The 50621-nt window shown below is 53.5% G+C and overlaps 2 protein-coding genes across 6 annotated transcripts; one reads left to right on the top strand and one right to left on the bottom strand.

Moving 5' to 3' along the window:
- Positions 1 to 5702: 5702 nt before the first annotated feature.
- On the top strand, positions 5703 to 18764 carry Cxcr5 (C-X-C motif chemokine receptor 5). The gene is made up of 2 exons (XM_021637924.2): positions 5703 to 5823; positions 16443 to 18764. Exons 1-2 carry the CDS (start codon positions 5767 to 5769, stop codon positions 17502 to 17504), a joined length of 1119 nt encoding a protein of 372 aa, XP_021493599.1. The 5' UTR covers positions 5703 to 5766; the 3' UTR covers positions 17505 to 18764.
- A 956-nt stretch (positions 18765 to 19720) lies between these two features.
- On the bottom strand, positions 19721 to 49814 carry Bcl9l (BCL9 like). Of its 5 annotated transcripts, XM_021637941.2 has the most exons (10): positions 48795 to 49814; positions 42680 to 42735; positions 32844 to 32945; positions 31254 to 31642; positions 30448 to 30567; positions 26279 to 26489; positions 26055 to 26139; positions 23685 to 25971; positions 23061 to 23342; positions 19721 to 22822 (listed from the first exon to the last, which is right to left on the bottom strand). In XM_021637941.2, the coding sequence occupies exons 3-10, from the start codon at positions 32867 to 32869 to the stop codon at positions 21729 to 21731; spliced, it is 4494 nt and encodes a 1497-aa protein (XP_021493616.1). In that variant the 5' UTR covers positions 32870 to 32945; positions 42680 to 42735; positions 48795 to 49814; the 3' UTR covers positions 19721 to 21728. The 5 variants fall into 5 exon arrangements, with proteins under 5 accessions (XP_021493616.1, XP_060228492.1, XP_021493620.1 ...); XM_060372509.1 differs by lacking the exon at positions 42680 to 42735; XM_021637945.2 differs by lacking the exon at positions 32844 to 32945 and having other exon boundaries at positions 48795 to 49809.
- Between the last annotated feature and the right edge of the window lie 807 nt (positions 49815 to 50621).

The following is a 50621-nucleotide window of genomic DNA, read 5'->3' as shown; positions in this document are numbered from 1 at the left end:
AAAATATTAAGTGAAATATAAAGATGAAGAAAATTTGAAAATTGTTAGGACTGTGTAACTTGGTGAATGCTGGGAAAATGCTACTGTAGTTTTCCTTAGGGACTTAGAGGGACCCTACTTTTTCTGAGGCTAATGAGCTGTGAAGCCCTACTGTTCACCATTGAAAGAGACCCAGAGGAAAAACAATGAGGTCTCTACCCAGGAACAAAGAACACTCTAAGTTAATAAAAGGCTGAGGCAGAGGGGGACCCGTTCCCTCCAGCAACACTCCAAGCCTCTGTGGAACAATTTAATTTTTCTGTGGATACAAGTGATTACATCTAGTAGCTGGAACAAATGAAAAGGTAATGTAATCTATTAACAGCAAAGCATAATTACTGAGGAAAATCCACCTGCACTGGGGCTTACGCAGCTACCCACACCTAACCCAGACACAAATCCAGGCTGGCAAAGACACCGCTGGTCATTTTGGTGAGAAGCCTGGGTTATAATCAGTCAGCCTCAGAAAGGCTGTCCACAGGGTAGAAATTGGGAATCACACACAAACTGCAAATTGAAATGCAATTATGGTTCTCTTACCCAGCTGACTGTAACATATGGGTGAAACCTCTACCTTCAAGTCTTTTAAGTCAAGGACCATAATGTAGGCATTGACTTCTCCATCCGAGGGAAGCTAGTCTGGTTCTCTGGGTTTGAAGACCTTGTGGTGATGTATCAGAAAGCTTCCCGTTACCATGACAACTATCTGCAACCATCGGTGCACAAAGGCGTGTTTTGGCTCACAGTTTACGTGGTTTCAGTTCATCACCAATTAACGCCATTGCTTTGGGCCTGTGGCAGAGGAGGCCCATCTCTGTGGGAGATGCATGGAGAGGAGATCACAGTAGCCTAAACTTTCTTCTGCCCCACCTCTGTTTTTGTTTTATACTTGGGTTTGTGAGACAGTGTCTTGCCCTGAACATTCAGGTGGCCCAGAATGGCCCTGAACTCACAGAAATCTGCCGGCCTCAACACTCTAGTCTCTATGTTAAGATGATAGCTGCATGCTCCTTTGCACTCTGCTTTAGGCCACAGCTCTTTACTTATCTACTCATACATCTTATTTATCTTTATTACTGTGTTAGTTTGCTTCTCTGGTGTTATGATAAAATGGAGGAAAGGGTTTGTTTGACTTATACTTCCATGTCACAATCCATCATGCAGGGAAGCCAGAGCAAGAACCTGGAGGCGGGAACTGAAATAAAAATCAGCGAGGAATGCTGCCTACTGACTCCAGGTTCAGGGTCAGTTGCCTTTCTTCTATCTCCCAGGACCACAAGCCCAGCGGAGGCATCACCCACAGTGGGCTGGGCCCTCCAGCATCAATCAACAATCAAAAAATGCCCCTTGGGCTGGGCAGTGGTGCACACTTCTAAATCCCACCAAAGGGAGGCAAAGGCAGACAATCTCTGTGAGTTTAAGGACAGCCGGGTCTACAGAGCGAGTTCTACAACAGCCAGGGATACACAGAGAAACCTTATCTCAAAAAAAAAAAAAAGAAAAAAAAAGAAAAAGAAAAAGAAAAAAGAAAATGCCTTCTGGGGCTGGAGAGTTGGCCCTTGCTCTTGCAAAGAACTGAGGTTTGATTCCCAGCACCCACATGGAGGCTTACCACCTCCTCAGGTATCAGGCCTGTGTGTGGTGCACAGACTTACCTGTAGGCAAAACACTCATACACATAAAATAATAAAGATAAATCTAAAAATAAAAAGAGAACAAAACAGGAAAAAAAATGCCTTGCTGATTTGCTTACAGGTCAATCTGTTGGAGACAAATCTATTGAGGTTCCCTCTTCCAAGTGAAAACCAAGATTAGCCATCACAATTACATTCAGTGTGTGTGTGTGTGTGTGTGTGTGTGTGTGTGTATGTGTGTGTGTGTACACATGCATGCAACAGCACTTATGTGGTGGTCAGAGGACAACTTGTGGGAGCTGGCTTTCTAGTACCATGTGTTTCCTGGGGTAGGAAAGAAAGAAAGAAAGAAAGAAAGAAAGAAAGAAAGAAAGAAAGAAAGAAAGAGAGAAAGAGAGAAAGAGAGGAGAAAGAGAGAAAGAGAGAAAGAGAGGAGAAGAGGAGAAAGAGAGAAAGAGAGAAAGAGAGAAAGAGAGAAAGAGAGAGAAAGAGAGAAAGAGAGAAAGAGAGAGAAAGAGAGAAGAGAGAGAGAGAGAGAGAGAGAGAGAGAGAGAAAGAGAGAGAGAGGAAGGAAGGAAGGAAGGAAGGAAGGAAGAAGGAAGGAAGGAAGGAAGGAGGAAGAGTTGTGAGCCCCTTGACATTCCTCTGAGCCTACAACACAGCATAGGGAAAGGACAGTGCTTGAGGATAAGAGAGCAGACAGCCACAAGGGCAATTCCAGACTCCTCCCCGCTTCTCCCGTCACTACACCCCATTGCTGAGTATCTAACTGGGCCGTTCATGGCACAGTTCTTTCCAGACCTCTTTATGCAGTCCTCCAACCTCATCATCAAACCCTCCCCCAATCACACACCTCCCTAATGTCCATCTTACATCCTTCTTCCATGAAGTCTTCCCTGACCTTTGAGGTATCTACTTATATGAAGCAGGATGCTGGTTTTGGCTTTGTTCTGCCAAGAGTTGTCCTATCAAGACTTGGCTACCCCTAAGGATAGCTTTTTTTATGTTGTCATCGCATCCACAGACAACGAATCTCCCTTCATAAAATCCAATGGTGGATCAGGGCCATCAACATGAAACCCACTAAGCATGCTGTCAGGAGGAGAAGGAGCCCACAGGAATGGTCATACTAACTGCAACTAAATATGCTTAGAGTCATGAACAAGGAAAGTCATTTTTCCATAGTTTGTCCTAAGTCACAGACTTTCTGGACTATTGACAGGAAATCACCCTGAGGTCAAAGATCAGGCTGATACTGTACCCAGAAACCAGTTCTTTGAAAGATAGCTGAAGACATTTGGATGTGGGTTGGGACGCATGAGACTCACAGGCACATGATGTCTGTACCCAGAGGTCACTTGGGAGGCATGTTACATGGTCCTGTCTGAGGCCCAGCTAGGACTGCTGGGGGTGTCATAAGAAGATACATTTTGACTCAGCATGAGGAGTCAGCTTCTAATACTAAACACTAAACCATCCTACACTGAAACATAATCTACCCTCTTCTCTTTCCTTCCTTCCTTCCTTCCTTCCTTCCTTCCTTCCTTCCTTCCTTCCTCCCTCCCTCCCTCCCTTCCTCCCTTCCTTCCTTCTTTCCTTCCTCCCTCCCTCCCTTCCTCCCTTCCTTCCTTCTTTCCTTCCTCCCTCCCTCCCTCTTTCTTCTTTCCTTCTTTCCTTCTTCCTTCTTTCCTTCTTTCCTTCTTTCCTTCTTTCCTTCTTTCCTTCCTTCCTTCCTTCCTTCCTTCCTTCCTTCCTTCTTTCTTTCTTTCTTTCTTTCTTTCTTTCTTTCTTTCTTTCTTTCTTTCTTTCTTTTTCTCTTTCTTCCTTTTTGGCATGGTTCTCACCCAGTAGATCACTTTAGCATCAAACTGACAATCCTTTTGCCTCACCCTCCCGAGTGCTTGGGTGACAGACACGCACCCTCACATCTGAGGAAACATGATCTCACAAAGCAACTTTCTCACCCTTTGAGTGATGATGTGAGTGTCTGATGAAGATGCGGTGACCTCTACGCTTGCACGCCCTGTGGGGGAGGCAGGGTGGGAAGTGACTGGGGTGTCTCTCAGAACCCTTTTCCTTCTCGGAGGTTCTCATGCTTTGTCTTTTCTGAGCAGTGTGCTGAGGGTGGCAAACATTGACTTGCGTAGGTTAATGGGCCAGAGGGGCAAGGCCGTGGGGAGTAGGGCTAGAAGGATGAGCAGTGCCAAGTCAATTCCAGACCCAGGAAACACTGAGGCAGTGAGTCCCTGAAGCGTCAGGACTAGAAGTCCTAGAAAGACGCTCCAACCCCTTGTTCTAGCCTTCTTCCTCCTTAAGAGCAGTCTTGGGGTCCAGTAAGATGGCTCAACAGGTAAAGACACTAGCCACCAAGCCTGACCACCTGAGTTTGGTCCCAGGTCCCACATTCCCACGCTGTAGAAAAAGAGAACCAACTCCCACAAGTTGTCCTCTGATCTCCGCAGGTGTTCTCTCTTTCTCTCAAATAAATAAGAGAGAGAAGAGAAGGGAGAGACTGCGATAGTCCAAACAGAGCCCAGAACTCTTCACTTTAGTCCTGAGAAAGATGTGTGATGAGGAAGAGGTGGGGATTATAACCCCTAAGCCACCATATAGTATATATTCTGAGACTATATAAAATATATTCTCAATTCAGCCTGAGAAAGGTGACTGGGCTATGGAGATGAGGGAGAGCTCTGGTCAGGATAGGATCCTCTTGAGAGGCAGATTGCCTGGGAGGGAAGGGTGATAACAACAGGAGAACAGAGCAAGGAGCATGATGTGTGTGTGTGTGTGTATGTGAGAGAGAGGGGGGGGAGAAAGTGGGCTTGGAAGGGGAGGATGATTAAGTTTACACAGTTGGGCAAAGCAAAGCGACACACCCACACACCAAACAAACAGTACACCAGAGTAGGTGCCTTTGAATGCAGTCTTACACTAGTGTGGACCAAGTCAGAATATGCCCACGGAGGAAAGCCTGCTAGGATGAGACCTGGAGGGAAAATGGGTCATTGTCTATCTACCACGGGTCTTCATGGAAAAGCTGGCACTCACAGCAGGACAGAGCAGGGGGACGAGCAGGTGCTGTGAGCCTGAAGAGCAGACATTTTGGGGAGCAGAGGATGATGAGCGTGGAGTCAGGACCCTTGGGCTCAAGGTAGCCTCGGTTTGTGTGTCCCAAGAAAGTTAGTCTGTGTCTCTGGGCTGCAGGGTCCTCTTGTGTGAAACTGGAGGGGGTGAGCAGCCTAGGTGGCCGACCATGACCTTTCTAGTGAGGCTGTCTACAAGTTTATTGTAGGCGAAACACCTCTTTGTTTTTGTTTTTGTTTTTTTTTCCTGAGTCACAACATGGCTTTGTGGCCGTGTTTATATTGTGCTTTCATTTGGTAATTTCATTTCATTCTCTGTCTTCTAGTATTATTTAGGGTTGTTCCCTTTTAAAATATTCTAACTTATCTCTTTCAAACTTAAGCTAAAAAGGGAGGAGGGGTAGATTACTTCTTACTGGCTGGGCCGAAGGATGACAGTGATATCTTGATCAAGCGCCTGGGTTTGCCTAGGGTAAGGGGTTTCCCAGGGCAGGGGACTTTCTTTCACTTCTGGGCAACCTGGGGTGGTTGGTCACCCTAGTGATGAGGACAGTGGAGATCTAGAGGTGGCTGGAAGTACTCTTTTTTTTTTTTTTTGGTCCCTTTCTAGGAGGAGTTTCTCAAGTCTATATGAATCCCTCATAGAGATCCAGCGAGCAGAAGCGAGGGGCTACCTTCATGCCAAACCTCTGGCTCAGCTCAGAGCGCGATTGCCAGGAAAGATGCTTTGTTAGTGCTGATTCTGTTGGGGGGGGGATTTTCCCTTTTTCTTTAAAGAAAAAAGAAAGGAAAAAAAAAAACCACGCACACACACAACAGAAAAGACCAAGTGGAAAAAAAAAAGCAATGAGTTGAGAGGTGAGTGGTGAGCCCTACCCGGCCCCAGGAGACAGCACACAGCTCATTTGTTTAAATTTGCAGCTGACGCCTGCCACCTCTCCATAGGCAGCCTCACAGAGCTTCTCAGCATCAGATGGTGACCAGTCTGGTGACGCAGAGCTGCAGCGATGAGCTACCCACTAACCCTGGACATGGACTTCATCACCTATAACATGGGGGACCTGGTGAGTAGAGGCGTGCGTCTCCCTGTTGCCCAGATCTGCTTGGCATTTTGAATACTCCGTGTCAAGGGAGAGGGGACAGCTTGGGAGATTCCCCCCTGACCCCCACAAGGATTATAGGGTGTAGGCAAATACATGGGTGCCTGAACCTTTAGCCTCTAATTGTCCACTATATCTGTTGCCCTTAATAGCTACCAGAAGGAGGTCAGGCTCTGCCTGGGTACACAGCTCTGTCTCTTGGTTCTTCAATAGAGGAGCTTGCTTTGTCTCTTTGGCTTAGAACAGCAAAGCACTTTGGAAGGGTTTTTGTTTATTTCATGTTAGTTTGTTTGCGACACAGTTTCTCTGTGTAGCCCTGGAACTCTGTAGACCAGGCTGGCCTCGAACTCACAGAGATCTGTCTGCCTCTGCCTCTGGCTCTCAAGTGCTGGGATCAAAGGTGTGAGCCACTACTGCCTGGGTGGATGTTTTCTTAGTGTCGGTATCCTGGCAGGGCTAGTCAAACAGTCAGTGTGTGCTTGTTGACTGGAGGGCACTCAGTTGGTAGATTGCTTGCCAACGGTGCATGAAACTGGGCTCATCCCCAGCTCGCGTGCAAACGCGCGCGCACACACACACACACACACACACACACACACAGTATGGAGGTTCCTGCCTATAACCCCAGCATGAGAAAGATGGAAGCAAGGGGAGCAGAAGTTCGAGACCATCCTCAGCTAGCCTAGGATGCGTGAGACCTCGTCTCAAAGAATTTACATACAATTGTTCATCCTGCTGTGTGATGCTGCATGATTTCATATGTAAGGCACAATATTCTGTGTTGGATGGAGAAGTTGAGGCCCTGATGTTGGCCCTCAGGTAGCTAGACAGGAGGGAGATAATCCCTGACTGAAAGGCTTTAGACAGTGGATTTTGTATAGATGAAGGAAGTGTGCGACCGGACGGTGGCAAGGATCGCAGTGGTCACAGTCACACAGCAGGAAATGCCGGGCTGTATTCCACCCCAAGGTGCCATGGAGCCTGCTGCAGCCTCCTGGGAAGCCCTGTCATCTCTAGAGAGAAGGTATTCTTGGAAGAATTTCCTATCACCCCTCTCTGCCACCCCCACTGTCTCCAGTGAAGCACGCTTGACTTGGGTGCCACTGATTACCAAAGGATGCTATCAGGAGCAGTTGAAGCAGAACGCCCCGGGCTCTGGGATATGGACAGCAGAGGACCTGGACATTTCATCATGGTCTTAATCTCTATGAGCTGCTTTCTGGACAAGGCCATGAAAGTTCTCAACCCGGGATCCCATCAGCTCTCCTGACCTAAGCACACCTTGAGGTGTCCCCTCAGGCTCTCCAGCCTCTGTGGTCTGTTTCATAGCTCTTCCCGCTATGCTCCCAGGCTTGCTGGGAGAGGCTGCCTTACCCAGGTCCCAAGCTAAGAAGTGTCTGTAGCCTGTGGAGCTAGTGGTCATCGTGGCAGGTCCCAGCTCTGCAGGCCAGACCCAGTTCAAATCAACCCACCTGTTTAATCAGGACCTGCTGCAGTCTGTAGGGCCAGCACAACATCAAAATATAGGGCCCCTTGATGAAAAAGAATTAAAAATCTGAAAGATCTGTAATCCTGGCACCCAAAAGACTCAGGCAAGAGGATTGTGAGTTCGAAGCCAGACTCTTATTCAAACAAACAAACAACCAAAAAAAAAAAAAAAATCAAAACATCAAACCAATCCTGAGGTCCTCCTAAGTGCAGAATCCCTGGGACTGCCCAAGTGGTGCCCAGTGATGCCAGCTGGTCTAGACCAGACCCCTTTAAACCCTAACTGTTCTATAGGCGGTGTGCTCCCGCCCTCGTCCTCATCCCTGCCCCTGGCTGCCCCTGATTTGGTCACTTGTATCTTCTGCCCTCAAGCTGACCACCAGCTCTGACCCAGTTGGATGCCTTAGTAACCACCTGGAGACCTGGCCGTTCCTGGCTTCTGAGAAACCTCAAAAGTTTCCCCTAACTGCTCGCCTCACCTCACTGCATGACCTACTAGAGACAGGTGGTAGTGGCGGGCAGAGGGACAGCAGAGCATGCTTATGACATGAAACAAACCTACGTTCTAAGGATGTATGCCAACTTCTTTCGTGACACATCAAACCAAAAGTCCTCAGCTATGTGCCTGGGCATTAGTTAGGGTCTAGCTAGGAGCCCAGGAGTTCTAAGACAATCCTGGCCCTGGAGCCTTTCAATCAGGCACGTCCTATGTCCACCTACCTCCCATGTACTCTCTTCAAGGGTGGTTGTCACTCTGGAACACAGGGTCTTTGGCCCTGCTCACTTTCCAAAAGGCCATAACTGGCCTTGGCACACTGCCCCCTCCTCTGTCATGGCATAAATGTCCTTGAATGGCAGAACAGGCAGAACAGTTTGCCTTAGTGGCTTCTCAATAAAATTGTGCGTTTCTATTTTGCTCTGTTTGTTACACTGTAATTGAAAAGCGATGCCTCATACATCCCCAGCTCTTCCAAGGAGCATTTCCTGCCTTGTCGTACAGTTGAGGTCTTAGCTTGACATTTTTCTTGGGAGTCTGGCTGAGCTTCTCTCGTTGATTTTATTTTTCTGCTCCCCATTTCTTGTCCTCGTCCTTGTCCTTGCCCCAGCGGATTACTGTCCCACTTTTCCAGATCACTAAGTTCGACTCTCCAACTTCGGGTTCTGAAACAGGAATCTTGATAAATCAAAGAACAACCATCCCTGTGTTCTATTTAAAATTTTTTACATTTGTTTGTTTATAGTGTGTGTGTGTGTGTGTATACACATGTGCCATGACCTCTGTGTGGGGGTCAGAGGACATTTGAGAATCCCTTTTCTCCTTCCACCATGGGTTCCCAGGATCGGACTCAGGTCGTCTGGCTTGTATAATGAGCATCTTTACCCACTGAGCCCCTTTTGTCCACTTGAACTCAAAGATGGCCTTTGACCACTTGACTATCTGCTTGTTTGAGGTGGGCAGGCAATCCTCATGAGCGCACGGTCTAAACAAAAATGCTAGATGGGTAAGATCAAGCAAGGAGGACCTTGGGGTCTAGCGTAAGCATGCCAGGAAGTCACCCCACTGGCAAGGTGGGTCTGAGTGAACCTGAAGGAGACCCTTGCCTAGGAGAGCCATCATGAGTTGTTTCACTTCACACCTCAAACCGGAGCTCCTGGGCATGTTTGAAAACCCAGGCCTCGGTTGGGCACGTACACAGGCTAGTGATGGAGTAAATCTCCAGCCCTCAGGAGGTGAGGCTGCCATAGAACACGGTGAATCTGGTCTAAGTTTAGCTTCTCTGACCCTTACAGACACTCACCATGAGCCAGGAACTCAGTGTGACCGGAGCCTCACGGGTCTGTCCACACAAAACCATCTTGCTTCACCAAGGGAGTAAAAAAAGAGGAACCAAAACTTGCTCAGGCTGTTTCTGGGCTTTACCTGGGAGGAGGGGAGGGTCCCCCCATTTTAACCACGTGAAAAGTCCCACAGAAGCCCCAGTGGAGGAAGCCTCCTCTGGAGGGATCAGAAATGAGGGGAAGCCTGAGGCCAACCTGCCAGGAGTTGCATTAGGAGAGAAACTAGTTTCTGTCACTCAGATCACAGAGACACGCCCCTTTCTAAGAGACACAGTCTGCCTGGTCCTGTTCCTTTGGCAGATACACAAAAAGCAACTACGTATTTGGAATGCAGAGTCAGAACACAGAAACAAGTTTTCTTTTAGGAACGAAAGACAAAGTAATATTTCAAATATACACTATCCAAGAAGGGCCAGCAAGATGGCTCAGGGGGTAAACGGTGGCTCAGGCGGTAACAGTATTTGCTGCCAAGCCTGACGACCTGAGTTCAGTCCAGGGTTTCATATGATGAAACGAGAGAGCCATCTCCCCAAGTTGTCCTTGGACCTCTTTAAATGTACACATACACAGAGACGAATGTAAGTTTTTAAAAAATGTAAACAAGTGTTATCTCAGGAAGCTGTTTTAAGGGGCTACTGGGAGGAGCATGTGACTTTGTGACCCCGTCTTCACAGTGTGGACAGACATTGGCACAGACATTGGCTCACAAGGTGAACTCGCTTTAAACCTAAAGATGTGACAAAGAAGTAGAGGTTGCTCAGTGTGTCTCCCAGAGCCAAGCATGATGGCAATTGTCTAAGTACTCAAAAGACTGAGCAGAAGGGTCATGATATTCAAGGCTAGCCTGGGCTTTATTTGTCTCAAAAAAACTGAAAAACTGGGGCTGGAGAAATGGGTCAGTGGTTAAGAGCACTTGCTAGTCTTCCAAATTCAGTTTCCCATACCCACATCCATCTGATGACCTCTTCTAGCCTCCAAGAACATATATACACACATGGCGGGGACACACACACACACACACGATATATGCACACACAAAAACACAAGTAAAATAAAAAAAAATCTTTTGAACAAAATACTAAAACCCAACAGCAGTGCATACTCCTAATGGGCAAAACCCTCAGACAGAGATGGAAGAGGATCTGCAGACTTGGGGAAAAGGAGGACACAGAGCACATGGCAAGCCGGAGTCCTGAATTATCTCTGGGGAGTGGGGGCCTTCTGAAGGAATAGTGTGTTGAGAGGAGCAGACAGACCAACACATAACCCGGTCTCCTTCCTACAGACCATGCCCCTGTGAGCCACTGGAGGCTGAGATGAACGGTCCCCTGCCCACCCCACTCCCGGATCCCAGCTAGTGGCTGCAAGCACTCACACAGGCTTAGGTCTCACAGAAAAGAAGACATGACCTCAGCAGGGCCTGGAAACACAAGCTCGTAATCCCAGCAACTCTGGAGGCTATGGTTGGAGGATCAGATTTTCAAGATATTGGCTTCAGATATATGGCTTTGAGTTAGTTCAAAGCCATCCTGGGCAACTTAGTGACGTGACACTGTCTTAAAACAAGTAAAAGCTGGGTGGTGATAATGTATACCTCTAATTCCAGTACTCTGGAGGCAGAGGCAGGCAGATCTCTGAGTTCCAGGCCAGACAGGGCTCTACAGAAAAATCCTGTCTTGAAAAAAAAAAAAGTAAGGTGCTATGTAAAGTACTTGCTGTGAAAGTGTGAAGATCTGAGTTCAGGTACAAGAGAACCAACCCCTGGAGGGCTGAAGAGATGGCTCAGCATTTAAGAGCATTGGAGGTTCTTCCAGAGAACCTGGTTGCAGTTCCCAGCACCTACGTGGTACTCACAGTTCCATGGGATCCAACACTCTCTCTGGTATCTAAAGGCTCCATGCAGGTGAGCACAAACATACATGCAGGCAAAACACCCGTACACATAAAGCAAAAATAAATAAATTCTTTAAAAAAAAAAAAAGTGTGTGGGGGGAGGGATTCTGGTCAGCCAGTTGGTGAGCTCAAGGTTCAGTGACCCAGTCTCGTAAGATGGTGAATATTGGAAGATGACACCTGATAGCTACCTCCGGTTTCCATGCACACACACACACACACACACACACACACACACACACAATCACACCCAACAAAAATAGTGAGTGGACGGCTGGCAGGGGACAATGACTGCAGATGTAGCTCAGTGGTAGGCCACTCATCCAGCTTGAGCTATTGCTCACGGACAACACACTGCAGGTCTTGGAACTGTGGTGCAGGGCCCGGGAGAGCATGTCCGGGCCTTCCTGAAGCCGGAACTCTCCCCTTGCACTTGAGCTCACAGATGCCCCAGTGCTGGATGGTTGTGCTGTTAGAACGTTGTCCCTCTATCAGATGGAGCCACTTGATCGTTTCTGCCCATTTCTCCTCATCTACAGCTGAGGCTCACAGCAGAGCCCAGCGCTCACCTCCTAACCCAAGGCCCTAGCCAGTCCTTGAAGACAGTTCTCGTGGACTTCAGGCTTCTTTTTCTCATATTCTCATATGTGTTTCTTTCCAGAGCACAATTTTCTAAACCCTTCAGCAGAACTAACAAATCTTCTGAAGGCTTTGCTCACCTCATCTAGAGGAAAACAATGATGGCTTAACCGCCCAAGTATTTTTTTTTCTCATGATGTGTGTGTATGTGTGTATTCTGTATGTTTGAGTCAGGGTCTAAGGATGCTGAGTAAGCTGGTTTCAAACTCATGGGTTCAGAAGCTTCTTCTGACTCAGATTCCCAACGAACAGAAGCTATAGGCCAAACCGCAGTCTGGGTCTCTAACTTGCCCCCCGCAATAACTCCACCTGGTGAGTCTGAGCCTCCATGTCTGCCTACGGAGGACTCTGCATTGTCAAAAGTGCCCCCCAGTCATGCCCCATCCAAAGCAGGCTTGAGTGCCAGGAGAAAATCCAGGCTAGATCCTTGAGGAGTGTCCCCTTACCTGCTCACAGAGAAATCCAGTCAGCAAACCCTAGCAGAATGGCTTGTTGGACAGCTCAAAGCAACAGAGCAGCTTCATTGCTTGGAAAACAAAAAAACAAAAACCCATGGAGCTTCAAGACTTTACTAGTCCAGAGAGTGACCCGAGTCTTGTACAGAGAGGGAAGAGGAGCCTCTGTGGACCCCATCATGGGAGGCAGACTTTCATCTTTACCGCTCCTCCCCATCCTCCTGCCGGAGCTCACAGTGCTTTGCTAACTAGGTTCCTAGCTCGTGCCTGGCTTCATTCCAGGCATCATATTTCTCGTGGGGATTGCATCCCTATAGCTTGCTTGTAAGCTGTTTGTGCTCTGTTTGGGTGCCTCCTGTGCAGCATGGGGGTGTGGCCACGTCTGGGAATGTGCCCGTGTCTATATAGGGTGTGTGCTGCCCTCACAGTGGGGGTACACATGAGGGTTTCTGCCCTTTTTTTTAATAGCAAAGAATGAGTGAGCCGTTCATCCCATTGCTGAGCTGTGCTCTGCCTGCTGCCTCAGGCTAGCTCCCTTGACAGCATGTGTCTCCTCACCTTTCCACCAGGCCAAAGCCACCCTTACCTTATGACTTCTCTCCATGGTTTGGGGGAGAGGAGTGCCCAAGCCCCTGTATATGGGAAGTGGCTTTAACACTCTTTACCGCTCCAAAACATCTGTTTGACACCTTGGTATGTTGATACATACCAAGCTAGCTTCCCACACATCTTCCTCTCCTCTAAGGCTTTGCCAAAACAATACCTCTAGGCATAGAGGAAGAGACAGACCCTCTTGCCTAACCTGGCCCTGTGGAGCTATCTCATGGATTGAACTTGAAACGGATAAGCTCATCAGCATAGAAAAGCAGTTATGAAGGGCCTCTGGGCCAGACAGGCTGGCTCGGCTTCCCAGGACAGGTTCAGCTGGGAGGTTCACCCCTCATGGTCCCCTCGACCTCCTACTGCAAGAGTCAGAGTCAGTTCTTCTATTGGAAACAACTTCCTCCAGGGACAGAGTACCCAGTTAGGCCCCAGAAGGCAGGGTTTACAGAAAGATGCAAAGACCTGCATCTGTGCTGAGCCCCAGGCAGCCTGGAATTCCAAACAGAAGGGGCTAAGAAGAACATAGGAAGATGGGGTCGACTCTGGCCTTTGAAGGAAGGCAGGAGTTTAGAGAGGCAGACTGGAAGAAATGAAGAGCCTGAGCAGAAGTGACAGGAAGCTGGCAGGGTTGCTGGGTACCAGGCAGCTGATAGAATATACCTGAGGCACAGAGTGTCTGATGCGATGAAGCAGTAGGTAAGCTTTGACACATCAAAGGAGAACACATTCTGGAGACATTTATTTATTTTTATCTTCACAGGGGTGAGGCTCAAGCTTGGGGCCCTGTGTGTGCTAGGCAAGCATCCTACCTAACTGAGCTACACCTCCAGCCCACATTAGGGCAGATGTAAAGGCCTTCTCTCCGGGGCACCGAGACCCCATCCGACAGGTCTCTGGTTTCTCTCATCCACCGACTCTGTTTCTGTCCCTGCTAGGCCAGGGCTCTGTCATAGAAATGTCCGTCCCTCTTTTGTTTGTTTGTTTCAGGGACCCAAGCAGTACAGGCTAGCCCGGAATAAGCCCTAATCCCAGGGCCTCTTGAGATATGCATGCCACCCTGGGGCCTTGGTGCTCTACAGATGCCCTGTTGTTGGTTCTGACATTGAGCCATGCTGTGTGGTAAATGTCTTTCCCTAAGAGGCCAGACGCACCGCAAACAGCATTTCCTTCCAAGGTCGCGTTGCGTTCTGCTGTGTGTGAAACCTGACCCATTTCTCCGCTGATGGACATTATCACAAAAATGGCTTTTACAAATGGTTTTACTATTGAATAAGAAATGAGAAAACAAGACAGAGACAAAAAAGCACCTATTCTTTACAGGTGATGGGAAACCATTAATGGACTCTAAGCAGGACATTACTGCTATAGGACCTGTGCAGGGTTTTTTGTTCGTTTTTGAGACAGAATCTGACAGAATATTGATAACAGAACTCAAATTGTGGGCTTCAGCTGTTCTCCTCAGACTTCTGAGTAGCGCCTGGCTGGGATTTGTGTATGAGAAAACTCACCCATCCACTGGGTAGGAAGTGGACAAGAATACAAAAGCTGGTAAAAAAAAAAAAAAAAAAAAAAAAAAAAAAAAGGACCTGTATGTCTGCAGTGATGGCTCCATGGTTAAGAGCATTTGCTGCTCTTTCAGAGGACTGGGGTTCAGTTCCCAGCACCCACACTTCCTGTAACTCCAGTTCCAGAGGAGTCAATGCCTTCTTCTGACCTCCATGGGCATTAGGCACACACACAACACACGTACATACATGTAGGCAAAACACTTATACACATAAAATTAAAAAAAAAATTAAGTCTAATTTTTTTTTTTTTTTCAAAAAAAAGGGGGGGAGGAAAGAAAAGGACTCAGAGAGAGAGGGGACAGGACTGAGGTGATAGCAGACAGGTGGTAGATCATTGTACCGCGTGTCCCCATACCTTCCTAAAGAGCCACCTGCTCCAGGGACCAAAAGACCAGGATGGGGAATCGGTTTACCCACTAGTGGAAGGGAGTGCCTGGGTGGCAAGAAAGATTTAAGGTAACCAGTGAACCAACCACTGCTGGCAGGAAGCCCTCCCTCTCCTCACAGAGGGTTAGAATAAAGATTGCCCGGAGCCTAGGGGTCAGAATACCCCGCTATCTCTTGCCTCCCTGGGGCCCATCACTTATTCACTGCATTTGAGCCCCTCGTCAGTAGCGTGTAATTGGCATTGCATTGCCCAGAAAGGAGGTTGGCCAGGGGAGGGCAGAAAGAACAGAGCTGGGAGTTGAGGAAGAGCAGGTGCAGGACAGCTGTGAGTGAAAGGTATGAAAACAGGCACACTGTCTTCCTCTGTGGTTAAGCAGGCAAACCTGAGAGCTGGGGTGATGGAGGGTGGTGACAGAGGGGAGGAGGATGTGGAGGTAGGAACTTCCGGAGATATAACAGGCGCACCTCCCTTCTTTTCCACTCAGAAGAGGCTTCCTTCCTTCCCCGAGTCTGGTCTCCCTGTGTGTGACTCATTTGCCTCTGCTACAGGGTTTCTGTGCCTAGGGAGTTTGCTCTCTGGCTGGGAAGTGGCTGGAAGCTCGGTCTCTGCCCCTCTCCCAGAATTCTTTGGAGGGAAGCTCAGGCAACATTGCTCATTGGTAGAGGTATTAGACTCTGGAGACAGGCAAATGTGCCTTTAAGCAAACCCCCTCTTTGAGCAAGACACGTCTGAAAAACAGATTACATACCTCAAGCTTGTGTGGATTAAACCAGATGGGAGGCCATTTCCTCAATCTCAGCAATAATCAAGACAGGAAGAAGGGGACAAATGAAGAGGAAGTAAGCAAGCCACAACCATACCCTCCCCAAGGCAGGATCTTAGGTTTGCTCCCCACCATCCTTTCAGAACTGGAACACTGGCTTCTTGCTCCAGTTGTGTCCCATCCCCAAGTGTCAGTACAGACTGCAAGCCCTAAGCCTTCCACATCTAAGAATACATGGACACAAGACAAGTCATCACCCTGGTTCCTACCACCCGAGTGACTGCTGGTCCCTTTTGCATACAAAAAAAAAACCCTGAAGTTTCAGGCCAGGGATGTGGGTCAGTGGTGCAGCACTAGCTTGGCATTCACAACCTCCAGCACTGCCAAAAATTAAAACTAAAAAATAAATAAATTTAAGAAGCTGGATATGGAAGCCTGGTACGGTGGTGCACGCCTGTGATTCTAGCACTTGGGAGGCAGAGGCAGGCAGATCTCTGTAAGTTCAAGGCCAGCCTGGTCTACAAAGCGAGTCCAGGACAGCCAGGGCTACACAGAGAAACCCTGTCTCAAAAAAAAAAACAAAAAAAACAAACACAAACAAACAAAAACAAAACAAACAAAAAGAAACAACAAAACAGGGCATGGGGACACACACCTTTCATCTCAGAACTCCTCACCCAAATCTGAGGTCAGCCTGGTCTACACAGTAAGTTACCGGTTAGCCAGGGCTATAAAGGGAGATGCTGTCTAAAATAAATAAGCAGAAGGAAGGAAAGAAGGAAAAGATGGCATGATTTGTTCAAGGGCACACCAAGGGGAAATGGAATAGAGCGGACAAAAATTAGTTAGCTTGGAAGGACAGGACAGATCGCAGGCAGTTTCCCCTCAGAGAGAAAAGACGGGGCTGTCGTTCTTATTTTTCTCTCTCTCTATTCTTGCATTACCAGGAATTTGCCTTCTACGGTAACAGCACGGAGATCCCTTTCCAGGACGGTCACTTCTGCTCCTCAGTGGAGGGGCCCCTGCTGGCCTCCTTCAAGGCGGTGTTCATGCCGGTGGCCTACAGCCTCATCTTCCTCCTGGGTATGATGGGAAACATCCTGGTGCTCGTGATCCTGGAGAGACACCGGCACACTCGGAGCTCAACCGAGACCTTCCTGTTCCACCTCGCAGTGGCCGACCTCCTCTTAGTCTTCATCCTGCCATTTGCAGTGGCCGAAGGCTCTGTGGGCTGGGTCTTAGGGACCTTCCTTTGCAAAACCGTGATCGCTCTGCACAAGATCAATTTCTACTGCAGCAGCCTGCTGTTGGCCTGCATCGCCATAGACCGTTACCTCGCCATCGTCCACGCCGTCCATGCCTACCGCCGCCGTCGCCTCCTCTCCATCCACATCACCTGCACAACCATTTGGCTGGCTGGCTTCCTGTTTTCCTTACCGGAACTCCTCTTTGCCAAGGTTAGCCAGCCTCATCACAATGACTCCCTGCCACAGTGCATCTTCTCCCAAGAAAACGAAGCCGAAACCAGAGCCTGGTTCACTTCCCGATTCCTCTACCATTTGGGGGGCTTCCTACTACCCATGCTTGTGATGGCCTGGTGTTACGTGGGGGTGGTACACAGGCTATGCCAGGCCCAGCGGCGCCCTCAGCGGCAGAAGGCAGTCAGGGTGGCCATCTTAGTGACAAGTATTTTCTTTCTCTGCTGGTCACCCTACCACATTGTCATTTTCCTAGACACGCTGGACAGGCTGAAGGCCGTGAACAGCAGCTGTGAGCTGAGCGGCTATCTCTCTGTGGCCATCACCGTATGTGAATTCCTGGGCCTGGCCCACTGCTGTCTCAATCCCATGCTCTACACCTTTGCCGGAGTAAAGTTCCGAAGTGACCTGTCTCGGCTTCTGACCAAGCTAGGCTGTTCTGGCCCAGCCTCCCTTTGCCAGCTCTTTCCCAACTGGCGCAAGAGCAGTCTCTCGGAGTCAGAGAACGCCACCTCTCTCACCACCTTCTAGGCTGCAGAACATCTGCACCCCCTTCTTTGCTTCTGTTTCCCTCGGGAGCAGAGAATGATGCTAGAAGTCGTTCCAACAAGAGCTGGGCTTCCAAGAGCTACTTGGGCCAGTGTCTCCAGATGGGACAGCTAGATGAACTTTTTCTAGAACGTCCCTGAAGCTCTTCCGCCAGCCGTCAGGCTAGATTAGAGCCCCAGGAAGGGAAGAAAGCTGAAGACTAAGCAGGAGCTCTCCTGACCGCCTCTGTCACTGTGAGGTGAGGACTGTGTTCCTAGTGAGGACCGCGCACACCTCTCATCCTAACCGGCCCAAGTTAAGAATCAACTTACAGCTGGAGAAATGGTTCAGAGGTTAAGAACACTGGCTGCCCTTCCAAAGGTCCTGAGTTCAATTCCCACCAGCCATGTGATGATCCTAACCATCTATAGTGAGATCTGGCACCCTCTTCTGGCCTGCTGGCTCACACAGAGGAAGAGTAAATAAACCTTTTAAAAATCAGCTTTACTTCTTCCCTGGCCATAGGGAAAACCATCTATGCTTGCAGCCTACAATCTCATCTGCCTCCTGATTATGAGCCCCAGAATCTCCTCCCAGAATGCATTTCATCACCCACCACTCCTACACCACTGAGGACTAGCCAGCTGGCCGCGGAGTACTGGAGTATGGCCTTAACATGCCTGTCTCCCAAATACAGACTCTGCCAGACCTTCCACGGTGCCGCTCTCTTAACTGAGCAGGAAGCTGAAACTGATGTACTTTAGGTAGCTGTCTGGCTCTAACCAAACCAGCACTGGGTCAGCCCCATGTTACTGGATCTTGGATTACGGACTGAGGACAAGTTCCAGAAGGCCCTGGAAGCTAGCCAGTATCCCAAGATGAGTAAAGAGAAAGCCAGCAGGAAAGAAGCCCAGTGGAGAAATGGAAAGACACATTCTCTAGGCCCCAAAGAGGGGCAAGTAAACATCAAACCCAGCTGTCTTCTCTATCCATGGACCAAAGCTTCCAGACTACAGGGCGAGGAGATCCAGGGCCGTAGTGAATTCTGGGTATTGATGGGAAAGAACGTTGTAATGGAATCTTTGGTTTCTTTTAAAACTCAGTTATGGGGGATGGAGGGATGGAGGGATGGCTCAGGTGTTAAGAGCACTGGGCTGCTCTTCCAGATGGTCCTGACTTCAATTCCCAGCAACTACATGGTGGCTCATAAGATCTATAATGAGATCTGGTGCCCTCCTCTGGTGTACAGGAATAATGCAAATGGAATACTGTATAAATAAATAAATAAATCTTTAAAATAAAAAGAAAATTCAAACTCAGTTATGTTACCTAAATACGCTTTTGCTTTAATCCCAAATGTGGGCTGTGGTCTTTGCCAGCTGGTAACAGCCTGCCTTCTGCAGCATAGAGAGGGGCGTGGTCTAGGACTCTGAGGGATATAAATAGGAGACCCCAGAAAGAAAAGGTGTGGCAGTTTGGAGAGACGAGAGACCTTCAGTGTGGGGGATTGGACAGACACAGGAGAGACGCTTTGTGGTACAGCAGCTTGGAGGAGACAGACTGAGAGAAACGTTTCAGCGCAGGAGCTTGCTCGCTGCCTTTGCTGTTGCTGGAGATTGGTACAGCCCTGAAAGAACTCATCGACCCTAAACAGCCAGGAGAAGTAAAGGGCCTGCACCCTCTCTCCACTAACCTTCTCTCTCTCACCTAGGGTTCAAGGGTTGCCAAAAGGGAGGGAGAGTTTAAAGACAAGCGCAACAGTCTAACTTGCCTCTCTGGCAACCCTCGGGGCCTGTGGAAAGGAAGATAGCAAAGCAGGCCTAGCCTCAGGAGAGGGGGCACTTGGCTAAGAGAATGAGGAGACAGGTCCCTGTTTCACATTGGCCACCTGGGCAAGCAAGTCGCCAAGCCCCAGGTGGCGCTGGGAGGGTACTACCCAGAGGAAGCCGTTCCACACCTGCTTAGGGGAAGCCAGCAGGCAATTCTGAGAGCCCCTTCCTCCCAGGCACTGATCGAGGAGGGGATGGGGATGTTTGAGGAAGTGGGGTTGCCCCTGGGGGACCCCACTAGGGAAATTAGTGCTATAGCTTCAAAGACTGTACCCTCATTGCAGAATGGGGGGGAGGGAGACAGCTGGAGGTCGCCTCTTCTGCTCCCAGCATCCAACAGCCAACTGGGCAGTGGAGAAACCAGACACAAAAACCAAAAGGCAAGAGATAGCACTTTTGAATTTTCTCTTTTTAATAAAAAGGCACCTATAAAACAGGTCAATACAGTACAGGCAGCACAGAGACCCCCGGAACAAGCCTAAAAAGTGTTTCAAAATAAAAACCAAGAAGATGTCTTCACATATTGTATTTATATATTTATATTTATATATATATTTATATAATGGTACAAAATGGCTGGGGTATGGCCATGGATGGAGAGGAGAAGGCTGGCCTGTGGAGATCACCTTGGGAAGCTAGTGGTAGAGGTGGGAGACGAGGGCGCCAGAAGGGGGCATCCGGCCCTCTGTGGGCCCAGATGGATGCAGGGAGGGCAGGGTCTGGCAGGAAGGACAGGTTTCCACCCATCTCTCAACACAGAGACCTTGGCTATGGCCTCTGGGAGGGGAAGGGGAAGGCAGGGGCCTGCAGCCAGCTCTGAAGGGGGAGTGGTGTCTGACCTGGCTGACGACGGACAGCACCAGACTGGGAGAAGTGGGCACAAATTCCCTTTGTATTACAGCTGCCAAGGCAAAACCAGGCCCCGCAGGTCAGAAAGGCTGGGGACGGGCTCTGGTAAAAAGACACCCTGTCTAGAATGGCCCTGGGCCCTGGAGGCAGGACAGGAAAGGCCTTAGCCAGGGAGCTGCCCGCCACCTTACAAGGCAGGAAAGGAAGTGAGAAAGCAGGAGTAGTTTACTCCTGGGACCAAGGGAGACAAAACACCCATTCCTGTATGGCTTCAGTCTGACCAGTGGCGGGTGAGGGTCTCTCCAAGAGGGGAGGCAGTGGCTGTGCCTGGGTGGGCATAGACAGATCTGGTACATGACCCTGAGCCCTGGACAGAAGGACCTTGCCAGAGAGTGGGCAGGCGGGGGAGGCAGCAGGCTGTTCTCTTCCCGGCCCCCCGCCTTCCCTCACTCCACGCTAGGGGTGGAGGCCGGAGGGCCAACTCTGTTCCTTCCTTCTTTGGTGAGAAGCAAGTGGTGGTTTCTAGAAGAGTCTGTGCCCTGAGGAGTTAACTGGCCCAAGGCAACTGCAGCCAGAGGCTACAGCCCCATCATGCTAACCCCTCCACAGCTCCAGTCTATGGGGCCACAGGGCTTCAAGTTCTGACTAAGATGTAGCAGCAGAGGCACCCAGGCCAGGGGCCCTATGTACACCTGCTCTCCGGAAATCACTCAGCAGCAGACAGGCGGCCAAAGTAGTGGGAAGGGGGAGGTCTCGGCCCTCCCGGGCTCACCATACGGAAGCCTAGATGGTCTGACCTCAGTTCATAGGTGGGACACATGGAGGATGCAGAGGACTGTATGTCTCTGGGTCCAGGGGAATGGAGGGAGCGATCATTTGAAGGAGGGGGGAGGGTCTTTTTTTTTAATCATTTTTTTTTTGTGTGTGACTTCTATCAAAACACAGAAATACGGCACACGCACAAACCGGCACAAAAGCGCAGCTCTATTTACAGCTCCACAGGCACCTGCCCACCCGGCCAGCTGCCTGCAGGGGGCATGAGAGAGGTCAGCCCCCGTAAGCAGGGAGAAGAAATGAGGAAGACGAAGGGAGAAAAACTGAGAAACCGGGCAGAACCTGAAGCACTGACGAGGGAGGTGACGGTTCCACGAAGGGACAGAGGATGGGAAACCCTTCCCCTCCTACCTCTCCCCCGCAAGGACCCCCAAAGCGTAGCTGACAACGGCGAGAGGGGCAAAGACAAAGGGAAATAGAAGCTCCATAGGAGAAGGAACCGCAGGGAGGGGTAGTCCCGGCGCCCACAATGGAGCAAACAAATGCCAATTCCAACTCCCTGCCTGGACTCTTGCCACTTCCCCCTAAGCTGCCGGCACATCAGGTTTCCACAAATGCCACTCCCCACACAAGCCCCTTCCCACCCCTCCACCCTACCCCTGGACCCAGGCCATCCATCCCAACACTGGAGGAAAAAACAAAAAACAAAAACCTTTTTAAAGTTAACATATTCTCAGAATCCCCAGCTCCAGACCCCCCACTCCCCAGGGGCTTGCTAGAAGGGTAGATTGGCCATGCTGCCCGGCGTCGGGAGGTAACCCATCTGGCTGTCCAGAGACACACTGCGCTGCCGAAGAGGGTGGGCCACCATGAGGTTCTGCTGGGGGGGAGGCCCCATGAGGGAGCCCTGTGGGGAGAGCATGTGGGGAGGCTGGGTGTAGACCTCACCCCCCACACCACGCTGCTTCATCAGCATGAAATTCTGCTGGGCCATGAGGCCTTGCGGTGGGGACATGACCCCCTGCTGCAGCCCGTGGGGCACCATGCCCTGCTGTGGGGGCACACCTGTCCTGCTCAGCAAGGACATCTGTCCAGGGTGGCACATGGACATGCTGAGCCCCCGTTGGACCCCCTGCTGGCCTGGGAGGTTGGGGGGCCGAGAGGGCGTCTGCTCCGCCATCATGTTCTGCAGGTTCATGAGATGCAGATTTGGGGCCTGAGCCTTGGGGGGCTGGTTCTCACTCTTGGGGAAGTACTGGAGGGTGCTGCTCGGCTTCTCGGAGGGGATGATCCTGGACAGGTCGAACTCGGGAATGCCGGTGGGGGTGGGCCGGATCACCTCGCTCAGCTCTGGGTCGTTCAGTACAGATGCCACCCCAGGGAGCACCCCAGGCGGGTATGCGTCGCCCATTCGGCCGGCCATGCCTTTGCCCATCAGGTGCTGCTGGGGGGGGATGGGACCAGGTGGCTGGTTGGGCAGGTCCTCGGGGGGCAGGGGCATGCCTGAAGGGTAATGCTGCTGCAGGCCAGGGCCCCCACCCCCACCCCCAGCGGGGGCCATGGCACCATGGGGTTGCTGCAGCCGAGGAGGAAAGGGCATCATTTGGGAGGAGCTGGGCACGGGGCCACAAGGGGTATTTAGGGAGTCTGGGCCTCCTGGAGCCATCATCATTGAGTTTTGAGAAGGGCCCCCTGTCCCCTGTGCATTGGGGTGCAGTGGAATGTTGGACCCCAGAGGGGTGGGGGAGGGCAACATAGTAGGTTGAGGCTCATGGGACAGGGGCTGCTGGCCTGGCAAGTTCATGCCCATGGGGCTCTGGGCAGTGGCGGAGTTCAGGTGCATAGGGTTGGGCTGGTTATTGCTGACACCTGTGGGGAGAGAACAGGGCATTAGAGGCTGCACCTCCCAGTCCTTCCCAACGACCCCCCCACTCGGGGGCTGGGCTTTGGCCTAGGTTTCACTAAGTGATGGCAGTCACTGGAACAGGGCCCCGGAGTCACACCACCCCCATGGCCAGAGACTGCGGAAGCGTGCCGAAGCCAGCGCGGCCACTGAGGGGATTCCTGGTTAAACCCACGGCTCCCAGAGAGCTTTGGCTCCTCGCACCTGGCCCAGAGCCCTGCGGTGGTGGGGGTGGGGGCAGCAGGGGCCGGTCGGGCAGAAGCTCGTCGTCTGAGGTGGCGATGGTCTTGATGGCATTGTGGTAGAGCGGGGTGGAGCTGGGCATGGCGTACTTGGACATCTGGGACATCATCAGCGACAGAGGGTTCTGGGAAGGCGTGGGGTCTGGGGAGGATGTAAATGGTAGGCTGGGGTTCACGAGGCCACTGGGAGGGTTGGCAGGAGGTGCCGAGGAACTGTTGCGGGGGCCGCTAGGTGGGAGGGCACCTACAGACATGGAGAGACAGAGAGAGAGCAGGGGTCACTGATGACAGAAGGCTGAATTTGGCTGGTGGTACTCAGAGGGTCTAAGGAAAGGTCAGCTTCCCCCCAAATCTCCACCTCACTTCAGGTACACCCACACCCCAAGGGTCGCAGGCTCCTTGTAATCCCTGTAGCAGTTAAGGCAGTGGGGAGACCCCAAGTCCCAAGTGGGACCCTTCACGATGCCATATGTACTGGGAGCTCTGTGTAAGAGGCCCCAGCACAGCGGCCACCACGGCCACCACTGCCCCTGCAGGAACCTATCCACCACCAAGACTCCAACCCACATCCGCCCAGACGACTCACCCTGTTCCATGTTGCCCAGGGTAGAGGAAGAGTTCATGTTGAGAGGCGGCTGCTTATTCTGGGAGACCCCAGGACTAGGCATGGCCGTTTTGGGAGAAGCCACCCAGCCAGGAGAAGGCACCGCCATGGAGGGAGACTTGAGCCTGCTGGGTGAGCCAGTGGGTGAGCGAACACTGAGGGAAGAGCTGAGGACCTGGGGCGACTTGAGAGGCCCTGGTGGGTTGGCAGAAGGCAAGGGCACCATCTGCGAGGGAGTCTGAGGTGACCTGAGGTTGGCGGAGGGTGAGGTGACCAGGGGGGAGTGCACCTGGCTAAGGGTGGGTGACTTCAGATGCCCCATGCCTGGTGAGCCCATCTGATTAATACTGATGGTGAGATCCGAAGGCCGCCTGCCCAGCCCCCTACTGGGGGCGGAGTGCACAGGCCCAGGAGGATTGGATGCAGGGGGCAGAGGCATATGGCTAAGCCGGGAGGTGCCCACGGTGCCCAGCGGCATTGAACTCTGATCAGGGCTGAACATGTCTGGAGTGGTGCCCATGTCCTGGGGCACGGCCTGGTAGGGTGCCTGGCCCCCCGAGAAGCCCTGCTGGCCCTGGCTGGGAAACTGGGACGGCATGAGCATCTTCTGCGGACCGCCCATCATGCCACCGCTGTTCTGGGCCCGGACGCGAGCCATCTCTTCAGGACTGAGGCCCTGAGGCCCCATCATGTCTCCGGGGCCGCGCATCTTCTGTGACATCAGCATCTGCTGCTGTGGCGTCATCTGCACATTCAGGTTCATGTTCATGTTCATGTTCACATTCATGTTCATGTTGAGGTTGCCTGGCCCCATAGGTGTGTCCACCTCCCTCAGCCCAGACTGTCCCATGGGAGGACTCAGGAGGCCCCGGCCTCCGCCAAACTCTATGCCCATGGGAGTGCCGGCCAGGCCGTCTCCACCAGGCATCTGCCCCTGGAACATGGCAGGATCCATCTGTCGGTGTGCCTGTATCATCCGTTCCATTTCCATGCTCTGTCCCATGCCACTGCCTGCCATGCCCAGGGGACGCTGCATGCCCATTGACCGCTTCTCCAGCAACTGGTGCCTCAGCAGCTCCTCCCGGACACGAGGGGTCATGAATCGCTCTGCCTCACCCTGCCCACCTGGATAGGGCACAGCATTCTGGGCAAAATTGCTGGGTCCCCCAATAGGGGGCAAGTCTTCAGTCCAGCCCATGCCTGGCCTTACCGGTCTCTGCATGGCATTCATGGGTACCTCCATGGGTATACTCTGCATACCTCCAAATCCGGGCACCCTTTGCATCTGGTTGCCTGGGAAACGGGGACCAGGGAAGGGAGGTCCAGCTCGGAGCTGCATGGGATCTTGGACGTCCATCGGTCCCCGGAGTTGAGTACCCATTCCGGGTGGCCACTGATCCCCAGGTTTGCTGTGGTAAGGAGGTGGCGGGCCCCTCCCCATGATGCCCCCCATGCCCACCATGTCCTGCAGAGGGCGGCCCCCGTGCAATCCAATCTGCTCCTCTTTCCGCCTCTTCTCCTCGTAGTACTCCTCCTGCAGTTTGCGCCAGGCCACCTGCTCAGGTGTCAGGCTGTCCTGGCCCAGCCTCTGCATCATCATGTTCATCTGTTGCCCCATGTCCCCACCCTGGGGGTGCCCCGGCACGTCATGCTCCAGTGGGGGGCCTCCTAGGCTCTGTGTCTGTGAAATCATCGACTGCAGGGGTTCCTCGTACTTCTTCAGCCCACCGGGAGGTGCCGAGGGAGCCTGCTGAGCGGCGGGCGGAGCTTGTGCTGGGGGTCCTCCGTCACCAGCTCCTCCAGGGGGCCCCTTGAGGAAGGGCTCGGCCTCCCCACTGCGGAGCAGCAGCCTCTCGATGTCTCGCAGTGTCTGGAGAGAGCGTTCTCGGTGCTCCAGCTGCTCTTTGGACAGGCCCTCGGAGCCCACCAGGTTCCTCTGCCCGTTTCCTGTGGGGGTGGCCTCCCCAAGTAAGGCTGAGCCAGGGGCACTTCCGGGGTCCCCTCCAGGAGGCAGAGGGTTGTTAGCAGCGGTGGCCGTCGGGGTGTTAGGGTGGGTTCCCCCGGTCCCGCCACCTGTGCTGGCAGCTCCCACTGAGTTGGGGGCCAGGTCCTGACTCGTGTCTTCAGGAGGCCCCTCCGGGGGCAGAGCAGGAGGGGCACTGCCAGGGGCTGAGGGTGGCGGTGGAAGCGGGGGAGGCTGAGACTGCGGTGTGCCTGCTGATGGTGTGTTCAGGGGTAGCGGTTCCGGGGTGGGGGCCACTTTAGGGGCCTGAGGGAGGACAAAAGTAAAGACTGAGACAGCCCAGGGGCGGTCCCGACCCACCTCAGAACCAGGCAGGCCACCACGCTCACCTGATCCAGTTTGGCCCGGGGCACGTTCTGCTGGTGGTAGGTGAGGATGGACTCGGCCCGGCCCTGCAGCACGGCCTCTGCAGCCCTGCATCGGGGAACAGTGACCGGCCGCTCAGAGACGGACCGACAGAGGACGGAGCCCCACCCTCACCAACCCACCTTGCCCCCACGCTAGGCATGGGTAGACAGAATCCCCTCATCTGTCATCGCTCCCAGAGACTTACGTGTTAGCCAGCTGGGTAGTGAAGACATACACGAACTGTGATGGGGGCTTTCCTGGGACACCCCCACCCCCACCCCCAGGGACATCTGGCCGGAGGCCTGGTGGGGGGCCATGTGGGGGTCCTGGTGCACTGCTCTCATTGAGGGGCAGTTGTGCGGTTTGGCCAGGACCCAGCTGTGGGGCCGCCATGGCTGGGTCTGCTACATTACAATCTGCAAGAGGAGAGAAAAAGGATAGCAGGTGAGCGGTCCAGATGTGGGAAAGGGAACCAGCTGGTATTCCTGCCCTGGGATGCTCACTGCCTCATAACCTGTGCCCAGAGGGTCATTTGTCCCCACAATCTCTGTGTTTACCAGTCTGACTTTCCATGCTGACACCAATCTTTGCCTAAGATGGCCAGAATGATGACTATGTAGAGAGAAGAGGGAACATGTGGCGGACACCCCAAAGCTCTGCTTAGCTCTTCCTAGAGTGCTCCCACTGCGGGGTATGTGAGTGTGTGTGTGTGAGAAAGAGAGAGAGAAAGAGAAAGAGAGAGAGAGAGAGAGAATATACTGTCTAATGATCTAAAGAAGAAAGCAGGGAGGCCGTAGTAACAGCAATGATTCAAACAACAGTCAGCTTTTCATCCAAGCCCACGATTCACTGACTGTGATTTTTTTACAAGAGCTAGCATTTGGCTAAGTCTCAATTTCTTCACCTACAAAATGGAAATACTACTTGTCCCTGCCTGGGGACAAGTCAAAGAAAGATGTTTACTATGCCACAAAGCAAACCATCAGTTTCAACAAAGGAGTCGGAAAGGCAGCATAGAGCACAAGTTCCCCCTCTGCTTTCACAAAACGATGAGCACAAGATTTCTGTCATTTCCGATCACCAAGAATCCTATGGAGGTGTCCCCACCAACAGCCAGCGAGCAAAGCCTGCAGCGGTGGACCCAGCAGGGTGCCCCCTAATTCAGTTAAAGTCTGACATTTTTCTTTCCCACAGGTAGAGGGATTCAGGCCAACAAAACTGGTCGTCCCCCCCACACACACACACACGGCTAATGCAAGCTCCAGGTCGGTCTGCCTGTGAATGACCTGTAAATTGGGGTTTCCTGGTTTCACTCCTCAGATTCTACCAGATGCCAGAGCAGCTGGAATACCTTACTTCTGTTTATCAAAAGGACACTACAGGAGCCTGAGCTGGCTCAGGAGGTAAAGTCACCTGTTGCCAAACCTGACAAACCCCTGGGACCCATGGCCCACACTGTGGAAGACGGAAACTGACACCTACAGATTTTTTCTGACCATCTCCCCCATGCACCATATGGTACACACACACACACACACTTAAAACAATGCTACTAATGAAGACGGGTGAGATGAACAAAGTTTGCAAGGCATATGAGAAAGGGTATTTTCTTCTGTGACCTCTCTAGGCATGAAACCAATCTCTTCGGATTTTGCAGGCATGAATGTAAGTGTGTGTGTGTGTGTGTGTGTGTGTGTGTGTGTGGTGTGTGTGTGAGAGAGAGAGAGAGAGAGAGAGTGAGAAAGAAAGAGAGAGAAGCAGATTTGCACACAGTTTAAGTTCCCAGGGCACATACAGAGGTCAACAGAAAACATTGAGTGTTGGCTCTCAGAAGCCTTGAACCTTGAACAGGATCTCACTAGTCTGAAACTTGATCATGCACACAAGACCAGCTGGCCATAGAAGCCAGAGAAGCTCCCAGAGAAGCCACCTGCCTCCACCTCCTATGCTACCCTCACAGGGTGCCAGGGCTGGTGCCACTGCGTCCAGCGCTCCGTAGGGTCTGGGAATCTGAACCAGGTTCTCATTCTTGCAGGGCGACCAGCGCTCTTTCTGGATTTTTACACTCATCATTAGTCATATTTAATTAAGCCACTGGCCACAGGTGATCCATTCAACATCCAGCCCCAGTCCCTTGCCCACAGGTTGAGGTGTGGGACTGAAAGCCCCAAACCTCTAATCCTGCTTTGACCTTCCCAGTCTTCAGGTTCCCTTAGGGCTGCTACCCACACCAGTCAACACAGCATTAAAAAACAAAAAAGTAAAAACAAAACACTACCAAACGAAAAAGCCAGCTTATCTCTTTGGAGATTCCCAGGATGTTAGAGTAATAAGGCAGGAAGCAAGGCAAGATCAAACATATATTTCACACTATCACAGAATGACACGCTGGGAACATTCCCAGAATAGCCACCCAGCACCAAGACACAAACCCGACTCTCCATTCCCACACGGATAAGATCTGTGACTGGTCATCAGTGGATTTAGGTGAGGGATGGATCCACTCTCACACCAAAAAGATAAACCCAAGTCGAAGCCTGCAGACTACAGACACCAAGAAACAGTACCTCCAGATAACACAAGAGCTTGATCAAGGCAGCAGCCGCCAGAGCCCAGTCAGCTCTGCTGTAAACTTCGGACTGGCCCACCCCATTCCACCTTTAACGTTAGCCTCATACCAACTGTGAGCTGACCTTGATGTATGTGAGTAGGGCCTCAGAAGAGGAAAGTACAGACCGGAACATACAGCAGGCTCCCACAGGCTATGGAGAGGGAAACAGAGTCTATCACAAGAAGGAGCTCTCTAATACCATGCTGGCAAACCCAAGTCACGCTGCTCCAAGTGTGCCATGTGCTTGAACTCACGTTCTCCTTGTCCCAAATCTAGATGGTAAAGAACTCACTTTCTCCTTGTGCCAGATCTAGATGGTAAAGAACTCACTTTTTCCTTGTGCCAGATCTAGATGGTAAACATCATCATTACTTATTTTTACTCTTTCTAGACAGGGTTTCTCCATGTAGCCTTGGCTGTCTCGCTTTGTAGACCAGGCTGGCCTCAAGCTCACAGCAATCTGCCTGCCTCTGCTTCCCTGAGTGCCGGGATTGAAGGTGTGCACCACCGCACCTTTATTTTATAGGTGAGAAATCAGAAGTCCTTTCCCAAGTTTATACAAAGCCAGTGCATCCCGGGGATGTCAGTGAAAGAGCTGGGTCCCCGAGCCTATTTTATTTACAGCTACCCGCTGTATTCATTCTGCCCGCTGTGAAGGATTCAATTGCATGGTTGAGTGCTGTTAAATAGCATGATGTCACAAGACTATAAGTCCAGCACTCAGGAGGTTTAGGTAAGAGGACTGGGAGTTCAAGGCCAGCCTCATCTATATAGCAAACTTGAGGTCTCCACTGAATGGCAGTCCACCTGAAAGAGGCTGGTCATGGACCTTAGCATTTCTTCTTATCTCTCGCTGCCTCTCAAAGTTTCTACAATGATACAGTCTAACATTACAGAAATAAATTCAGGGTGACAACAGGGTCCCTGTCCCGGGAAGCAGTGAAGATTCTACCGCTAAAAGGTCCACACTGAGACTGAATATAGTCCATACAGCACAAGTTAGTCACATGGGGGCCTTGAAGGTCGCAGGCAATTGTGGAGGCTTCTTACTGGCCACTCCCCAGTAGGGTCCATTCATTCCCCGCCTGCTGACTGTTTCCTCCTTTGTGACAGTCATCATAACACCTTCACCATGGGCTGCTGTGAGGACTAAACTCAGTAGCCAGCACTAGGGAGGCAGATGGATCTCTGAGTTCAAGGCTAGTCTGGTCTACTTTGTGAGCTCCAGGCCAGCCAAGGCTACACAGTGAGATACTGTCTCCAACCACAGCAACAGCCCACAATTTAATCTTCTCTGGCTAGCTTATGTCTCAGATACATAAGGACTAAAGAACCAACACCCACATCTCAACCCGGAAACGCACCCTGAGCACCTTCTGAGAGTCATTTGGAGATTGGAGAAAGGAACCAGGGACACAGTGAGGTGTCAGTTCACACCTAAGCTTAGCAAGGCTTTGCAAAGCCAAGCTAACAGGTATTTCCAGAGAAGCTGTACCTTCCTTGCCCATCCTCCCCTGACCAGTAGGTGGCAGCATTTGCCATGAAATATGTTAGTAATGGAGGTGAGTTGTCCAGAAAGGGACCACCTGAGAAAACTGACAAGGACGAAGGGAGGGAGAGAGAGGAGAAGGAGAGAGAGACAGACAGAGGGAGAGGACTGAAGAAGAGCCTGGGGTCCTGGTACTTGGCACTTCTAACAACCACCTAAACCCTAGGTAAGGAGACTCCCAGGGGCACAAGGCAGAGGACCAATGGGTACTCACTGTGGGCGGCCCCAATGGGCTTGTCGTCGTCCTCGCTGTCTGGACCAGAGCACCATTCGTCCCCACTGTAGGGCTGCTTCCTCTCTAGCACGCACCTCCGTTTACTCCGGGGTGCCACCTCTGTCCAGGCAGGAGATAGGCAGAAAGAAGGAGCAGTGAGTACCAAAATGGCCTGGTCCTTCCACATGCTGAGGGCCTCCCAGACCATTCTCCAACATGCCCCACCCTGAAGGGCACTGCCCAGACTACGGTGGGCACTCTGCCAGTCCTCGGCCCCCACCACACCACCATTTGTTTCTGATTTCTTTCTCCAACCCTGCCTGCCTGTCTCCCCTCTCTCCCCCCACCACCCCCAAGTAAAGCATAATCCCAACCACAACTGGTTCTAATTAGGGCTGGGGGGGGGGAGGAGCCACTGTGACTCTTCCAGGCCCCAGTGCCTGCTCCCAAAAGGCTTGCACCACCGGGACATCGGGAGGCTTCAGGGATGGGGGCTCTTCATGGCTCTTCACTCAGGACAGGAAGCCTCCCTCTCCCGATGTGGGGGCTATGGCAGGAATGCACAGGACAGTGAGACTAGAAGTCCCATCACTCTGTGGTCCAGCTCTTCGATGAGTGGCACCCTGGCCAGCCCCACTCTGAACTGAACTGGTCGACCGAGGGGGATAGAGATAAAAGAAAGGTGCTGGAAACAACGTGTGTGGAACGGCAGCACGGGATGAGGAGCAAACAGGGCATGATCTCTAGCCAGCTTGGGTCTTGGGCTGGAGATGATGTCACTGTCTGGAGATGAAGGAATGCACTACCTTTGGCCTCTGAATCGAGGGATGGAGTCCCAGCCTCCCGCTGCTCTCCAGAGTCCACTGACACGCTCCGCTCACGCTTCACCTTGCCCTTGAGAGAGCTGAAAGGAGGCACTCCTGCCTGCGGTGGGTTCTTCAGACTTGAGTTGCTAGGTGAGATCTGGTTGGCCTTGGCCCCATGGCTCCCCGCCCCCACGCCCTTGGAGCCCAGGTTGCAGGTGGGTCCTTGGTTCACATTCTGGTGCTGGGACTGGGCCCCTCCATTCCCTGTCTTGCCATGATTGGTCAATTTATTTTCTGGGTGCATTGGCTTGGCTGGGGCAGGGGGGCAGTGGCCGCGAGGGGACAGCGGCGGACTCCCTGGAGCCTCTCTCCTCCTGGGGTGGGGTAACCTGGGAAAAGGGAGGGGAGACAGAAAAGGTTAATCCTGCAAGGAGTTAGGCTGGACTTTAGCTCTTGTCTCACCTACTGGTGCAGGGGGTGGCTAGTTACTATCTTGAGACCACCTGCCATGACTCCCTACCTCTGTGTGGGTCCTCAGATAAGAGGAGAGCTCTGTCCACCTAGGGGAGTGGAGAGGAGCAACATTCCTTATCTTCTAGGCCCAATTCAAATGGAAACTAGGGCTTTGAGCAGACTCTACCTTCGGCCCTAACATCCACTAGCTTGCCTAGCAGCCCTTTCTCCCAATGATTTTTGATGAATTCCTAGCACCTTCTGGTGTCTGAGACTCCTTCCAAGGCCCCAGACCTCAACTGTGCTGTGCCCATAAACTAGCAGAGAAGGGCCACAGGCCCTGTGAGTCACCGCTCAAACCTTAGCCCTATTCCCTAGGGGAGTAGGCGAAAGTGCAATGGAGAGTGGTACCCACTGGTCCAGAGCCTAAGGGGGAAGGCCTGAAGAGGGTGGGCCAGTAGGCCCTGACAGCAGGCAGGGACAGGAGGGGGGGAGGGGAGTGGTATGTCAGACAGACAAGAGTGCAGCTTGAAGCCAAGGATTCCTACAGCCTAGGCTGCGGGCCCTTTAAGCTCCAGCCTGCTGCCCCCACCACCTCCCCCTCCCCGGAGACCTATTAATAGCCGCTGGAAAGATCACATCACGGGAGAGGATATTTATCCCCCCTCATTCCACACCAGCTCAGATTTATTTCAGCCCTGCTGTCCTGCTGCCGCCGCCTGGCCCTGTCTGCCCGTTTCTCCAGGGGAGGAAGGAGGCAGCATCCCCCCACACTCCAGCTTCTACCCCCAACCAGACTGAGGCTAGAGGGGGCTGTCATACCAACACTAGTGGGTAGGGGTCTGTTCTAAAGGTTTCAGGAGGGAAGAAGTAGAAGGGACCAGAAGCAGCAGGCAAAGCTAGCTGCCAGTCTCCTCTGCCCCCTGGGCCCAGGCACTAAGGCTGGCTGCCAGCTCCTGCCTAGGGCCAGGCATTCCCACTCTACCTCCCTTCAGCCCACTGGTGGCCAGGAAGCCAGGTGCCCAAGGGGCACCTCTCCAAACAGGCAAAACTCCAGAGCTCGGCCCCATCACCACGGGCCCTTCCCTTCCCCGCTCTCCATACACACGTATCCCACCCTCCGTGACACCCACACACCTTGTCTTGTTAGCCAGGATCCTCATGGCTCCCACACACAGTGGGGCTACGGCCCCTGTGCGTGCCCAGGGCCCAGCCGGGTACTCGGTACTGGAGCAGGGACTGCAGCAACAAGCCCCAAAGAGAAAACTTGTGACTTCGGGAGGGGTGTATGAAGGACAGGGAGATCCCAAAGCCCCGGGACTAAGGAACTGGATAGGGTAGGGTAGGGTTGGAAAGAGAAGATTTCTCGATCCTAAAGACCAGTCCAGTCCCCATCCCTCCCACACCTTGTCCTCAGGGAGCCTGCAGTATCTAGCAGGCCCCCCACCCTAACCCCCCCCCCCCCCAAGGGCTGCAGAGTCAGAATTCACTAATAGGCTAGGTCGCAAAAGTGACGCTTGGGGTGGTAGCGAGGTCTGCTCTAGCCCACTGGGGGACTCCCGCTCCTAGACACGCCCCTCACCCAGGATTCGGGAATCCCTCATGCCCCGCCCCAGCACTGCGCCCTGTCCCCGGGCGCTGCAGCCTCCCAGGGGCCGGGGTGGGGGCACTGCCCTGCCCCGCCCCCAGCTCCAGGCCTAGCCCATGCCCATCCCGGCAGGCCCGGGCGGGCAGCAAGAGGCCTGGCGGGGCCCCGGGGCTGCAGCTGGGCTCTTCTGGAGACCAGTAACGCTGGCTCAGATTCCTCCCCGACCGCAAGAATGCAGGAGCCTCCCCTCCCCCCTCCCTTGCACCCCCACCCCGCCCCCTTCGGCAGAGCTGGAGTGTAGAGACAGAGCGAGCGAGGAGTGAGAGAGCCAGCGAGGCAGCGAGCGAGGGTGAGGAAGGCGGACAGGGCTGCAGTGTGGATCTCCCGGGCCCACTGGAGGGCGCGCGGACAGACCCATGGACAAGTCCTCCAGGGACTGACTGGGTACTAGCCGGCCGGGCAGTCTGGGCGCACGGAGCTGGGACTTAAGACACCCACAAGCACCCGAACTCTGACTCACACGCACACTTACAGCTCACACGTGGACAGGGAGACAAAGACACGCACGGAGCCCAGGAAACTAGAGACGCTCACGGCCAGATGACAGAGGTGTGCCCAAGGGACTGGGCAGTGCGAGCCAGCGACAGCTGTCGGGCAGCCCGGGGCTCACGGACACCCTGGCCGCCCAGCGGAGGGAGAGCCGGCGGACTCATTGAGCAGATGTGAAGACTGAGACCCAGACACAGGGGAGCCATAGAAAGTTGAGCCCGACAGTCACAAAGAATGCACAGAGGGCCATGGATACGGCAACAAGCTGACTTACACAAACACAGACGCCTCACCCAACCACCCCCTGCTCTGTCCCCTTTCCCCGCCCCCAGCAGCGATCCCGGTAAAAGGTGGGGGAGGAAAGGGGAGGAGTCTTGGGCCCTAGAGCGTCTTCCCGTGACAGGTCCAGCTAGACACACCCGAGCACCCTCCCGCTCCCTGCTCAGCTGCTGGGAGCTGGGCTGGAACCTCCAGATAATGGCACGGGGGATACCAGGTACACTGTGGGCCTCTAACCTCAAGCCCTGTACAACATTGGCCTTCCCCACTCCAACTCTGTCTCTGGAAAAGAAGGTTCCAAAGTCCAGAGCCTGGCTTGCAGCAGCCACCCCCGCCCCTCCTGCAACACAACCAGAGGAGAGCAGAGGCAGGAGTCAGGGGGGGGGGGGAGGGGGGGAGGCCTGGTCAATGGAGGATGTGCTCCTTAAGCTCCCACCCTTGTCCCTGGTTGAGGAACTGAGGTCTGAAAAAGAAAGTTGTGTCCCCTGGGTGTGTGTGGGGGGGGGGTGTCACATGACAATGTGGATGACCCAGGACCCCCATTCCAGGGACTACCTTGGAACCGTGACTGTTTGTCTGAGCCTAAATCAAATTGGTAGGCTTTTTACATTTGAGTCCTGGGGGCTTATCACCCGTTGGGGGGACGGGGGGGGGGGGGGGAGACGGGCAGGGCAAAGGCCTTCTACTACTTCCTGTTGAGGGTCTCAAACACCAGAGACCTAGCCTTGGCCCAGTGACTCACAGCTGTAATCCTAGCACTTGGGAGGCTAAGACAGGAGGATATGGAGTTCGAGCCTAACCTGAGCTACAAGTGAGTTCCAGATCACCCTCAACTAGCAAGATTTTTGCCTTAACACCTTCCTCAAAAAGCTATCACACAGAGGGAGGGGGACCTATAATAATCCAGGGAGGGGCTTAGCTAGGAAATCAGCCCCGGTGAATCTGAAAAGTGCCCCCCAGGACTCCACCTCCAGCTCCCGCCCAGCTGCCGAGGCGAGCCAGGCGAGCCGGGCGAGCCGAGTCAAGCACAGATGGCTCAGGACTTAGCCATCTTACATCTCCCCGGCTGGCCTTCAGGAGTTGGTCCCAGCTCCCAAAGACCCCTCTTCCTCCACACTCCACCCAGACCGCTCCTGAAAAGGGCAGCCCTGGGAGTCGGGGCTGGTGGGGGGCAGGGCTTTTGAGGCCTAAGTGACTAAGGGGCTGCCCTGGCACCAGACCTGAAGCCCCTGGAGATGTCGCCCATCAGGAAGGCCTGGGGCTTTGGGAACGTGGGGCTCTTAGAACGGGGCAGGGCTACCCGTGCTCACAAACAGGGAGCAGGTGCAAGTCACCTGAGCTGAAGGCCAGGAGCAAACCCATGAGAATGTGCCTGGAGCAAAGAAGCCGAGACAAAGAAACCAGGCCAAATAGGTACAGGTCTGTGATCCCAGCCCTGGGGAGGCCAAGGCAGGACCCAGGCCAGCTTGGGGTACTTACTGAGCTTCTCTAACAAAAAGCCTGAAGTGGGGACCACTTGCCTCCCCTGTAAAATAAGGGTAGGCCACAGAGTAAGGGTTGGTGAGAACAGTCCCAGTTGGAGGAGCGAGACAAGGAGGGCTCCATGGTCAGAGCTCCAGTGTTTTCTATAAGCCTCTTTCAACAGAACTGTCCCCTGGTCAGGCAGGCATTCGTATCCCCAGGCAATCTGCCTGTTTCCATGTTTGGGAGTTGGCTTGACTAAACCAGCCAGCCCACTAGCCTCTCTGCCCTGCTCACAACCATCTCAAGGAAACTAGGCTTTGCGGCTCAGGCCTACAGGCTCAGCACTCAGGGAGCTGAGACAGGAAGATTTCTGTGGGACAAGCTACACAGTGAGTTCCAGAGCAAGACTCTCGCTACAAAGTAAATCTTTCTGCCGCCTGGGTGTGATGGCTTACACCTCCAATCCCTTCACCCTGGGAGCAGAAACAGGCCAGCTTTGTGATTTCAAAGCTATCCTAGGCTACACAGCAGATTCCAAGCTATCTAAGGCTACGTATAGAGATGCTATCATACACACACAACCACAACAATAACAACAACAACCAAAATACATTTTACTTCAGGGCCAGTGATGTCATCAGCAGAACAAATAAAATCAGAGGACCTACCTGCCTACAATCTCAGCAAGACCAAGAAAATCGAAAACAAAGGGGCAGTAAACAATGCTTTGGAGGGCCCTCACCCTCCCCCCCATACAGCGAGCAGAACCTTTCAGGAGGGAAAACATGTGTTACATGGGGACAGGGTCTTTGGCTTCTGGCCAACATTGGGAGATTCAGCTCCCAAGATAAAGTCCCAATTGCCCTTTCTTCTGGGGTCAGGACTCCCTCCCCTGGTCCTCAGCTCTCTTTTAGCACTCAAGTTGCTTCTCTCCTTGAGGTGGTAACTCAGCCCAGTGGGGAGGTCAGGGATTCAGAGTCTACCTCAAGTGGGGACCCTCTAGATGGGGACTTCCAGGCTTGGGGGTTGGGGGGTCCCCTGGCCCTGGTTCCTAGCAACACCTCCCCTCCCAGGAGTCCATGCAAATAAACCAGTTTTGCTTGGGAGGTTTTACCTAGGAGTTTCCAGCCCGCCCCACCTATAGCCCCAGGGTAAGGTCAGACAATCCTAACCCTGCAGGACCATGAAGCCTGCTGATCCGACTCTTTGAACACAGTGCCTGTGAGAGGTCAGTTCTACTCTTTGTGGACCATGGTCCCTCTGGGGCCTGTGGGGACAAACGGCATTGTGGAACAGGCCTAAGCTCACCTCACTTCTTTTGGCTCTTTTAGCCATTACCAGTGAGAACAGACCTCAGAAAGCAATCATGCCCCTGCAGTAGGGTGCCCCCAAAAGACCGCTGCCCAAACCCTAGCTTCTCCCTCCCCCTAGGGAGAGGGGTGGGGAGGGGTGGGGGGGTACTAGGAAACAAGACAGGGCAGGAAGCCCAGGCAGGCAGCGGGCACTCTGGGCCAGGCACAAACAGCCAACACAGGAAACCACAGCCCACCCCCGCCCACCCCACCCGCCCAAGGCTCTGGGAGAGAGGAGTGCCAAATGCCTAGCACCCTGCCTGAGGCCAGGGCCAGGGGTTAGCCCAGGGCAAAGGAGGTGCTCAAAGGCCTCCAGGCCTCTCTTCCTCAGACTCTACCTGGGGAGGGGGAGAGGAAGCCAGGCTGGCAGAGAGAGATGGGCTGCCTCTTTAAATCCACCGAAATCCTGAGCTAGGCCCAACCCAGCTCTGGTTTCACAGGAAGGAAAGGACTGCAGGAGCCAGTAGAGCAGACGGTAGTGGCTGGAATTAGCCCCACCGCCCAAATATATCTGGACTCCACTGCCACCCCACTGGCACTTCCTGCCCCCTGGCACCTGTACCATAGTGGCGGTGGGGGAGGGTCTAGATGCCACCTCTCCCTAATGGGAGACCCCAATTTCAGGAGGTGGCCTGTTGCCGTGTGCACGTGGGTAGGAAAGTGCCTTCTCAAGTCAGCCTTCCTACAAAAGGGGGAGAAAAAGAGCCAGACAGCTTCCTGGGGGCCTTCACCTGGTCTGAGTCTCCCAAGGGGTTAATCTGGCCCCTATTTAGGGGGGAATGGGTGGCCGAGGAACCTCCTCCAAACTGCCTGGCTACTGGGAACAATGGGGCCATTGTGGGAAGAGTGGAGTGCGGGCAGGCGGCTGGCACAGCCAGCACACCACGGGTGGGACCTCGCCCAAAGCCTGCCTGCCATACTCTGCTCTCTCCCCCAGGTACTGCTAGAGGCAGACACATCCTCTATCGCTTGCCGTGCCTGCCTGGCCCAAGATTTTGGCACCAGCAGCACCTGGGTAGCCATCTAGCTCTCCATGTTGACATGCAGACAGCCATGACCCTCCAGGAAGCAGGGGCTTGTGGGCCAGGGCTAGTGGGGGTGGGGTGATGAGACAGGATGTATGCCTGTGATCCTCCTGCAGGGCAGACAGGAAGGCCAAACTGGGTTTCTAGTGTCAGTCCTGGCACCCTCAGGCAAGAAGGGCTTACAGGATTGTGAAAGCAGTGACGGACAGGGTCCTCTGCCCCAAGGCCTCCTTTCCCACATCCATCCCATAAACCTTCCCCCTGAGAAGGTGTGATGCCTGCCCTACTGTAGCATTGAACCCTTGCCCAGGGTTGGGATCCTGGCGCACATGGGGTTACAACAGAATGAGAATCAGCTCTGTAGTTGAGCAGACAGAATGCCAGCCCCATCATGCTGCTTCTAAACTGCAGAACTGTGTCCATGTCTTCATCCCGCTGAGCCTCAGTTTACTCACAGGCAAAATACAACATGAGGTAATTAGCAGAAACTACCTAAAAATGTCTATGACACATTGGCCCTCAACAAAGTCCCTTGGGCAATCTCTTTCCCAACATAGCACCCAAGAATGTGGCATGTCACGAAGGTACGCTGGTAAGGAGAAGCACCTTCCTGCCTTTTGAGTATTCAGGCAAGCAGGGCCTATGGGCATCAGACTAGTGTTACCCAGAGACGTGGCCTTCTCTGTGCCCTGGAAGCTTGTTCCCTCCGTTAATATGCCCCTGAGATCCTCAACTTCCTCCAGAGCATAGCCTCGGGTCTTACCTAGGAGGTAAGTGAAGGGGGACTTTCCTTCCAGTGACCCGAATCCCCTCCAGACTGACCCTTTTGACTGAGCTGGGAGGAAGTATGGGTGAATTTACTGCCTTGCCTGACATGGTTCTCTTTAAAGAGTAGAGAGAGGGTCTCAGAGAGAAAGGGAGACTGATAAGCACTTCTAGAGGACAGAAGGCCCAAGGAGGAAGTCCTGTTCTCTTCTTAATCAGAAAGGGCAATACCTCGTCGGGTGGCCCCACAAGTCTCAAAAGGGTTAACAAGGTCCTAAAAATAAACCTGTTCCCAGCAGGACCCACTGATCAGAACCCTCCGGCCATCTGTTCCCATTTTCTCCTGTTCACGTTGGAACATCTGAAACCAGCCCCAGAGCCCCAGCCCGATCCCAAAAATAGCCCCAGCCTGCCCAAGGAACAGGCCCAGAGGCTGGCCACAGGAGACATGGCCAGCTCAACAGTTAAACACGATGGCACAGGCAGAGAAGTCCTCACCTCCCAACCCCATAGAGAAGGGGAATCCTCGAGGTCCCAGAAGGAGGTGGGCAGGACGGCATGAGACTCTAGACCATCTCTCCTAGTCCAAGGCCATAGACAGTACCCGGTAGCCAAGCAGACCCAGGAGTCCTATTATTCCAGGGCTCCCATTCCTTAATCCCCAGAAGATCCTAGCCACCTGTCTGCGTAGATTCTTTCTTCTGCGGGCAACCCAGCCCTGCCATCTCTTCCACGGCTCTTCACCATTCCTAGGCTCCATCTCACCATCGCAGTCCTAGCTCAGGACCTTTGAGAGTCCTGACAACACATTCAACACAACCAATATTCACATTCTCCCCTACCCTGAGGCACCCAGAACTTTCTCCAGCATTGTTAGGGAAGGATTCCAGGGGTACCTCCTTGGAGACCAGGGGTGCTACCATGCCCCTACTCTCTCCTTCTGGACTTGAGGACAGCCTTCCCTGCCTAACTGTGAACCACTGGCATGTTCACTTCATCTCCCAGGCACTGCCCTTCCATATTCAGAAAATGTTCAAGAAGGAACCCTAAGACCAGAGGCAGGCCTAACCAGTGCCATCCACCTCAAGCTCCACACTGCCACATTTCTCCCCAAGGAAGGTCCCTGACTCCCAGACCAGGAAGGAAAGAAGGAGGCCATCTAAAGTCATTTAAGGACAGTGTGTCTCCTCCAGTCTGGTGACAGAACAGAGCAGCAGGGGTTGGATGGTAGGAGGGACTCCAAAACTAAAGCAAGCAAACAGCACTTGGGGAGGGAGTAGGGCTGGGCCCGAAATGCAAGAGCAGGCCATAAGGAGAGGGAGCCCTTGGAAACCGAAGTTCTTCTCCAGGTCCAGGGCAACTACAAAACTTACAATCACAGTATCAGCCACCAACAGTGGGAAAACTGAGGCAACAAGGTGAGTCTTGCCAGCTGTGGTAGCTCATGACTTCAGTCTCAGACCACAGACACAGAGAGCTCTGTGAGTTCAAGGCCAGCCTGGTCTACATAGTAAGCTCCTGCCTCCAAATACAAAAGCAAAAAGGTGGTTCTGGAAGAGCATTAGCATCTGAGTCTGAAGTGCTGGATGGGATCTTGCTCCAAGCCCTAAACTCTGTCCCTCTACGAGTCTCCCTTAGGCCAAAGCCCCAGGAGAAGGGTCCTACAAGGAGCTCAAGATAATGATAAAAACAGGCATCTCTAATTTCTATCCAATATTTGCCCAAATTACGTGGCTTACCTAATTTAATCCTCAGAAAAACTCTATAAAAAGTTCGGTTTCTTTCTTCCTTTCTTTCTTTTTCAGTTCTGGGGCTGGAACCCAGGGTCTTGAGTCTCAAACTACATCACTATCTAAAATTTTTTCTTGTTATTGAGATAGGCTCTCACTAGGAAGAGCATGCTGGCCTCAAATTTGCAGCAACCTTCCTGCCTATCTCTGCTTAGGAGTGTAAGTATGCACTAACATGCTCAGCTTTTCTCAGGGTCTCCTAAATCCCAGGCTAGACTTCCTTTCCGTGCAGCCCAAAGTGGCCTTGAACTCAAGATCTTCCTGTTTCTACCTTCTGAGTGCTGGGTCTATAGGCATGTACTTCTACACCTGTTTATCCTAGCTTATGTTGTCCTAGGTTCAAACCTGGAGCTTTGCACGTAATAAGCAAGAATTCTACTGACGGAACTACATCCCTAATCTAGCCTTTTCTTATCATTTATTGTTTGTTTTTAGAGACAGGGTTGCTCTGTGTATCCCTGGCTGTCTTGGACTTACTTTGTAGACCAGGCTGGCCTAGAACTCACAAAGATAGGCCTGCCTCTGCTGGGATTAAAGGCGTGTGACACCCGGCTTCTTATTTTTTGAGATAAGGTCTTGCTGCCTACTTAGGTTGGCCCTGAATTCCTGAGGACAGGAGACCTTCCCTCAGCCACTAAACAGCTAGAACTACAGGCAGGCTCCTACTACTATCGTCAGCCTTGGAAAATACTTTATTTTTATATTCTTGGGGTATTTGCAGTTTGCTGGTCTGTCTGTCTATTTGAGACTAGCTATTACCTCTCCATTGCTGGAATTCCTGTGCCTGGCTTAGAAATCCCTTTCATTATTCCCTCTTTGAAAGTGGGAAGAGTTAAGTAGCTTGCCCAAGATATAGAGCCCACCATTACACGCCAAGGAGTGGAACTCCAGCAATTGGGTTCCTAGCCATGGCACTGTGCAGCTAGGTGTAACATGCTGTCAGGTCCTCACAGAAGGTGTGTTTGGGCCTGGGCTTCATCCCAGGCACCCTTCCACCCTCCCTTTTGGCCTGATGGGTACTGGGTCCTACACTAAAGGCCACAGTTCCTCCCTGGGGAAGAGATCAAAGAGAGCCCTGAACCCTGTGGCCTTTGCACAGGTGCCCTGCTGAGCCAGGCCCAGCTCTCAGAGAGCAAAGTTCTCGGGCCTCTCAAACTCCACCCACCACCAGTCCGTTACCTCCTCACCTCTCCAGGTCCCTAACCAGTCAGCAAAGTCTTAAGGCAAGTTTCTAGGGCTTTAGCACAGGCTCCTGCCAAGATGCCCAAGGCTATGGAAGAAGGCTGCCTCCTCCTCCAGCCCCCAGGTGGGAGTCAAAGGTCAAGTGGGACTTTCCCCTAGAAGGCTGGAGTCCCAGTCCCCACTCCGATCCACCTGTCATATTGCTTCCCACTTTTTTCATTGCCTGAATTGGAAGCAGTGGCACTTCCTCCCTGAGGATAGTGGCCTCCAGCAGGGAAAGTTGGGGGTGGGGGGATAGGAGCTAGCCGCTCTCCCTCCAGAGGACAGTCCAGGAAAAAGAAGCACCTCCTCCTGGTCCCTGCTTCCCTTCCCCAGGCTTTGCCTAGTCAGACAGGAGCCCACAGGAGTGTTTGTTGTGAATTTTGAGTTGTTGCTAAGTAAGAAGGGAGGGAGGAGGGAAGCTGAGGGTGTGTGTGTGTGTGTGTGTGTGTGTGTGTGTGTATGTGTGTGTGTGTGTGTGGTGAGTGTGCACGCCTATGGAGCCAGGGCAGCAGAAACTGAACTATAATGGTGGCTCGTGGCCAGTGGGCACCCTGGATTTGACTCAACCAGTAGAAGCCAAAGCCAAGAAATGGAGACAAGTAATTGGGATGACCAGAAATTCTACCTTGTCCCCCCAGCCCCCAGCCCCAGGTCAGAGCTCAAAGTCTCCCACCTCCCAGCAGGGAATGAGGCTTGGAAAAGGCCTAGACCTGTCAGTGGTACCAAGCGTTAACCATTTCCCCGTCCAGGGCACACATACCCACTCCGGCAGCATTACCCACCCAGAGACAGAGGGGAATGCAAGGAGTAGGGGCAGAAAGCCAGGAGGAGTTAGCTCCAGAGAAAAAGCCAAGCAGGAGGCTAAGCCAGGACGCGGCCACTGCAGACAGGATGGGGAGGCCAAAAGAGCAGCACAGAAGCACATGGGCCCGCTCACCTGGAATAATGTGTGTCAGGTTCAGGCTCAGGGGTGTGGTCTGGGATGGGGGCTCCCTGTGGAGAGACGGTCACAGCTAAAAGTCCCTGGCCAGCAATCTATGTCCCTGACCCTCCCAGAACACCAACCCCAGCCTCCCATGTGCTCCCCCCACCACCCCCCAGCCAGAAACACATACAACTTACAGACAACCTACAGCTCCAGGAAGTCCCAGGGTTGCTCACACACACATATACACACCCAATCCTGACTTCTGTGGACTGGCCAGGAGCCAGGCCTGACCCAGCTGCCCCACCGCACCACTCCCCCTCCCTGCCCTGGAAGCGGGAAGGAGAAGGCATTGGAAGACCTCAGAGTTAGTTCCCTGAGAGCTTGGCCCTACAGAGAGAGGGAGGGGTGGAGGACTCCCACGACCTGGCCTGAAGACCTGGGGGGAGGGGTGGCTGAGGTCCAGGGATCCCAGCTTCCAAAACCAGTCACCCCCAGGTTAACCTGTGGCAGGGAAAGGGCTTATGTTCCTATGCACCTATGTGGTCGCCTTGGCTACCACCCTGGTGCCCCAAAGACAAAATATCCTGGGCACCTGGTCTAGCACCCGGGCCTGGGGTGAGGAACGTTCAGCAGTTTAGTAGCAGGCACTGGGTGAAGCTCCCACAGCAGGAGGGAGGGAGGCTGGTGGCTGGGCTCAGTTTGTACTGGGGGTCAAAGGGGAGTTCTTTTCCGAAGAATTCTGGGAGAGAAGCCAACTAGAGCAAGCTGCTAACCACCCCTCCTCCCTCTCTCTCTCTTGCTGCACTGGGGTGGGGGGTGGGGGTGTCCCTGCCAACCAGACTTAACCCTCTGCAGCCTGTGTTGCTCCTTGGGCCAAGATGGGGCTGTTAAGAGGGGGACCTGTGACTGCACCCAGCCTCCAGGGATAGACAGGGGGCATGATGACATGCCCGCCAGGAAGAGGCTGCCTCCACACGGTTCCAGTCGCGGCACCCTGCCCTCCCGCCATCTAGGTGACTTTTCTAGACTCAGTTCCCGAAGGTGTCTGCAGTGCCGTGCCCATGTGCCTGTCTCAGAGACGGAGATTGAGAAACAAACTGAGAATTCCCTGCCAAGGCCCTCCCCCTGCTGGGTCACTGAGCCCTGTACCAACAGGGGCCTCTACGCCTCCTTTCCTCCCACTGCACTGGGGGATCAGAGGCCGAACGGGAAGCCTATCCTATGCCCACCTCCAGATGCTGCCTCCACAGGCCCTTCACTCATACAGATAACCCCTGCCCATCTTCCTCCTCACTGGCCTTTGCATGGACTTCCAGAAAAGCATTAGGTTACAGCCTGAGATCCTAAGATAGGAAACTGAGTCCTAGTGAGGAATCAAAGCTTCCCAGTGACCATATACCGCCAACCAGCATAAATAAGCTACTAACACTCAGGCTTTAGCCGGAAGAAACAAAACTCAAAACACTCATAGTCCCCACCTCATGCAGAAACTCACCCTTGGTAGGGAGGGAACGAGGCAAGACAACAGTAAGCACTTTCTGGACCATGGCTGCGATGGTCAACCCCAAAGGCCTGCATTCCAGGCCCCCTTTGCCTTTTGCTTGGGATTAAATTTTGAGCTTGAGCTGGGTGCAGTGTGCAGGCCTATAATCCCAGGGAGGCAGAGACAGGGGGACCTCTGTGAGTTCCAGGAAAACCTGTTCTACAAAGTGAGTCCTGGACGGCCAAGGCTACAGAGAAACCCTGTCTCAAGTAAAAAAAAAAAGATATATATATATCTTTTTTTTTTTTTTTTGAGCTTGTTTTGTTAAGGAACTGTAAGTGGAGAAGTCAACTACCAAACTCCCAGGTAATTTGTGACTGACAGTTCCAGGTCTCCATTGAAGAAGGTGACTGCATCAGGGGAGGGAGCATGTTCCTTTCATCCCTAGGCCCCTCTACCAGCCATCACTACACCCTCAGGACACAGTGTTGCCTGGTGCCACTGAGCACACAAGGCCACAGAAAGAGAGGGAGCAACCGCTGGCAACAGCTCATCCCGGCATTTCCCCAACTCCGCCACTCTCTCTCCAAGGCCTCAGAGCTGCCAGAAGCTTGGGCCCCACTCCAGGAAACCTCCCTATCAAAGGGCAGAGGACTCCACGTCCCAGGGAGCTGCAGGGGACCTGTGACTACACCCCCCCAGACATGTTCCCAGGGTGAAGGAGGAGGCAGAACAGATGCAGAGCGTAAGCACACATCAGAGACACACCTCCAGCACACTCCTCAGAAAGAGCCCCTAGATACACACAAGTGAGAGACAAGCAGACACACTCTCAAGCCACCTCCTAAAATAGCCCAAACTTTCCTTAAGACCCATGAGAGTGGCAAATTCGGAGTCAACTCCAAGAGAGCTCAGGAGACAGCCAGACACACAGAACTACTGACACAGACACACCTACTCCGGGACACACTCGGAGCCACTGCATACAGAGTTGTACAGTTTGTGTCCATGTGCAAACACGCAGACCCAAATGTTGTACCTCAAGTGAGGCACAGCTTAAAGCCAGATTAGAAGAGTTGCTGCGAGTGGGGAGGGGACTCAGATGGGGGCGGCGGGGAAGCGCTCAGGATTTCAAAACAGTCCTGGTTTCGAAATGCTGGAAATGCTGGATTCAGGGCCATTCCTGAAGCTGGGGGAGGGGGAGCGCAGGGGAGGGGAACATGGGCCAACTTGGACCTACCAGAACAAGGATGAAAGTGCCAGACAGATGGTTCAGCCAGTGGGGAAGGGGACCCAGAAAAGGCTACCAAGCTAAGAGCAGCAGCTAGCCTAATACCAAGAGGGGAGGGCCCTGCCTGCTGGACAGAGGGCAAAGGAAAGGCCTCCACTGGCTTTCACCACTGGCAGGAAAAGTGAGGAGGCAAAGGGAACCTTCATTCCCCTTCAGGACTGAAAGAAGCCACCACACCCCTTTACCTACCCACAGAACAAGGTGACCATCCCTTCGCTCCAGAAGAGTGCCTTGGCTATGCTTCCCTGGCTAGTAAGGGTCAAACGACAGTGGGGGACAACTGCCCCCGACACGCACGGCAGGCTAAGGGAACATCTCCCTAGGCATCTTCATAGTTTCCCATGAGTACCCCCACACCCAGGAAGTCACCTTTCCCTGGTAGCAAGAATGTCCTCACTGCTCCTCCCCCAACCTCCAGGGAAAGTAGACAGAGGGAGGGAGGGAGGGAGGGAAGGAGGGAAGGAGGGAGGGGAGGTCAGGCAAGGCTGGGGGTGGGGCTTTGGAGGCCTGGCCCTGGCACCCGGCAGGAAATTCCAGGCTGTAACTCCAGGCTGCCTTCAGGGCCACCCATCCAAGTGACATGCTCCAAGCAGCTCTGAAGCTTCAGGACTGTGGCCCTCTTCACCTAGCCCCTCAGAGCTCCTGGCCCTGACCACCCAGCCCTGTAGCCCCAGGGCTGAAACTCAGAGGCCCAGATTAGGGAAAATTTTGTAATCCCTGGTAGAAGCCCCTACCAAGATCCTTGAACTAATCTGAGCCTCTTTCCTCAGATCCCTGGGGGTGGTGTGCACAGTGTGGCTATGGGTGGGCAGCTGTTGGGGCTGGCAAGCAGGGGCACAGATGCCAAGCTATGGCAGCCAGGCGTTCAACAGGTTGAGCCAGTCCTTGGAATCGTCAGCCCCACCCCAGGGAGAGCGGGCCTGGCAGAGGCTCCCTGCCCGGGGCACCCAGCCTGTACCGCTTTGCTCCCACGGCTGCCCACTTTCCCACGGTGCCATCCCCCTCCGTCCCCTCCCCCTACCAGGTCAGCACCCGGGCAGTGCCAGGGCCTTGGTACAAGGAAGCAAGGGATGCCATTTTCCTGTCATCCTTGGGTGCCTGGGTTCTTCAGGTACCTTATTATCAGCAATGGGGAAGCTCAGGGAAAGCAAACATAGCATCAGGGCCACATCAGTCCCCCACCCCCACCCCCTACCTGGCTGCCTTTGATCCCTAGAAGACTGGACAGACATTCTGGCTCCCTCGAGTTGCCCCAGGGTGCTGGGACAGAACCTCAGCCTGAGGCAGCGCCAGAGGCAGGGTGAGGGTGCCCTCAGCAATTCATCTAAGGTTCTGTGGAGGAGAGGCTGTGTGTGTGTGAGGGGGGGGCTGGTAAGCACATAAGCAGGAGCTTCTGCTGCCTGCAATGCTGGTGCTTTCTCCCCTACCTCAGTCACTCCAGGTCTCCTTGGAGCCTGAGCACCATCCCAGCCCCACCGCCAAAGAGAGTCAGTCCCCCTTTGTAGCACGTTTCCTTTAAAGCAGGTGCCAGGCATTCTGGCCCTTGCTGAGTCGACACTGCCACTCTGCCACCCACTAGGTCTCTCTCTGCCCGGCAGGCTCCTGGCCTGCATGGTTGTTGAAGCTGAACCCTCCATGCACACACCCACCACCACCACCACCACCACCACCACCACCACCACGCCTGCCTAAGGCTTCAGCCCAATCCAGGTACCAGGAACTTGCTAACCAGGGTCAGGAATGCTCTGTGTACTTTGAACAAGCAAGATCACTAAGCTCCAATTAGCACTGATGCTTTAACCCCCGATTTCTGGGAACTGCCAGCCCTTCTCTAGATGGGGAGCCCTCCACCCCATCCCAACCATGAGCAACATGGCTTCACGGCTTAGCAAAGAAATCCCTATAGGGATTTCATAGTAGCCAGAGCCCTCCCTGGTGGTCAGGACCAGGTAGGTGGGTTACTTGAGGGAAAGTGTTTTCCTTCCTGGTACCAGAGTCCTGCTTCCCTCCCTGCTTCTCACCGTCCTCTGCCACACTCACTCTATCCTGAGGCTTCCAACTGTGGGCCCTGAGAGCTGACTTTTAACACACTCTTCCCTTGGAGCCATGAAATCATGGTCTTGGCCAGAGAAGGCAGCCGAGCCCACACTGGGGAGCAGCAGAGGAACTCCTGCCCCAGGGAAGTGACTGACCCCTGGAGAGGCTGAGGAGAGGGGGAGAAGGAAGTATAGGTATTGTCATTGGTGGTGGTGTGGCAGCTACAGTACAGACAACATTCCCGGGGGGAAACAGAACAGCAAGCAGCTCAATGGGAGGGAGGGAGGTGGAGCAAAAGATCAAGGGGCCACAGACCCCTCTTTCCAGGGCTCAGACACGCGCCAAGACCCCCTCTCTCAGAAACAACACTTCTTCTCCTAAAGCAGAGGTCCCCCAGACAAGACATGAAGACACACAGCCCAAGCAGCACACAGAACAGAAGGAGGAGGGAAGAAGGGGGTGTCAGAGGAACCCGGAAGGAAGGAAGCTGGACAGACAGACAGAAGCTAATGCTTGCTTCATTGCTCCAGAGAGACACACTCTGGACTTCCAGACTTTGAGGGATGTTCTGTTTCTCTGCCACCAAGAGGCAAAAACGAAGGCTGGACCGCTGCATCTTCCGAAACCGAATTCCAGCAGCCCTAGGCACCTCAGCTATGCAAGCAGGCCTAAGTCTTACTTCTCTTCCTCATATCTCCTCCCAAGGAGCTTCTTTGGATCAAGGCAGGAGCCACCTTCCCTTGGAGTGCAGAGAAACCTCCAAGGAACTGTGTGGCTGCCCCACCCCCAGCCAAGCCCATAACCACTCAGAATCCTGGGCAGAGGAGGCTCCTCCAGGTTCCTATGGCACAGAGGCAGTGCCTGGGGGCAGCGGACCCAACCTCTCACTCTTGTCCCAACCCTTCTCCTCCAGGAGGCTCCCACGAGTCAGGGGAGGAGTGCAGGGGTGCTGGGACCCACAGAGTTAGTGAGCCTGGGAGGGGGACTACATCTCCCAGAAGCCCCCAGGGCAGAGTTCCCTGCTCCAGCTGGCCCAAGGCCGGCCTTGTTCTCTGCGCTAAGGTGGTAGGGTCCCCTGGCTGCCCCTAAGCCCTTCTTTCGGTGTTCCGAGAGTGCCAGTTTGGTTGAGAACCTAAGAATATCCTCTAATGACCCTAGAGGAGTCCCCCGCTTCCTAAACAGCCAGGGGTGCGTGCTAGAACGCAAGAGACAATCAGACTGCGCTTCCCCTCCCCAATTTTAACTGGATCTCTCTTGGCGCGCTCCTGCTGGCCTGGCATGACTTTAGCCCTCTGCCCCAACCCAACCCTCACCTCGCACCGGTCGGGGGTCCTCACGCCAGGCCGGAGCTGGACGCCATAACCAGGTCAGGGTCGTTGGGTGGACTGGGATCCTCCAGCAGGACAGTGGAGACGCGGAGAAGGCGGGCAGGCGGTGATCCTTTTGATCTTGGACGCCTTGATCTCAATACCAGCCCGGCCCGCGAGCAGGTATCCGGGAGGCACTGGTTGCCGGGGTTTCTGACTCCCAACCGGGGAGCATGGTCCTGGGCGCCGGCACCGGCGGGAGAGCTAGCGCACCGCCGGGCCGGGGCTCCAGGCTGGGGTCTCGGCCCAAACCTCAGGGCTCCGGCTGCTGCTGCTCCTGCTCCTCCTCCTCCCTTCCTTCCTTCCTTCCTGCCTTCCTTCCTTCCTTCGCCTCCTCCTTTCACTTTCCTCGAGACCGGCGGGGACGGCGGGCACGGGGTGGGGAGGGGGCTGTCTAGGCGCTTATTGTTGGTCGGATGCCGAGGGTCCAGGTCGCAGCCCCCGGGCGGCGCGGCGCCAGGGGACCCAGGCGTGCGGGCGTCCGGCCGGCTGGCTCCGGGCGGCGGCGGTGCTGCAGCGGCCCCGGATCCGGGGCATGTCCGGCCACTGGCTCCGCCGCGCGCCGCCGCCTCCCCGGGCTCCCCTGCGCTGCCGGAGCCTCGCTCGCCCCTCCACTCGGCTCCTCTCCCCAGCCTGAATAAGCATCGGGGCTCTCTGGCTGCCTCCTTCTGCCTTCATACCAGAGCCGGGAGAGGCCCCTGTCAAAATAAGAGCTCCCCCATCTCGCTCGACTCCTCGCCCAACCCGGCTCCCCCAGCCTCCCAGTGGTCTGACTCGGTAAGGCGCCCGACCAGCTAGCAGGAGGCAGTTGGCCCTGGGCGGGGAAGGGGCCTTCGCCACCTCTGCTCCCCGGTTCCTGAAGACTGGGGAGGAGTAGCACCCACGGCACCACAGCATCCGAGGCTAGGGAGAGGTCTGACAAACCTACCCTCCTCTCTGCACGGATTGCAAAGAGTGGGAGTTTCCTGGACACACACACACAACTAGATCCCCTCTTTATTGTACCCACCCACATCCATTATGCACCAAGAGCATCTCCTCCCCTCCCCCTGAAGACATAGACTGAATTTTTTCAATTAAACCTTCAACAGTGCAAATTGGATACTAAGAAAATATTTGAGGAAGTAAAAGCTTTGTCTTCTCAAACACTCCCTCAGCACAGAAGGCTTCACACACACATTCACAGCACACACACACAAACACAAACACCATCCTATGGGAAGAAAACAAGTTCTAAGCAGTTTTTAAAGGCATGACATATGTCATTTCAATGGTTACCACAAACCTACAAGGAAGGTGTTCGAGCCCCATTACACAAAGGAGGAAACTGAGGCGTGTGTGACTGAAGGAATTACTCAGAGTTGCACAACCAGAAAGTAGTAAACCTCAGACTAGAATTCAAGTCTTCTTATCCCAGGGCACTCTCCTTCTCTCCCACTGCTCCTTCACCGAGAATGAAGATCAACCCGTGGCAAGCACTGACTGCCTCAGAAAGAAAGGATGCCAGTGTTTCCTCTGCTCCCCTGTCACATCAATGCTACCCACCGACCGGATGGCTCTGTACAGATGGCTCTGTACATCTGGCTGGCACAAGATTCCTAGGGACCCAGATCATAACCCAGATCATAGGCTCTGTGTTCCTTGCACAAATTACTCAGGTGGTGGCCAGGTTCACAGTGGGGCTTTAGTGACTATTGACTGGATGGGTTGATAGTGCCAGGAGCTGGACACTGGGCAAGATCTGGGAGGTCTTAGATGGAGGACAGGGTCATA

Source organism: Meriones unguiculatus, chromosome 1 (genome assembly GCF_030254825.1).
Source record: "Meriones unguiculatus strain TT.TT164.6M chromosome 1, Bangor_MerUng_6.1, whole genome shotgun sequence".
NCBI classification, from domain to species: Eukaryota; Metazoa; Chordata; class Mammalia; order Rodentia; family Muridae; genus Meriones; species Meriones unguiculatus.
The sequence above is the reverse complement of the archived record's forward strand: the minus strand, read 5'-3'. Positions and strand labels throughout refer to the sequence as shown.

Bases quoted from the DNA above. Each gene is read 5' to 3' on its own strand.
- Cxcr5 (XM_021637924.2), top strand. From the start codon at position 5,767: ATGAGCTACCCACTAACCCTGGACATGGACTTCATCACCTATAACATG. The intron at 5,824-16,442 runs GTGAGTAGAGGC...TTGCATTACCAG, and splicing joins CCTATAACATGGGGGACCTG to GAATTTGCCTTCTACGGTAA.
- Bcl9l (XM_021637941.2), bottom strand. From the start codon at position 32,869: ATGAGGATCCTGGCTAACAAGACAAG. The intron at 30,568-31,253 runs GTAGTGCATTCC...CTGCCTGGACAG, and splicing joins CCTCGATTCAGAGGCCAAAG to AGGTGGCACCCCGGAGTAAA. The intron at 26,140-26,278 runs GTAAGTCTCTGG...TCCCCGATGCAG, and splicing joins ACTACCCAGCTGGCTAACAC to GGCTGCAGAGGCCGTGCTGC.